This window comes from Lathamus discolor, chromosome 2 (genome assembly GCF_037157495.1).
Source record: "Lathamus discolor isolate bLatDis1 chromosome 2, bLatDis1.hap1, whole genome shotgun sequence".
NCBI classification, from domain to species: domain Eukaryota; kingdom Metazoa; phylum Chordata; class Aves; order Psittaciformes; family Psittacidae; genus Lathamus; species Lathamus discolor.
In genome coordinates this window covers 13,715,468-13,781,583 of record NC_088885.1, presented here as the reverse complement: position 1 = coordinate 13,781,583, position 66,116 = coordinate 13,715,468, and the positions used below count along the sequence as shown (strand labels likewise).

The window sequence follows — 66,116 nt, the reverse complement described above, 5'->3', positions numbered from 1 at the left end:
GCTGTGTGTTTTCTGCCTGCTACAGTGTTGAGTCCATGTCCCAAAAGTATTTAAAGATAACTTCTTTGTCAAGGTATGGACCAACTTGCTTTGCCTGCAGGGAAGCAACCAGAAGCAGTGCACGTGGATGCGAGCAGATTATTTTCTCATGTTCAGACAGCATTTATTACACTAATATTTGCTGAAAATAAGAAAGTAGGAAAAAACACGTATCTTGGCACGCATAATGCTAGAAGCTGTGGTGCTTTACGGCCGCCTGAGCACTAAGTGTATGAAACACACAGCTACCGAGACAAAACCGAACCGAGACAGGCACCCCCTCCATCCGCCACCCTCGGGCCGGCCGATGCCACCCGCTGCCGACAGGGGGCGCGGGCTACCCGTGCACCGCTGCGCTGCAGTGCTGCGCCGGGGAGAGGCGGCTTCCGCTTCCGCGTTCTGCGTGCGCCGATGCGGGGCAGGGGTCCGGGGGGCGTGCGTGTCCTCCAGCGGGGTGCGCAGCCGAGAGTGCCCCATGGCGGCACCTGAGCTGGGGCGGTTCGCAGAGACACAGGCTGGCTCGGGTTGGAAGGGACCGTAAAGCTCATCCAGGTCCATCCCCCAGCGTGCTGGGCTGCACCCACAGAGCGTGAACAGCAGATCGAGAGAAGGGGTTCTCCCCCTGTACTCTGCTCTGGGGAGACTCGCCCCTGCAGTCCTGATCCAGCTGTAGGACAACACAAGAGGGACATGGAGCTGTTGGAGCGAGTCCAGAGGTGGCCACGGAGATGCTGCGAAGGCTGGAGCAGCTCTGCTCTGGAGCCAGGCTGAGAGAGCTGGGCTGGGTCAGCCTGGAGAGGAGAAAGCTCCTTAAAGGGAGACCTTAGAGCAGCTCCAGTGCCTAAAGGGACTACGAGAAACCTGGAGAGGGGCTTTGGACAAGGGCCTGTAGGGACAGGACAAGGGGAATGGCTTTAACCTGACAGAAGGGAGATTGAGATGAGCTCTTCGGCAGAAGTTCTTCCCTGTGAGGGTGCTGAGGCGCTGGCACAGGGTGCCCAGAGAAGCTGTGGCTGCCCCATCCCTGGCAGTGTTCAAGGCCAGGTTGGACGGGGCTTGGAGCAACCTGCTCTAGTGGAAGGTGTCCCTGCCCATGGCAGGGGGTTGGAACTGGATGAGCTTTAATTTCCCTTCTAACCCGAACCAGTCTGTGAAATTATATATACAGAATATATAATGAAATATTTTGTCAGCTTTTACAGTAGTGAGGACTGCAATTTTGTGTGAGGGTGTTGGGTGGTTTGGGTATTTTTTGGCACATAGCAATGAAAAGCATGATGGATTGGATGCAAATAATAATGTAAAGATGACATTTAGATGAAGGAGCATCACTTAGGACCGCATATGGCCACGAAGTTCAGTGATTAGTGAATTTATCAAAAGAAAGATGTGGTTCCTGGAAACGGAAATGAGTTTCTAATTCGGACCAAATGATTTTTCAACTGGAAATAAAAAGGGAAACGTGTATCACAAATAAAAAATAAAAACCATTTTGATGGGTGAACAAGTATTTTAATTTTTCATTTTGAAATGGAGGTAACAAGTTACAGTGGTAACTATCCTGAGGACACAGTCAAATAGTTTCAGTGACTACAATAGCGCGCATTTACCCCAGATGCATGGTGGTTCTTGTGCTTCTTTTAAATCAGCCCTTTCTACTCCTCCAAATTGGATTTTTGCATTGTTGTTTTATTCTGAACTCATTTCCCCCTATTCTACCCGTTCATCAGCCAACTAAAAACCATCTACAAGCCCTTTACTTTAGATTCTTAAGTAGTGCTGCATAAAGTGACAGTGAAAAGTCACTTGGCCATCAGTGTTTATTTTGGTTATTGTAACTGGAGTAAATTATATCAGAAATAAATGCATTTGCTGGCATAGCAGCAGCAACAAAAGTTACTCTACTCTCTCCAGTCCCAAATATTAAGAGGGGAAAAAAAAGTAACAACATAACTGGAATCGTAAAGTGCTTTAGATATTATTATCCTGAATTTTGGAGGAGATTTAGTTCACCTATCTCTCCCTCCTCCTTTTCCTTCAGTGAAAGCTGGTTCTCATTAAACTTTGTTTCTCACGGGCATGCTTTTAATAAAAACAGTGAAACATCACAAAATTCACAATAAAACTACAAGAGAAAAATCAGTGTGTCTCGGGGGGGGGGGGGGGGGGGGGAGGAGGGTGTCCTAATGCCAAAATGACATGATTTAGTCTTAAAATTACATCATAGGGATTGTAGCCATCCCATATTCAAATTTAAAATGAGTCTTGTGCCTTACAGCTCTACATTTGGGTATCTGATACATGTGAGGTGGGGTGGAGTGAAGTAGAACAACTAGTTTGTGACATCTTGTAGATATGAATAAGGAAATCCAGTAAAAATAGCAGAAACCACAGTTGTGTTCCATGAACAAGCTCACGGCTACGGTCCTTTCCATCACAGAGATATATAGCCCTTACAGAATCAGGTTTATGCCTGAGCTTTATCAAGTTTAGGAATCATTGCTTTACTAAGAAAGTACAGACCATCACGTAACGTTTTTTGCTAAGGCTTGCATTTTTCTTTAACCTTTTGATTTCCTCACTAGCTTCTTGTGAGCACTACTTTTCAAAGCAACTTCAGATGGAGGAATCTATTTTAAGGCCTTTGTTAATTCAATATCAGTGAAGTTGTTTGGAGAGAAACAAAAATGAAGTCATTCTTCGTTTTGAAATTATTTATGTCATATTCAACAGTGGGGGAAATTCTGCAGACCTCTGCTGCTTTTCTCAATTCTATTCCAGCAGCTTGGTGCATGTATTAATTCTCATGTCTTTCATTGTTTAAAGGAAGATTATATGAAGTGCTCCATTTCCTTTTCTGGAGCCTTTCTTGCCTTCCTTAAAGAATTTCTCCATCTGCATGCATGGTCAACCCTTGCTGGGAGTCACAGAGCGAAAATCCATGATGGGTGTCCCACTCGTTGTCTTTGTGTGTTTGAATAACTGGTTTAGCCCCAGCCATGCAACTTATTTTATGTGGACGTACTCCAGAAACAAATCAGTAAACAGGGACCTAGCAGTGTATTCTAACACAAAAACCAGCATAAACATTCATTTTTCCTGTGCTTAGGCATGCTTCTGCAGGTGATTTTAAACATTTTCTTCAGTCAGGATCTGTTAGAACAGAAACTTGGATATTTGATCTGGTTTTCCTTCAGAATACGTGATAATAGAAACCTCCGTCCTAAGCTAGAGTTGTCTCTAACCATACTTTAGTTAGTTTTGGGTATCATATTCATATCATATGATCATATTGCACGTGTGACTTTTTGCCAAGTATTCTTTGTTGTGGTTTGCAGTTTCTTATGTGATTTTAGGTTTTAAAATGTCTCCCCTATTCTCCTGGTATCATACAGTACATAGTGCAAAGTTTTATGCTTGGCACATAGAGCAGTTCATCTCAAAATTACATGTTATTTGCTTAATTTGGTATTTCTATTTACACTAACTCTAAATACCCACTTGGATCTTATGATCAGCTTCCAATTTATTTCTACTGTAGCATCCGGACAGTTGCTATTTATGTCTTCCAGTTTTTCCAGTGCATTCATTCTGGTGAAAGTGTCCATCTCATCACAGCTGCACTGTGGATTCACATTGCCAGAATAATACAAGTGTTAAAAATACTTTTAAGTCATAAGTTTTTGTATGCGTGAGAGAGACTCGAACATTGCAGCTCTTAGTTTCTAAGCTGCTGGGGCATTAAGGAGAATCCACAGACTCAAGTGGCTCTAGCATGAGCTGACAAGGCACTTCCTCAGCATAAAATGGTCTGTGTTTCTGTGTCTGCGGACAAGGTGGAGACAGACCTGATCCAAACCTTCGCTTATACCAAAGCCCTGAAGAGCAAAACATATTGCTTTTGCTGGAAGGGGAACTTGAACATACAGGGCAGCTGCTCAGCAGCAGGGCTTCAGGCATCACTTGCTGGCTGCAGTAAGAGTGTGCTGATCTTGTGCTCCTCCATGTAATTTCACGTTCCGGCTTCTCCCAGCTTCCTTCATGGCAAGACAGCTCTAGCCCTCATATTTCAAGCAGCAAAATTCAGTTTTCACCTATATTGTCAAAGCGGCAGCTCTGCATTTGAGACAGCTATATAGACTGTTCTTCCCCAACGCATGAAAGAACTAAGCTTCCAAGAAGAGGAGCCACGAATGTAAATATGTCTCAGACCCCACAAGCAAAGAAAGAAAAGATCAATTAACCTCTGCAACTTAGATAAGTGCTGTTATTATTGAGGTATCGAATAAAAAGAAAGGACCCATGTGTTCTCTAACAGTTTGTCCAGTGTTGAAAGAACAGGAGAACATAGGCATGATATTATGCCATGGAGCAAAACAAGCTTTAAAATAGTACCTTGGGAAGGGCTCATAAAACGTTTAGGCTGGTCTATGGAAAACACATAAACCTTTCAAAACAGCAGACATTATAGCAAAGACTTCCAAAACAAGACTTAGAAGCATGATTCTTGCTAAAAAATTAGTAGAAGCTGTGCTTCCACATCTTTAATGGCTTTGAAATCAGCCTATACTCTTCCTTGTTACTGTTTTCCCTCATCAGGCATGTATGAAGGAAAACATTTTCTGTTGATTGAAAACACAAGTAGTTGTCCATCCAGAACTACTGGAAATCATGCCAAGTTGTCTTAAGTGCTAAGCAGGCTATATGGTACATACTAATTCATTTAATAACAGCTGAAAAACGTTTAAAGCCTTGTAAAGGAAATGAGGGGGCACAAGTGTTAGACTTTTATATGTTCATACAAAAAAGCACAGTTGTATATTGTGAAATGAAGGAGCAAAAAAGGCCAAATTCTTTAACCATCTGAAACAATCTAATCATCCTCTGGAAATGCACTGGTTGGGGTGACTGTGTTAACTGAAAATGGGGTGATTAAATAAAGTCAGGCTGATAAATCTCCTGAGTACTACTAACTTGTTTGTAACATCATTGAAGATGAGTAGTATGACTGGTGTATCAAGTCTAAAAGCTCTGACATTCAGAGGAGGGTAATTGAAGCCTGCCATTCCAAAGCCCAGGGTACATGTTCAGATGTTATCAATGCAAATTTTACAGCCAACAGTTTGCATCAAGATAAATTAATTCCTCTTTTGACTGCCCTGGGTTCAATCCAGGAGAGAGCACAGGAAGAAACAGTAATAGATGTGTAAGTGACTATATATCAACCATGAGTTTAAGACAGGGAGCAAGATAAACAGAACAAAACTGCTCTCTCCCACACTCACCTTTCACACCAGAGAATACCAGTGAAGACCAATGGACTTTTTGTCTCATAAAAGCATACAGAAATGCAAGTACAGACAGAACTGGAGTGATTTTCAGTGGAAAGACCCCTGATTGAAGTAAGTCTGATTCCAGTGGACCCTATGAACCACAGAGTACCAGTTTAAGAATCACAACTTACTCCAGCTCTGTGAGAACTCAAGAGTGGATTTTGATATACCTGAATTATTTAGTACTTTATAGTTAAAATTATGGTATGTGTTGTGCTTAAAAGCTGACTGAAAGACTGTGTAGACTGTAAAGACATGAACTTCTCCAGTTCCGTATTATTGTTCTCAGGACATATTAAGATGCTTTAAGACAGAGACCTAGGCAAAAAAAGCACAGAAGTAGTTCTAGTCTGAGGTGACAAATACCTATGGATGCACTGCCTTTGACAGAGTAGATAACAGACCTCTGGCACAGGGAGAAGATATTTTTGCTACCTACTTCATCCCTTCTTGAATCTCTCAGAACACAGAAGTTAAGGATCTAAACAGAGAAAAGCTGCAGCTGTAGAAAGAACTATATCGCCTCGTTTTAGGGGGTTATTTGTTTAAATATCATCAATTACACTTTTAGTTGCAAACATTTGCCCTTCTTTGATTTGTCTTTCTGTTTGATCTGTTCTCCTGCAAGAGTTCACTAAATTAAAACAGGTGAAGAGCCAGCTGTGTGCCCCTTGTGTATCTGAAGGGCAGTCATTCATCTCATCACCATTTCTCCTAACCACCCTTTTCCAAACGCAAGAGAGTGCAGAACTTTGAAGCAGGTAATCATGAAGCTAGTGAAAACATGACTCAAACATAGGAGATTCTCTAGGACACAGAAACCTGAAGCCACTCAAAAATTACTATGGATGGCATGCCTGGCAGGCTTCACAATGGAAATAAAAATAATAAAAAGCCAACTGATAGACCAAAATGATACAGTGTGGCTGTGTGATTTTAATTCAACAAATTAGTCAATGCAGTCCCTGTATTAACCTGTTTTCCAACCTAAAAAGCCTTAAACCAGATATTGCTGGATGTGCTTGTAGAACTGAATTTTCTATTAACAGAGCTAAAAATGCTGCAGTAGTGAGCTGTCTAATACTCTCTGCAATGGGAGAAATTGTCATCCTGCTGTTCAATGAAACCTGTCTTGGCAACTTCTGAGGTAGGCATTCCCATAGGTTTTTTCTTAGTCCCTCTGGTTATGATTATGGAGAACAAAGACCAGCTTCTGTAGTTCCCACAGAAGTGCCTAGAGCCTCATTGACCAACATGATATCAATGACTAATAAGGATCTTGGCCATCAGACCACTTTTAATTCTTTATTCTTAGAATTATCATCACTGATTATTGTTAGTTTATCTATGTTGAACTGATGGTGTATAGTCTAAGTATTTTCTGTGTATTTGAAAAGGTCTTTTCACTCATGATTCAAAATACCATTTATTGCTCTGTATTTCTTGCATACCATTAAGTCAGTGCATTCATTGTGCTTCTTCATAGGAGGCTTAGAAAATAACACCCTCCAGATAATTTGTCTTCTGCACTGCTCATCTCCATCATAGGTAATTTGGACATAAATCTGTTTTCTAAATGTGAAACACAAGGCAGCCTACAGTCACTCATAGCTGCTCATCCATCTCTTCAAAGTAACACTATTGAAAAGCAGTCGAGAATCTTCACTGGGACAATAGCAAATAAAGGCTCCAATTATGCAGGTGTTTGGTGCACAGGCAACTTGTTCCCAAAGGTCTTGATTCGACAAAGCACTAGGTGTTTTACAGTTGCAGAGCCACTGAAATACTTAAGCACTGATTTAACTTCAAGCAGGCAAGCCTACTGATTTCAATGAGACCATTGGCATAACCCTATCTCAAACCACCATACAGCCAACATTTCTGATTCAGGAAAGTGCCAATGCACACGTGTAGCTTTACATGTAATCAAGAAAGCCCCCTAGCCTGAGGTTAAGCAAAAGACTTTCACAGCACTGAATATCCATGAGAGAATACACTGTTTTTGCTACCAAGATGATATAAAAATGTAATACAGAGACAAAAGCCATCATATACACTTACCAGCTCAGTGATCTGTCCTCATTTTCTTATATTCCAAATGTAAAAGAGGTACATTAACACATTTTTGCAACTCAGCATAGTTAAAAGCAGATTTGAATTACCTTAGGCTGTTCTTTCCTTGCTCACATACACAGATAAAACCAAATTAAGGCACTACTCTTGCTGTTCACAAAGACATTACAGCTCTTCTATCACTCTGGGTTTCTTTGTAAGCCAGGGACTCTAGTGAACTAGCTGCAAAAGACCCAGCAGCTGATGTGTATTTGAGGAGAAGCTGAACTGCAGCTGTGTAACAAGAACTTTGGGAGCAGCATGAGGATTTTGTTAGAAGCTGCTATAAGGGATGGGTCTCATAGAAAGCTTGGAAGCACCTCAGGAGATCATTTGGTTGTCCCAAGGCAAGATTAGCTCTAATCGCATAATTCTTGACTAATGCATGCTCAACCTGTTCTAAAAGACTTCCAGTAACAGACATTGCTCCTTACCTTCTCTAGGCAATCCAGTCTTGTGCTTCACTATCCCTCTTTGTCATAGGTAACTCTCCCTTCCCTTGCTATTAAAATAGAAATAAAATCCTATTAAATAAAAGCCTGCAGCAGATACAGAGAGGAATTTACTCCTTGCTTCTTTCCATTCTTCATATATTTGAAAACTTTATTATATCTGCCCATAATTTTCACTTCTCCAGCCTAAACAGACCTAATTCCTTCCTGCTTTCATAGAATCCCAGACTGATTTGGGCTGGAAGGGACCTTAAAGACAGGGACACCTTCCACTAGAGCAGGTCGCTCCAAGCCCCTGTGTCCAGCCTGGCCTTGAACACTGCCAGGCATGGGGCAGCCACAGCTTCTCTGGACACTCTGTGCCAGCGCCTCAGCACCCCCACAGGGAAGAACTTCTGCCTAAGAGCTCATCTCAATCTCCCTTTTGTCAGGTTAAAGCCATTCCCCTTGCCCTGTCCCTACAGGCCCTTGTCCAAAGCCCCTCTCCAGGTTTCTTGTAGCCCCTTTAGGCACTGGAGCTGCTCTAAGGTCTCCCTTTAAGGAGCCTTCCCTTCTCCAGGCTGAACCAGCCCAGCTCTCTCAGCCTTGCTCCAGAGCAGAGCTGCTCCAGAACTCGGAGCATCTCCGTGGCCTCCTCTGGACTCGCACCAACAGCTCCACATCCCTCTTCTGCTGTTGCCCCTAAGATGAATCAGGACTGCAGGGGGGTCTCACCAGAGCGCAGCAGAGGGGAGGAATCCCCTCCCTTGACCTGCTGCTCACTCTCCCAGGGATGCAGCTCTCTTCATTATCTTGGGGATCCTGGGATCCAAGATTTAAACCACCTTTTGCATCTGAGCAGCCCTACCACATTGTGTGCTCTGAGAAAAATCCGTCACTTTTCTCACTACACTTACTTAGTGACTGGATTAGAGGAAAAACAACAGAAGCAGAAAGATTTGGCTAAATAAGAATGATATATCAAAACACCCAATATTTTAATGAAAGAAACTGAATATCCACACATTTGCACTTCTGTACAATTTTTTGTGATATATATATATAATTTTAAGCTGTTTACAAATAACATTTAATGCTTCAAATATTACATAATGTTGATATTATATTTCTAGCAGAAATAAATATATTGCACTTAAAAAGAAACTTTTCATTAGATGTTACTTCATAGTTTATGTTCACAACTTCTTTTTCCATAAAAAGATTTCCCCCTACTCCCAACCCCATACACACAAACACACACTTCAGTACATGGTGAATGTGCTCACACGATGCATTATAAACAACAAAGTTAACACAGCAAACAGCAGAACTGTGGTACATTCTGTTAAAGAGATTACATCCAGTTTTTTACCTTCCTTATTTTTAAACCGAATCTTTCCTCATGTTTCTAAAGGTACAATTAGAAAAAAAAAAAAAAAAGGAAAGAAAAGAAAAGATTGTTTAAATGTGCTGAAGGTAAAATACAGCAAACTGTATTTTCTGTCCTTAAACTATCATAAAAGGTTACTTCAGAGTTTACTTAAATCACTGCTTAGTTTTCTTTTAAAAAGATAAAATAAAGAAAAAGAAGTTGTCATTTAATAAACTAGAGATTATATGCAAGGACAGTTTATTACAGAGTAATACATAAATCCTCTGACCAGCAAGTGTTTAGTGAAGAAACCACATCTCCTGCAGCAGAAAATGTTCTGTAAGGAATAGTGAGAATAAGATCTCACTAAACCCAAAGCTGATCTTGCAGTGAGTGAATGTCATCCCTCTGCAGATGACAAATATAAGCACTGTGGCCATAACTCCCTCCCAGACAAGGGTCCCTAAGCATACACTAATCTCTCTGTTGGTTTTATCCCTTATGTAGGGTTAAATTGCCACAGTTTATATTAACTTACAGTTTTGGAAAGCTCCCCAAGTTTTTGCAGTAATTTTCATTGATATTTCTCTTTCCCTATAGTACACACACATGAAGTCCATAGAGTTGCCAGCCCAAAAGTTTTCAGTTTAAAAGAGGTTCATTTTCAAATGCTGGTTAAGTGTTTTCTGGGTGCTGGAAGTAGCAACATCTTCTTATGTGTACACACGCATGCAGTGTCCTGGTCTCCAGGGATAAAGCATTCTGGGAGAAGATCTGCAATTGCATTTTGTAGACTGTGCTACCAAGGATGTTAACTGTTATACAACTTGCCATCTTTGAACTCATGAAGAAGCATTTCCATTAGAAACTCTGTGCCTTTATCTGCTTAGGCTATGCTTGTTTGTCAGTTTATACCTAGAAGATTACAGCTGAAACACAGTTGCATTGAATTTCTCTCTTTGACAGTGCCTCAGGCCATACAAAGCAATAGTGCAAACCAAATTTAAGGGGGGCTTTATGTCTACCTTCAATCAGTGCTCCGAAAGTAGAACTAAAAAAACCCAGACAAATGCATCTAAGTCAGCTTGTTAGTCTTTGGGATGCTTTTGTTGGATTAAAGACCTGAGGCTGTTGACTATGTATGGATAAAAGAGTAATCCAGAAAACACCCAAAAGTATTTGTAACACTTTGGAGGATAATCTTATCATTCTCCTTGAAAAGCATATTCAGGCATGTTCTCTCTGCCCTGCTTGGAAAAATCCCCACAACATAAACCAGCACCGGTTTGCTCAGCCAAGAGAGCTCATAAAGGTGAAGAGCACTTCTTATGGGATATAAAATGTGAATTATATTGGAAAATGAACTCTAGATTATTATTTGACATTCCCAGACCATCTACCAGCAACAGATGTTCTGTCCTGAAAGTGATGAAATTTTGACGGCAGTACAGCAACTCCTCAGATAAATTACTGAGTTGTTGGCAAAGTCGTACAGATATTGGTTTTGGGGTGTTTTTGTTGAAAAGCAGTTTTACTCCTTAACCAATTAATTATGAATTATATTAATTTAATTCCAATTGTGAAATCAGTGATAAAGCTTATTTGTAGCTGGGGTTTAGTCTTGCTTTCTTGTAGAGTTCCTGTGTTGTTGCTGTTGCTGCAGTTCATTGTTCTTACAGTTACACTTTAGGTGAGAATGTTGAATGAAATCCTGTCTTTGTTACAATCAAGCTGACTTCAGTGGGCAGGAATTGTAACTCTGGAATCACTCCCATAGTGCCCTCTGCCCACAGGAAGGTGAGACGGACAGGGAGAAGAAATCTTGTGAGGTGGCAAGACCTCTTCATCGGGCTTCCTGTGGTCTCTGTGAACTTAATCCCTTCAACCTCAACTCTGTGCAACAGGTTTTGGAGGAAGAATTACGGGGGCAAAGAAGAGGAGGTCAGAACTAGACATAGCTATTGATCTTTGTCCTGGGGAAGGCTCTCAGAAGCTGCCTTCATTCCCTTGCTTGGGATGTGTCCGTGATTCCACATTAGCAGGGAACCCAATGGGTTTCTGATGCAAAGGAACGAAACCATTGGAGGGAGCAGCATATGCCGGAGACCAGCATGAGGAGGGATAAACCCACTGAGAAGGGTTAGATCTGACTGGAAAATCAAGCTGTGGACTTTGACAGATAGTTCTGCATCATCTACAATATGAAACTGACCACAGTGAATTTGGATGAGGAATTGGCCTTATCCTGGTTTTGTACAGGGACAGTCTGCTGCCACCATGCTTTTTCAGATGCAAACCACATTTTATTCATAGTGAAAAGCACTTGTCTTTCATTTAACATTTTTGTAACTGATGTTGTTAAAATCCAGTGTCATTCTCCAGGAAGAGCCTGGAGGATTTTCTCTAAAGCAGGATCAGGGGCATTTCTGCATGTCAAATACTGGTGTTTTCAGCACAGGGACAGGGCTAAAGAGATTATACAGTTTGTTTCTCTGAATTTCCTTCACAAAGGAGGGACAGGTCAATGTATGAGCAGGCTTTATACGACATGTAAAACACGTCTAAATCAGCCTACCTGTTCCAAACTTACTTCTGGAGTTGTGTAAAAGCTGCCTACTTACTTCACCAGTAGAGCTACCGGCCTGTATTCTGAACCTAACCATATCCCCTGCAACTTCAGATAAGTTAATGGAGCTGCAGAAGGAAACAGATAAAACAAATAGAATTTCCCTACATGGTTTAGTGCTTGTCATCAGAAGGCCTTAATACAACTCTAACAGAAGTCAAGCAACTGAAGGAGAGGGGTTAAAACTTGCTTCCATATCTCCTTCCCTGAAATTCCTGTTTCTGTGGAATCATGTATGTACTTCAAGAGTTATGTTGTTATGGGGCCAGTATCATCCAATTTCCTGAAAAATGTGGGGTTTATATCAATACGGGTCATCAGTAGACACAACCTTGCAACATGCACTTTTCAGGTGAACCTGGTAGCCTAGAGCAAAATCTAGTACTTGGATGCATCGAGCCAAATACAGTGTCTGATTTCAAGGCTGAGGCTGTTATAATCATTAGTGGAACTCTTTGTGGTAGCTCTGAACCCAGAAACTGTAACTAAACGTTCATTTTCTTTCACATACAGAGAACAGAAGTTGCAAATTGCCTCCGGTCAAATTTTAGCAGCAGGTGCAACAGCGAGCAAAGGGAAATGAGGATGACAGTGCTACCAGGAAAATCATAAAGATGGCTCTTAACTTGTGGGATGCAAATACTGGCCTACAGTGGGAAGTGGGAAAAGACTGACTTTGTCATTGCTCTATGTGATGGGGCAGCTAAGACGAGGCAATGGGAGCAAAAAAGGCATGTGATTTGCCTTGCACTTCACAGAGGTGGGAGGCAGGTGACTCAGTATACCGCACTCTGCTTCTTACTGTATGATTCCAACACACCCTGGTCAAAAGTAGAGGAGAATAGTGCCAGAAAAGCCTGGTTTCCATTCTGTGTTCCAGTTCTACATAGATCTTTAATATATGAGATTGGATTGCTAGGTCTTTTTTATCAGTAGATGTGTTACTGCCTGTAACTTGGACACAACTCTAGACATAAACTCTGTGTTGACTTATATACAATGAAATCCCAGCTCCTGCCACGTAGAAACCAGCATTGCACTGGTACTCTTCTCAGCAGTGCAAAGGATTCATGCCAGCTCACTGCAGAGGTGTCGTTTTTAATTACACCTCTACAGTTCTTCTGCTGCAGACATAACATACTAGGAAAAGTGGACAGGACTGAATGAGAACCCTAATTTCTAACTGAAAAAAAGGCAGATATTAATCAAAGTTACATGTGAAGCTCTGCACTGATATTTTCCCAAGGAAACTCCACCATTCTACCAGGACATGGAAAGCCAGACAGTACAGCCCTCATTTTCCTGGCCAAAGAGTATAACAGCCATGACCAAACCAAAGAAAATCAGAGCAAATAGAAGGATACTGCAATGCCACTAATCTTATTTCAGTCCAGTGATTATAATTTGACCTATAGGCTGATCTAGCCTGAAATTTGGTTACCTTGATACGCATTTGCAGTTAGAAACAGGTCTTCAGTGGCAAGCACAGCAGCAAACAAGCATTGTTTTAAAGACGTGGTATCTTGGGTTTCTAAGTAACAGGTTTTCCCAAAGCAACATTTTCCTTCATCATACCTTAATAGATAGTTACATTGCTCCTCCTAGGATAGAGGACACACTCCTGTTTAGACTGAAGGACAGAATACATCATTACTGCTACAGTCCTGTAACACAGTTCTTTTCTTTTTTTTTTTTTCTCTTTTCTTTTTTGAACTGATAAGTGTTTTGTGAAAGAAGCAAATAAAGAAAGACTCAATAATTTTCTCCTTGGGATTATAGTAGCAACTAAGAAATACTGCGTTTGGTGAATATAAGCCAGTCTTTTAAAAAAGGACAGTGGTCTTCTCCACTTTGTCCTGTTCCCAGCAGATGTGTGCTGAGATAGCTAAAACATGCTCAAAGTTACAGCAATACATTTTTCTGCTTAGATGCTCGTCAGTCACAAGAAGAGATGAAGATGGGTAAGAGTATTGCCTGTTCGAGAATTGATCTAGTATATGAAAAGAAAAAGACTTATACACAATTAATTTGTACACTGCTGCATAAGCGTCATCTCTTTCCGCTAGGTATAATGCACCTTTGGAACGAGCTGCAAGTGGCGAAACATCCTGGGAACTTTGGGATCCATTTCGGCTGTGTTACACCATAAGATCTGGGAGCAGCTCTAAGCTGCAATCTCTCTTCTTGTGATCCCTCAATGGAGGAATCTGTATCCATAATGCATGTTTCTTAGCTGGTTTGTGATGAGTTCAGCACTCCTGCCACAGGAAGGTCCCTCATATCTTTTCATACCAAACTTGCACATTGAAAATCTCATGTGTTTCTTGTCTTACATCACTCATACAAACGGCGTCATCACTGCGGAGGAGTGGCGCAGTCCCTGGATAGCTGCATAAGGACCCTGCTGGAAATAATGGTGGTACCTGGGCATGTGGAAGGAAGGGAAAGTGGGGCCACTACCTTGCATAGAGCTGGCTATAGCAGAGGGTGTAAGAGGCATTCCCAGGCGGCTGTATGGAGGCAGAGATCCTTGGATTGGATGAGGAATGGGTGTAGCTATGGATGCAGTGCTGGTACCCAGGGCACTCAAAGACTGTGGATGCTGAAATCCAGGGAAACTGGTTGAGGAGGATACCCAGGAACTGAGGGACAGGTTGTCAGATGTTGTAAATGCTGACCCTGCAAACAAAGAGAAATAATGCCTGATGCTTCATTCTTCAGGCAACACGCAAAGCTGGTAACATAGCAAAAAGGCAGAAAAGGAGCCTCTCACAGCAAGGCAGATTTTAATGACAAGTTGTCATGGGAAATACTTCTCTCTCCTTTCGTATTTCTTGATATTATTATTTGCAATTTGTTGTCCTTTATCACGTATTCAGATTTCCATTTTAAGAAGTTGGTTGCATTGGCTTGAGCAGTAAAATCAGTTTTGCAATTGGACATCTTTGGTATTAAATACTGAAGAACCTTGTAATGCTGACTCTACACACTGAAGCAGCCACTCTGATGTGGAATCTCACTGCATTACAACCCTGTTTTGAAGAGATGCTTTAGCTTTTTACATTACATCCTCAATAGAACTGTTTAGGGTTTTCTCCTCAAATTTTAGTTTGGCAAAAAATGCAGAAGAATGTAATTTGCACTACAAGTTTTCCCCTCCCTTTTATTTTCTCCCAGTGGAACTTGTCAATACAGCATCTTTTCACTCAACCTGACTTTTCCAAAATACAGAAAACAAAAGCCTTAAAATGTCAAAGCATTTGTTATTTTTCCTACTGAATACAGTGCTCTGGGAAACAACACTAGTGCTAAATCCCAGTAAGAGATGGGGGGTTTTCAGTGAAATGCACAAAAATATTAAGAACTGACTCTCAGGGTAATTATTACTTTTGAGCAAATGGGAGCTGTGTTTCTTTGGTGTTTTCTGAATCTGAAAAGTTCCGGAAGTTATTTTCACAAATTTTCTATCTCTTGAAAATACTTTTCCTCTGAAGTTTGCAGAATCATTATAAAGGGAAAATGGTTTCAACTAATTACTTACTTTATATTAACAGTAAATTTGGGGGGGAAACAATAATTTGTTTGGTTAATTATACATGGTCATTGTTAGATCATAATGTGACAGTGTTGCCCTTCACCTCTGCAGTTCCTCTATGCATCTGCTCATCATCAGATGCCTGATTTCTAGAAATGGGAATACATAAAATCCTATAAATAAACTCTTTGGATTTCTATTCAAACAATAATTCAGCTCATGTCCCTTCTGTGTTTTCTTTCTTGTCCAACTCGTCCATTGAGAAAATGTTTCTTACTGTAAGAAGTAAATCTACTGGCAAGGATATTTGGCAAAACATAATTTCAGTTCTGTATTGCAAAACATTCTGAGACAACACGTTTTACAACAGGTATTAGTTTCATAAATCTGGTTCTAGAGGATAGGTTCATCCAGGTTGTGAAAAGAAAAAATACGGAGACAGCTATCTGTTAAGGTAGACTTACTGGAATGACACATACTAACCAACTGTGGCCATATACTCGAAATAAAACTGTAAGCAGGAGAAAAGCAAAAATGGAAAATGATTTGTTTAAACTCATAAACCTCTTTAGGGTTATATTCTCAAATCAGAAAGAGAGCTGCTCGTGATTAATTCCTCCCCTGCTTAACAAAACAATAAAATGGCCCGGTAAAGAGAAATTTTGTTGATTCAGCAGTGGAAATAGACTTGAACCAAACCCTGTCCCTACCACTGAACCGGATCCAAAATGCTGGGAAGTTAGGATCCAGAGCCAAATTATAAGGTTAACACTGTACTCATAGACCAGAGCAAATCAGGGAATATCTCAGCATTATTGCACTAAGCAGGATGGAAATCTGGATTTGCCTGGAAGGTTTACATTTGTCTCTGTTCCTAGTGGCTACTATGAAACCTGTGTGTGGGTGCTGGAGTGCAGGGATCTGAACACTATGCATTAAAGAGTTTTAATTGGATTTATATATTTTGTATCTGTTAATTCCTTTGGAAACAGACTTCCTGTGATAAATATGCTGCTGAAGGCTAGCTACTTCCATCTTTGGATGGCTGAAATTGGCTGAGCTGAGAATGCTCTAGGTGGGCGCTGAAGTAATTGGAAATAAATAGAAGGAGTAAACTTCCTTTGTTCCACACAGAATAAAGTACGTGATTCTTTCTGTGAGTGATCATGAAATGATTAGAGAAATAGAACAGGCTGAGAGAGCTGGGCTTATTCAGCCTGGAGAAGAGAAGGCTCTGAGGAGACCTTAGAGCAGCTCCCAGTGCCTAAAGGAGGCTTATAAAGAAAGATGGGGACAAACTTTTAATATGGCCTGTAGCAAAAGGGCAAGGGGTAATGGTTTGAAGCTAAAAGAGGAAAGATTTAGACTACATATAAGGAAGAAAGTATTTACAATAAGGGTGTTGAGGCTCTGGTACAGGTTGCCCAGGGAAGCTGTGGCTGCCCCATCCCTGGCGGTGTTCAAGGCGAGGTTGGATGGGGCTTGGAGCAACCTGGTGTCCTTGCTCATTGCAGGAGGGTTGGACTAGATGACTTTCCAACCAAAACTATGGTATTATTCGCATGAGGAATAATAAGTTCCTTTCCTCCTCCAACTGCAGTGGTCTCTAATTGCAGCTTAGTACTACCAAAAGCCTCTCATGCCATGTTTGCCAGCACCAACAAAATGAGTTCTAGTAATTCTCAGGCTGCTGAGGCCTCAGAGAGCTTATAACACATAGGACCCAGCAGCGTGTGTATATTTGGCTGTCCTACATATGAAAGGACTTCCCTCAACTTTGCAAGCAGAGTAGTTTTAAAATGCAACAGAAGAAATGAAAATGTCTGTGGAGTTTCTGTAAGATCATTATTTCTCTTATATCTTGGAGGACTTTTCCTTAGTTAAGTACCCTAGACCTAAACAGAGAGTGAAGGTAGTAAGTACCAGTTACTCATCTGCAAGAGCGGTATGTTTTACCCTCTGTACATTCGTCTGGTTGCCCAGAACAATCACTTCCTACGATAGCATATGGCTCCCAGATTAGAAAAAAATGGGTTGCCACAGCTCATCATCTTCCTCACTTACTCATTTGCCATATTGCGAGCAAATGCAGAACCATACCCTGTAAGATCAACTGTTATAAACTATTCTTTCCTCCTATGACACCTTTCTAGGCATTCTGTTCAGTAGAGAGAGGCTTTAATGGCAAGCTCTCATACCGTGGTTCAACTTGTTCACTTTGTCCCTTCCAAAGAAGGGTATTGTAACAGGGAGAAACTTAATTCAGGGAGAGAAGGTGCCCTGCTCTGAGCACTTCTGGCAACGGGAAAATTTAACACTGTCTTTAACAATGACTGGCCTACGATCAAAGCTGACGTGAAGCAAGGTAATCCCCCAGGAGGGATGGCATCATACCAGCTGAAGAGTTGCTCCAGAAACTCTGCAATCTAAGGGACTGCTCTTAGAACAAAAGTGTATGAACAAGGCCACCTAATCACGGTTTGTTGAAGAGCAACTCATGGTTAAAAATAAGTGTTTCCTCTGCACAAGTCAAAGAGCTTATGACCAGAAATAATGCTCTTATCTTAGCAACACTGTATGAAGTTAGAGGACAAGACAAGGGCACTGCCAGTTGGAAGGCAGATAGAACTGCTTTACCTCAAGTGGCTGTTGCATATCAGGCAGGTCACAAAGTCAACATGCAAAGTATAATGCAACACAAGTTTATGCTAGTGATCCCGTGAGATGGGTTTGAGATTTATTTCCAGTGGCAAATAATGACAAATGCAATTTGTCCAGCGAGTATCCCCACAAAGAACAACTGTCTTGCTAAAGCAGACAAACCGTTTGATAAAGCATTTGTGCTAAATTGCCTCAGCAGGAAGGGCACACTTTAGAGACCAAGAGATAACAACGAAGCATCAATTTTCCAGGGAGCTATGGACTTTTCTTCCTGTAGAGGCAAAGCAGGTTAACCACAGGCTGATTGAAGATGGTCATAACTAAGTCCTCTGTTGCTGGAGAGGCAACAAATGGCATATCCACATGGTACTTTACAAATGGTGCTGAGCCCCAGCTAGTAAGTCCTGCCAGGGTATCAGTAGTGTTAGCTTGCTTTCAGCACCATGGTGATGACGTTGCCTGTTTTTCAGCCTTCTTGAAAAGGAAGCAGAGATAGTTCTTTTCTGATGGCAAAGGCCATATAAGACATCTTGAGATGCTTCCTGAGCTAGCCACCCACACTAGTACCATGGGCATATAAAATGTCCAGAAAAGCTGTGAGGTAACACATATTCTCCTTATAGGACTTCAAGGCAGAGGCACACCAGAGAAATGCTTCAGAGCACCACAGTACTGATTGTGGTCCTACTTTTCCCTACTGTCACCACAGTTTACCTCATGAGCACATTTTCCTACCTCTGCTTTGTGTTGCCTGGCTGTCATCTCCAAGATCATCCTCTCCTCCATAGGTTCGAATGGGGGATCGGGCATAGGAATGCTTTTGGATAAGGCTCTCCACACTTTCTCTGTGAAAGGAAACAACCTATTGTATCAAAAACATCCTAAACAGCCTCTTGATTCCTTAGGTTAAATACAATGAACATGCTGCCTTTTCCCTGTCTAGATCACAGCTTTCTCACACAGACTCTCCAAAATTACTAAACAGAAGGGTTACCTCTTAGCACTGGAAATGCTGAGCTTGGCCTATGGTGTTTTACCACTGCTGATCACCTCTTACCTGTGTGGTACTGCTTCTTCAGCAAAGTTGAGAGAACTTCCTATTGCATTATTCAGCTTCAGACAGTGGATATAAGACCAGCAGTCTTCACAGATTTGAACAAACAAGACCTAGGATTATTTGTGATGAGTGATCATTCTGGGTTCAAAGAGACACCTGTGGTCCAGCTCCTTTCAAACAGGCTTTCACATCACACATGACCACCTCATGTGGTGCTCCCCCATTTATCTGAAAACAGGCAAGAGGTAGGTGCATCCAGAGACAGCTCAGCTCTAACCACGCTCTCTCAGCATCAGAGTTGAGGCCAGTTCAGAGCAGGAAGTCCACAGATACTACTGATCTCGTGCCATGTCTATTCTGGGAGGTCAGATGTGCCTTCCAGGCCCCTGCCTCGCTGGTGGCACAAAGCACTGAAGTCACCCAAACAATTTTTAAATAGAAGGAAGGCATATCTGCGCGATAAGCCATAGCAGTTTGTAAGGAAGGTCCAACTTTACACGTTCCCTGCGCGTTTCCATGTAAGTAGGTGGCATTATACCAAAGAGGAATAAGACCTAGGCACAATTCCAAAACGGACTTGACCTTCTGTTCCCATTTAAGAAATCTAGGTAGTGATAGCTGTTTAAATCTGTTTTCTCTGACTTTACCATTTGGCCATTCCTACTTGCCCTTCACTTGGAGAGTGTAGCTGTTGCAGAAATTCCAAGGAAAACTGTTTTCCAAGTAACACAATAAATCACAGTGGCACGTGTTTTCCTTTCCTACAGAAAGCCCATTATGGTCATTTCGTCCTTGGTCTCTCACTGGCATCATTACTTATGCTGGTCTCCTCTGAAAAAAAATAAATAATGAAGGGATCTTATCAAAGTGATTTACTTGTGTCAGGATTGGAAGTGGACTGAAAGCAATGGTGGTTCCTACATCGAGGATGAGATAATGGGATTACTGCCTTTTAAGTGATTGAAAACAGTAGGCATATCGGGGCTATCTCGAAGATTTTACAAAGAAAAAGACAGATGGCATTGTTTACAGTATATGCTGAAGGCCCCTTCAAACTCCCTTCTTTGCTAAAGCAGAATGTGAAATGCAAAGAATTTTCCATCACCAAAAAGACTCTCTCAGATGAGCACAGAATAACCAAATAATGAATTAGCCAGTGTTGTCCGAGTGATTTAGGTACCAGTCTATAACCATACTCATAACCAAAGTATTACTAATCTTTAATGGTCTGAAAAATAGATGGGATTCAACTGATTGATTGTCTGAATTGCCTCTATTGACTTTATTTCTAGTAAAGGTCTGCTTGTAATGACAGACATTACAGCACGTAACAATATCCTGATGCAACAGAAACAATGCAGGCTCTAGTTTTAGTGCAGTGGGCCAATTTCATCTCTAAAACATTGGATCCAATGGTGGTTTGGGGATAAACTCACCCCAATAAATTTACATTTGAATTACCTACAGGGATTTAAAGCTAAATCAAATGCCCACAATTATTGCAGACTAAATTCTTTCCAGATGGGTTTGTATGCTAGACAGAGAACTCTATTATTCTACATGGTTGTCTTCTTTTAAAGGAAAAAGAGAAATGACTTAGTGAACTCTGAATCTGCAAAGTTTGAAACCAGGGAACTGTGTACTAAGTTTATTTATTTTTAATGCTGTAACATTGCAGGTAGTTTGCTAAAGGTTTTAGAAGATTAGTCGTATTCGTTGGCACAAGAAGCAAAGGTTTTTATGGCAGAGGGAACAGTCTAAGGAGGAAACTTGGATCAGGGAAAGCAATGAATTTCACAAAAGCTATTTCGTTTGTGCCGCTGGGATTTAATACTCAAAAGCGTGTATGCTGAACTTGCCTGACTATGGTGGTGGTTTATGCTCGAATCGCAACACACCCACTAATGTTTCATTTTAGAGCTTGAGGCTGTGATTCACATCATGAGCACAATGCGTTCAGGTTCACACCAGAATGTAGGCACCTGTCCCCCAAAGCCTTCAGGTGGACATTCTTTCCACATACAACACATGTTGCATGTATATAAACCTCCAAACATACCTACCAGATTCAAAAGGCTGAGCAGAAAAACACCTAAGTGTGCAAAAGGGCAGAAATTAAAACAAGTAGTGGTGAATTTTCTCTACTCGTAACTATCTCTGAGTTATCCTACCAAGTAGTGTTTATTCCACACCTAGAAAAACAAGAGCTGAAGTTGCGCTCAGCACCCCCACCCCCCCACCCATCCTGGACAAGTGACCTAAGTTAAAAGATTACTTTCCCTTTGTGTTTCAAATGAAAGGGATTGCATTTGAAAAAAAATGCCTCTGTACCACACTCAAATATTTCATGCCCAGAGAACGCCATCTAAAGATCAAGCCTTCTTGGAGAAGAAAGGGGTTGCAACTCATCTAATCAATGGGAATGTGGAGTTTCTCCACATAGGTTTGAAAGAGGAGGCCAACCTCCACCACCCTTTAAAGACAGAGGTGATTTAGGACTTTCTTGAAAATAGATGTGTGGGAGGAAGCAAAGCTTTAACAATGAGAATTAAGTACCTGTGGAATCTAGTTTAAATAGCAGGAACAAAGCTGACAACCTGGAGCACAGGTTCCTGCTTATACCCTCATTTCAGCCAGGGCCTAAAGGACTTAAATCCAAATCTTCCAAAAAATTCCCTTTATGGAAGTGTGAAGTGTTCAGAGTATCCAGAATATAGAGGGATAAAATACATTTTTTAAAGTCCCAAACTATTATACTGCTGCTACTACTAAGAGGGAAAGACATTAAACTTCTGGTTTTATAGTTCTGTATGCAGCATCTTCAGATATCTCGATGCAGCTCAAAGGATTTATGGAAATAATTTTATAAGTTACTGATCAGTAAACCAATAATTGACATTTTATGATTCTGCTCAATAATAATAATTTAGCAAGTGAAGACTGTGGAGGAGTTGGGGTTTTTAAAGCTTTCCATTAGTATTTTTCAGAGCTTATCCACTCTAAACTGGCTGAAGACTTCCAGTTACTCAATGCTCAACTTCTGTTATTCAGTTTGTGATCAGACACTTATTATCTAATACTTGGACCTAGCAATTTTTACCTTTTAAAGTATGTTAGAATGCCATAGTTTCTTCTGTTAGCAATAAATTAGCAATGAGCCTTGTTTTGAGAGATCACAAGCTGCCAGCTGGATAAAGGAAATATGTCTTCTTTCCGTCAAAGTCTTTTGTATGATCTACCAACAAGTTGCAGTCTTCCAGACTGCACTTCAGCTCACAGGTATCTTGTAAATACCCAGAGGAGGGGAGAAACACACACATAGGTGTAATATATTGCTATGATTAAGCTGTGCTACGAGTATAACTGGATAATAGTAGCAGATGACAAGCTGGAGAAGAGCAAGTTAGGGGCTGAAGATCCTTGAGAAAAAGAAGGAACCATATGCCAAATGGCATGGAAAACACTAAGCTCATATTGGCTAGTGCACCCAAGGGAAGATGCTGAGGCAAGACAAATGGAAGGAGGGACAATAGGGAAAAGGAGCTCAGGCTTATCCCGATTATCTGCATTCCGACACACCTTGAGCCCAGCCCTGTCAATAAATCTCTGCTTATTATGGATGAAGCACTTCTCTTCTTCATATAAGAAATAAAGCAGTGAATTTGGAACCAGAAATTGAAGGGAGTGAAGGGCTGGGAGAATTTATCAGTTAGCAAGGTTTTAAGGCGTACAGGGAGCATCTTGCCATTCTGCAGGTTTCAGCCTCTTGATTGAATATTTCACTCTTGTCCCTGCTGGCAACTGATTCCAAAACTAAACTTCTAGCTAGGGATGCTTTATGTCTTGCAGCTACATGCTGAGTCTTTGGCCATGTTTAGTTAACAGCGCCCTATACCTACAGAGTAGTCTCAGAGGATCAAAAGTAGATAGGAAAATCCTGACGTAGCTGACAGACTAACTCTTTGCAGACTAAACCCATGATCTTGCCATAGATTTGCACTGGGAGATGGCAGAAAACAGAGCTGACTTGGGAAGCGGCTGAGGAGTGAGGCCCTGTGTGAGGGTGCTCACTTCCTTTTGCTGTCAACCTAGATTACATAGAATCTCTCAGGAGATGGTGAAGTCCCGGATTACCCTGAGCAGGATCTTTAATCAAGATGAAAGAACAGTGCTTCTTTGTAGGAGGAACTAGGCATCTCTCTGATGCTTCTTCGTGTAATTTCTTCTGCTACTTTTACTGTTGCTCTGCTTCTGCTGCGCATTCAACAGCATCCTGGTGGCCACCACAATCCTGATTGTGAAGAGTATGACCATGAGTTCTGCTGATATGGAAGAGGGCTCACCTGGCCACAGTGCACTGTCAGCACCGATGCTGCTACATGCCTGCACACACCTGAAGCTGTGGATTTTCCTGAGTTTGGCAGAGAGCTTACCCAAGGGATAGAGACAGGAAGCCTACCGCCTCCTTTTGGGACGAGGAGGCTTGAAGCAATATATTTGGGTTTGGCAGAAGGTGTTAGAAAAGCTAATCCAGAACTAGCTTGCTGGAGCCAGGCCTGGATTAGTATTCATCTTAGATCTGTACCGTGGCTCCAAAGAGGATAGAGTTGATGGAACAGGCAGCCACCCATTCCACTGGGAGCCAGGTTCAACCTCCCTTGAAGACAATGAGAAAGAGCCAGACTGCGGTGAGAAGGAGCAGGTAGCAGAGCCAGGGACTCTGAGTTCATATCTCCTGCAGAAGTTATTGTCTCAGGCATTGGAACAAGAACAATTGGAACAGGAACAAGAGGTTCCAATTTCAGGGCAGATTTGAGTGACCTATCAGTGTTTTCTGCTTTTGCCCTCACTACCCACGTGCTAGGTAAGCAAAGAGGTGAGGAAAGCCTCAGAATCTGCTCCCCGTTCCTGATGTGATGGGGTTTGCTGTTTTGCCTTTTCCTTTACAAGAAAAAAGGCCAATGTTAATAATAACAATAAAAAAAAGGCATAGGGAAAAATGATAAAATATTGAAAATGACAACCATGTTTTGCTTGGCCATTCAGTCCAACACAAAGAAAAATACAGAGCAGGATATAAAGGGTATGAATTATCAGTTTGCAGTCTGAATGAGTTCTTTAGTTCTGCATTTCAAAGGTTTCCTTTTTTTGTAGCTGCCAGTTAGTATGTTTGGAAGAAAGCCCAGATAACAGAAGACATCAGAAGTGAGGTGAGGTGAAGACAGATGGAATAAATGGGCTGAGAAGGCACAAAAATAAACTTGTCGGAAGTCGCACTGTAGTAGAACCTTTTTTTTTAAGGGAAAAGATGATTACTTTGCCCAGGACACAATTACTAAAAACAAGTCTGTAAAAAAACCCTACACCAACAAAAACACCAACCCAAATGGGGAAAAAATGGAATATAAAACCCAAAACAGCAGGAGGAACAAATACATTTCCATAACAGCAGCTAAGAGTGAACAACAACAGCTGTTCAGATACCACTCAGCCTTCATGCTCCTGTGGCTTTTAGGTGCTCTTTTACGCATGCACCAGCATACAGAGATATTAGTTTGCTGTATATTGTTGCTCTTGTAGGTGAATATTACAGGCTGACCATAGGAACCTAATTCAGCTCTGACATGGTATGGACCAAATCCTCAACCAGAACAGAGTAGCTTGTTTCCACTGCTTAGACTGAAACTGAACCAGTTCTGACTAGGAAGAACCAGGGTCTGTCAGACTACATTGGCTTACATAGCCTAAAAGCTAATACAGAACCATCAAACACTTTCACAAAGTCAAAACTATTGTGTGGGATGGATGTAATACAGTGTAGTGGAAGGTGTCCCTGCCCATTGCAGGGGGTAGAACTGGGTGATCTTCAAGGTCCCTTCCAACACAAACCAGTCTGTGATTATAAAAGTGAAACAATAACTAAATAATAAGAAAATCTAGGGTTTGATGATTGCAGGAGAAAGAACAAATATATCTCCAAAGTGGTGTTTGCTGGCAGCCTCAAATAATCCTCTGGCTACTGATGGCAGTGCAGGAAGAGCTGCAATATGCATGGAGGTTATGTAGCCTGGCTGAAGCCATTACTTGGTAAAAGTAATGACACTTAGGAGGAAGGATCATGAGGTTATCAAATGCAGCCACCCTGCTTCTCCCAACTGCAAATAAAAATGAGGAAAACAGCTATCTTTATACAGGGAATTAAAACAAACAACCACAAAGATAAAATTACATTTCTGTGACTTGGAAACCATGGGTCTGGTCTGACATCATGCCCTCCCCTTATGCACGTATGACACCTGCATGAGGCGAGTGGAAAACAGTAGCAAAATAGAGCTTTTTTATATCATCATTTTGCACAAGTGGAAGGCATAAATAACAGAATACATAAGTGGAAAATGAGCAGCTGGAGGCTGAAGTGGATCAGCACATCTGGAATGGCACCAGATACCAGGCATTTAGGCACTGTAGTCACTGGTGTTTCTCTAAATTGAGGATTTCACATTGTCTCCCAACCTAAATGTTGGAGATGGTCTCCCATGTTGCTGAAATTCACAGACTGAGAAGTAGCTGGAGATAAAAGATCAACTGGGTAGTCTGACTTGCTGGAGTCATGGGAGACATGGGAGTAGGTCGTAGAGAGTAAGTATTTCTGGCTTTTGGTAGGGGGCTTTTAAGAGTCAGGGAACTTGTTCTAGACCAGCAGTAAGCAATGGGAATAGGGAGAAAGGCAGCTCAGAGAGAGGATGGAAGAGGGGACCGCTGTGGACAGCGCATCGTTAAGCACATGGCTTTGAGTGTTACTTCAGCAGGGCAGTGCCCATATCTGGACATTAACATTGGTTTCACTTACAGCCTTGTAAGCCAGTACAATGTATTTCCACATCTCAGACATGAAGTTCCTCAGGGGAGAATTCAGAATCTGATTACCATGCAAATCCAGCTGGGATGCTGGGATGCAGCTCTCTTACTTCTCCATCCCCCAATCCTTCCTTTCTCTGCCTAAAAATTACTTAGGTGTCCACATTGCCTCTTGAAGTATGTATCTACTCCCAGAAGCATTGTTGGTCTTGTGCAGTTGGGTATACTCACTTAGCTCTCTAATAGTTAGAAGTCTCTTTGTGAGATCACCTTTTTCCCTGGATTGTTTGCATGATATTAAATCGCAACGGTTTTATTTATCTATTTATTTTTAAAAGGTTAATTCTTCACGACAGCTCAAAAGATAAGTTCAGGCTCGAGACAGAAAGTAACCCATTGGCTTCTGATTTTGCATCTTTTTATGGCTTTGGCAGCCCTTTCTTAAGCAGAAGCATAAAGATATACCCTTAAAACTCATCTCCAGAGTGAATTGCTCATCATAACACCTACATTACTCTTTTTAACAAAGGCTACCATTAGAAAAGATCACACTCATCCACAATATTGCATTTAGCATCCAATAGTCAACACCAGCGTACAATAGGCTTCACATTCTAACAATTGCTGCTAAATGCTCAGATTTTTCCAATAACAACCACTGTGGGGGCCTTTTTGTAATAGATGAAATGTAAATACCATGTGAAAAGATCAAAAGGTGAATCAGCTACTTATCTAAATCACAGTAGCCCCAGATAAAGTCTGCCCCATTGCCATAAATAGATTACCACAAGTAATGTATGGAAAGAGCTGATTATGGAAGGAATTTCACATCCTACTGAAAATCTGATATATACCAAACTTACCAAAGATGTTTTCAATGGTTACAAGCTTTGCATATATAGCTATGAATACGAAGAAACCATTGTAAGGTATATAGCCAGGAACAAAACCAAAATAGAAGCATTTCAGCTGCTTTGCTGTTGCTACCTCCTCTACCATTTTGCAAATTTCGCTATCTTTACATGTATTATTTTAACTCCAACACATACAATGCAAACAAATTTAATCCTAAATGCATTTTCAGCTTGAGTTTCCTACTTAAGGATCGTAAATCTAGAATGGGAAGCCTGAAATCATTAAAGTCACATATTTATAAAATCATATTCAATTAGGTTAAAAAAGTGCAATTTCTGTCATCATGTCATAAAAAGATGTGTTTTTCTCTCAGATCTACTATAAAGAAAAGCCACCTATATTGTTACAGATAGAGGCTGTTTTCAATCAGTTACAAGGAGCAATCCAATTACTGGATGGTTTAGTGCAGTAACTGACTCCAGACTAATTTAATTTCTTTAGGTCTCTAAAGATCAATTGATCTGATTTGTTTCCCTCCCCAAAGGCTGTTTAGGAAAAAGCAGGCTTAAATACCTGGAAATGAAATACAAAGCTCTGTACACTTTCACACTACTTAGGTCATTCGGAAAAGCTGGAACTCGTGATAAATGAGTGCTCTCTGGCCCTAACATCACAGGATGCTTTACAGGAGACCATTAGGATCACTGTGCGGATTGTGCATGCATGTGCTTCGGAAGCCCTGCATGCAAGTAATTTTCACAGCTTCAAAGTAACTGTTCAGTTTTCAGGAGTTGTACTAATGTGTGTTTGGCTTGCATAGCCTTTTTCCTAGAAAATAAGTATTTTTCTCTGTAATTTTCTAGAAATAGCTAGGTTTCCAACTAGACCAAGAAAGAGTCGTGCTGTACTATTCCATGTATCACCTACACCTTGCAATGCATGTCACAATGGATATTAAGTAAGAAATTCTTCCTGTTGTCATATAGAATCACAGTCTGGTTTGAGTTGGAAAAGACCAATTCCAACCCCCTACCATGGGCAGGGACACCTTCCGCTAGAACAGGTTGTTCCAAGCCCTGTCCAACCCGGCCTTGAACACTGCCAGGGATGGGGCAGCCACAGTTTCTCTGTGCCAGCGCCTCAGCACCCTCACAGGGAAGAATCTTCTGCCTAAGGTCTAATCTAAAATCTACCCTAGTTACTTGTCTTATTGTCATACCATATGAAATATCTCACTTCGCTTTTCCTTGCGCTTTTTATCAGATTCCTTTAGCAATTTTGCTGGCACTAACATGAAGTCTATGGAGCCAGTGGGCACTTAAAAGAATGGCATTCTCGTCTGCCTGGATATTTTAATGCTGGAACTGAATAAAACCCTTGGTATTTCTGAAGCATATCACATAACTTAGGAAATTCTCAAAGAGTTTCTTACCGGGCCTCTTGTGTGTTACACTATGACTATCTCATTACTTGATCTGTTGTGCAGCAGTTTCTGGGGTTATTTTTAAATACCGTTCCCTAATGAGGGATAAACTTTCCAACTTAAGTCAAAAGAAGTCCTTAACTACACTTAGACTCTTAAATACAGAGCTTTAAGATCATTTAAATACTTTCTACATTCTGTTTCTTGTATTTATTGTAGGTTTCACATGTGGCTCCCCTATCTTTCACAGCAACGTCAGTGCCTGGGCTAGGCTGCCTTTCTCAGGCTCTATTCTTACACTTATCAATAAGCAAAAGGGCACTGCGGTTTATGTTCAGCATTTCTGACTCCATGCCATGTGCTGTTATAATAAGATGTCCTCTGGAAAAATTCCCTTCATATCCAGCACTATGATAGTCGGTTCATCTGCACAGAGGTAACTAAGTTTTTCTCCCAGCTTATCTATTCAGACTCACTCAGCCCTTCCAAAGCTGTGTCATTAGGCGTTGCCTGCCTGTAAAACAAGGAAACTGAAGTGTGAAAAATCAAAGTATCTGCTCTTCCTGGAGGTCTTTCCTTCACTATTTATTGCACACAAACCTGAGCGTTGGGTGTTCTTTGCCTTAGCACTTTGCCTGTACAGCAAGCTGTGCTATTTAATCGAATCTGGTTTGGTTCTTTTTCCAATTTCAACAAAGGCTTTCAATTAGGAAGCAATTCTTAACAACTTTGCAAGCGTTCAGTGTAAAATTACTCTTCTTTAGCCCATTACTCAACATATCACTAATGATCCTGTCACTAGCAAGGTATAAAATATACCACTATCTCCCTTCAATGTTGCTGCTTAGATTGAGGTACTTTTGCAGTGCCGTAAAGACTTTCCCTAGCTGTATGGATATGACTTCATTGAGCAGTTTGTCCCCTATGTGCACCTGCAAAAGATGATTCACAGATACATCTGGCTATCCCCAGATGACATAGGAACCTGAAGGGTTTTGGCCTGTCCAAACTTTCTTTCATGACTGTGTGCTTACAGGGAAATTTGGATGTGCTATATCCATCTCCATCAAGTTCCCTTCCAGCCTAAAGGACACAGGCAGCGTAGTTTGCTTTGTTTGCCAAACTGTTTGACACGGTATCGTAAAAATGTGACGTGCTGGAGAGCTACCAAGAGATTGAAGTTTATTTCCTACTCAACTGTGGGTTAATGCTTCTTTCCCTATGGCAGCAGTTGCTTATAATGAACTGCACACACACAAGACTCAACAGTTTCCAGATAAGGCTTTCCCCTGATGCAGCCTGCAGTACAGTTTTGGTGAAACAAAAATGGCATCTTTGTCATCAGAGTGGGAGTTATGGGATTCATCCCGATAGCAATAATTGCTGACTTCAGTGTCTGGGACTGCTGAAGTGTATTTTGGGAAGCTCCCCTCTCTTTTCCATTGTGTGGAGCAGTGGGGAGCTATAAAGATGTTTTTCACAGGACCACTACCCTTGTTTCCCATTGACCCAATTCACAGCCCTCAGTAGGGTTAAATGGCACGATAAGAAAAAAGCTTTTCATTCCGAAGTTATAAAACTGACCCTTTCCCCCACCCCCTTCAAGAAGTCCCCTCAGGAAGATGAATATATTAGCCCCAACTGGAACAGATGTCAAAACTCAAACCAGCTCTTTCTTCATAAAGTTTATAAGTATTTTTAAAGGAGGTGGAGGAGGCTTACTGCATGCAACAAGATAACGTTAAAATGCACAGCTTCTCAGGAGTTGAAAGGATGCTTTTCCTACAAACTCTCTCTTCTCTTTATCTTATCTGCATGGAAAGTAAACAGAAAGTCCCCATTACCTCTCGATATCAGTGAGTCTGGAAGAGTCCCGGAATCCTTTAGCAAAAGGGTTGCTGTCAATTTTCAACTTGGTTATCTGGGAACACAGAAAAGAGCAACGCAACATGAATATAGCGTTAAGGTATTGTAGCGTACAAAGTGTTAACCGATCCATCCTCCTGACTTCACTGCTAATTTTATCCATGCTCCTTGTGTGTGTTCATGTGTGCTAGCTACTCCTGAAATGCTGCAAAGCTGGCAGGGGCAAACCAGCATGTATTACACGTATGGCAATGGAAAGACCAAAGGGCACAGTGGTCTCGGCTGTCATGTTACCCAGAGCAGGCAGGGCAGGAGGAACCCACCCATGTATACAGCATCACTATTTCCAAATGGTTGAAGAGCATGGATCAGGCTGTCTTTTCCATGAGCAACAGAGCACCCTGCTAACATCTGAACCTCGTTGGTGGAGCTGCACATCAACTCATTTGAGCCCAAACTAGGAGCTAATGTTTTCAGCCAAACCTACCAGGCACCACACTGGGGCAGTTTAGCTATGGAAAGAGGCTAATGAGGGAAGAAAAATGGGGGGAGAACTCAGATTTAAAGTGATGGAACCTGGGTTAAAGGAGTAACCCCATTAAAACCATCCCAGTCCTGGAAAACCAGAGATCATACAACCAAAACTCTCATTCTTTCTTTAGAAAGCAGCTACAAACCTGCCCAGTGCATCCTGTCAGCCTTTCCACTCTGCTCAAGAGTACCTTTGCCCCAAAGCATCAGGGCTCCCCTTGCATCTGCAGTGAAACTTTTCAGCCATAAGTGATGGCTGCAACTGTGATTTTATGGGAGCAGGAAGAAAACACACCACTACCCTTGTGAAATGTTCTGACTGTGCAAGCAGATGAGATTTGGTGGATAAAACCAGAGACCTCATTGTAACGTTCAGATTTTCCAGCCATACTTCTTGCAAGAATTCAAAATAAAACAGTAAATGTTAGAGCTTGACAAGGGACAACACAAGGCTTGTCCTGCCAGGCAGTGAATGCCCCCAACTCTAGCTGAAGCTCATGGAAATAACAGCTCTCAGCACTTCATGGCTGTGTCGGCCTGGCTTTCCTCAAAAAAAGCCTGTATTGAAGAGGCCACAACCTCATTTTTAATAGCTGGCCCTTGAGACTCAGCAAGAAAAAGGATCTTTTCCAAATCCTCAAACAATCAAATGTTCTCAAACAACGGTATTTCAAAATGGGGTGGGTTCTCCTCCAAATTAAAGAAAAATAAATTAATAAAAATAGTTTAAAGGGACAACTTGAGCCCAACATATCATTATGAGAAAAAGATCTTCTGGGAGGGAAATACAAAGGGAGGGAACGGCTTACAAAGACAAAACACGAGTATTTAACTACTGGTCTGCAGTATACGAACAATGCGCTGAGCGGCTGTCACCCTGGGCAAGTCCTTGCATCCCTGGGCTGCTACCTTCCCTGCTTGGCATCTTGGGTCCATACAGGTCTCCCAAGCTCTCTGGGGAAGGTCCTTGCTTTGAGGTGCCAGGCAGCAGCTGCTGCAGCTCACCGGTTGTTCCTATGGCTGGTCAAACAGCACGGACCTCAGTGCTGGCTGAGAGTTTGAGCCCATCTCATGATGCTACAACCATCAGGTACAACCAGTGGGAAGCTCCCCGAGCACCAGCCTTGTCACAGCTCGGCAAGTTAGCCCTTGACTCGCAGTGATGTTGCAAAAAAGTTAGTGTCTCACGTACAGTGAACGTTTTTATGGCAGCATCCTAAAAACTACCTTGAAAAAAAGACATGTTCTAGCTAGTTCCATTGACTTAGATCACCAACACACCAAGCCAACTGCACTGCAGGATAATAAGGACATCTATTCATCTCTTGAGCATATTTTCACCAATCAAACTTACATTTTCTGATATTAAAGATTTGGTATGACATCACAAGAGAAACTTTTTGTGTACACCGGTGCCAGATGAGACTCACAATCATTTATGGCCATATTTTTCCTGAGAGACTGTCTCACAAACAACCAGAGAACATCTGCTAGAAAGCATTTTAAAATTAAATCTGACCTACAATTCAACTCTGTGGCAGTGGTTTGACTGTTTAAATAAATGCATGCCCTTTAAATCTTAAATTATGAGATAGTTTGTTGAAAGTGTAATGTATTTAGCTTTTATCTAATAACCTTCAGAAATGTAATCAATCCCTCCTTAAAACAGTTCTGAAAGAAATGGCAAAAATGAAAAAAGGCTCTGTTTTCATTAGTCATAAATAAAAGACAGCATCAACCTCTAGGGGTTCTGGAGATGTTCCACTGAGAAGTTTTCCAGGACTCAATGTATGTGCTTTGGGAAGGTTAGTTTAGAAACATCTCTGGTGTAAATAGCGCCCGTAAACACAAATCCATCCTACAGAAATGGATTTCAGGTTTAGCTGGTTTTGTGCCTGTAACTGTTTTGCTGGTTTCTGAAGAAAGTTACATGGAAAAAAATCACTCTGTCTGTCCAAACATTGTATTCTTGAGATTGTCAGGTCCTGAATGCATTTTCTGCAGGATTTAGATACAAACCTCCGTTTAAAATCAGTGCATTCAGATATTAAAGCCTTGAAGTGGGATGTGGGATCTGTCTCAAGGACTGACTTAATACTACACAATTATCTTCAGAGCTTCTTCTGCCCCTGTGCAGTAGTTGCATTTTATTCGTTGCTTTTAGAAATTAATTACTTTTGCTTCATTAAATAGTCCAGCAGGTACATTGACTCTGGGATGCTCCTGCCTCCATGTTGGGACAGTATTTGTATTTTTCTTAGCTTGGGGGAATTAAGGAGGGAAAGATTAGTTTTTTCATTAAGTGACGTAGTCACTAAGCACTTAAAGCACATTCTGAATTGCAGTGAAGCCAGCAACATATTTCCACTGACTTGATTATTAAAGCCCTATCCACTGTCAAGCAGAGCCTCTGCTCTCTGTTTATATACTTCCTAAAATTACTCATTAGCAATCCATTGTTATGATCTCCTCCATTTTGTATATATTATTCACTGGCATGCATATTGAAATTCAAACATCTGGATGTAATCTGGGCAGCCTCTGAAAAGCATATCTCTGAGTGATTTCCCTTACGTTTAAGCCTTACATCTTAATTAGTCAGCTTTTTAAGGCCATGGAATCATCCCGTCCAAACCAGAGTATCTCTCAGCTAATAGCTTGTGACATCAAAGATCCCTGCAAATAAGAACAGTTCCTTAATGAGCTATAATTAGAAAAGGACTAAATGATAATATGCAAACAGCTTTGTATAGGCAAAAGGGAAGACAAACGAAAGCCTCTTTCATGTCATCTTTACTCCCATGAATAATCCTTAGGGCTCTTTGAAGGTGGTAGTACTACCCATATACGTAAGAATTACACCTGAATATGAATTAGGTTGGGCACAGTCACAACAGATCCTGGCACAGAAAGGTAGGTTATATAGAAATTTTCCTAGCTGGAAAAAGAGGGAAAGGGAAAGTTGAAATTGGGGAAAAGGGAGTTCTCAGCAGGGTGGGATTTAGTTAAATCTGTGGAAATTAGCAAATGCACTCACCAATTGATTCTGGTAGGCGGTAACAGCAGTGAAAACGGTCTCTGGAAAGATAAACGTCCTGAACTCCTCCGATTTCAGGTTTAGCAGAGAAGCCGTGTGATCCTTCTTCTTAATAATGTGGACCCTTGGCTGGTACTTGTGCATGGAGTTCAGAATGATCTGCAAGAAAGAGTGACAAGGCACTGTCCTGAGAGGAAGGTTAACAGTACCCTCAGAGGCATACAGGGCGAAAACAAGATCTAATTCACACTGCAGGGGAGATCTCTGAAATACAGCTAGCCAGGGGCTGATTTTCAGAGGAAACTCTCCAGCTCCTTTCGGGCAGTTCCAGAAAAGGAAGGTGGAAAAGCAGGCATCCCAGGAGCTGCTTTCCTTTCACTCCTACGCCACTGCTGAGCACTCATTTTCCTAAAGCACAAATACCTGTTCCTACAGGTGAGGTGTTTTACATACAGGCTTTGTTATTACTAGCATGTGCCCAGGTTTGCAGGTGTCAGCTGAAAGGGAAAATATGTTACTCATGAAAGCTTATGATTCAGAATCCACACTTGCAGAAATGTGCAGGTGCAGAATGAAAACAGCCAGGAATCCCTGGTATGTTATATATATATATATATATATATATATATAAAATACACACACATCCCCAAACCAGAAGCCAGGAAAAAATAAAACCCAATCAAAAAAACCAGCAGCATAAACATGACCAAAAATAAAACTCCCCAGATCCTTTTACTTTGGCAAACCTTTAAAGCCAACTACTCCGTAGATGCTCTTCACCGCAGACTACCAAAAACAGACTACCAAAAATGAGAGAAAGGAGGAAACCCAGTACAGAACCCCAAAATGACCAGGTTTTGCCATTTTATTCTCGTTAATAGTTGTTTACGAGCTCCCAAAACAATTCTTAACCTAATGTACCAACTAACCAAGGTCAGCGTTCACTGGAGTCAAACCCAGAGTCCCACTTGCTTCAGTTACCATTGGCTGGAGGCCTGTTTGGCTGCCTCTAACCACAGTATTACAATATAAGAATTAAATACAGAGCTCATCTTGCACCAGTCCTTGTTTTGGATATAATCACAGTCACAAGACGAAATTGGCACTGGTGTGGGTGGTTCTATTTTGCAGGGGCCATAACGACATTACAGTCAGATCTGTACATCTGGAATAGCTAATGTGCATTCCTCAGGAAGCGTTAACTTCAGCTGAAACACAACAGAAGGGGTGCAGTATTTCATGCTAACTCAGTCAATGGGAGAGGTTGCATGTTGCATTGGAGGGGAGAACTTAGGAACAGATTTGCCACGGCTAAAGTTTCCATCAGCATTTCCTTTGCAGCCAAATATTGCTGAGACTCATACTGTGACTTTGTGAAGGCACTTGCATTGCCCTGAAAGCGTTGCATGTGCTCTTACCACCTCAGTTGCTTTCTTGCATCACTTCACCTTTTTCTATATGAACACACAAAATGGCCATTGACTTTGGCTTTAATATCCTTAGCAGTCTTCCTTCTCTTTGTACAATTCTATCTTACCATCCTGGTCACTTAGGCAGCTCTAAGCAGCTGGAAAAGACACTTTAAAGGATGGTGTGGTGATGAGCTTATTGAGGGGTTGGCCCACAGAGCTTGGCTCTTCCCATTGCCTTTCATTACTGCTTTATCCACCCTAAGGCATTACATCTGAGCAGCAGCCGAAAGGAAGGAGGAAAAAACTGTGACAAGAGCAGATCCCACACATGCCCTTTCCTTTCACTCCTCTGTGAATGTGAATTGTCATAAAGAAACTCCATTTCTCAAACACAGTCATGTAATCCTGTGTGAAAGTTTTCCAAAACCAAATGTGCATATGAATAACATCCCCTGCCACAATGCTCTACACTGTGCATTCCCACCAGAGACAAGTCAGGTCATTCGTGTACAAAGCAAGTACCAGAGATAGCCAGGATGTCACAAAAGACCCATGGCCAAGGGTTAGGTCAGTATTTCCTTTTCATGAGGGTCTGTGTAGGTAGTGCTCCATCTGTATCCCCACTCAGGCTGCCGATGTTGCAGTACTCACAGATACTAAAGTCAGCAGGATACCTCACAAATCCATGCAACTTCAGATGTTAGGACCATCAAAACAGCCTCAAGGAGTTAGATACACAGGGTGCTTCTCACAGAGTAATCTCCAAGGGTGGGCTCAAAGCCCAGGCTGATGCCAGTTCTGAAATACTCGGGCTGGTGTGCTCTGAGAGAAATATCAAGTGCATGTATACTTAAGGCAGCCCCCTGGCACAGGCTTACTGGCAATACAGCACGGTCCTGGGTCCCCAGCATCCCATCTGCCTTCGTGCTGACAGCCTGCAGCAGGGAAGATGACCAGGATCCATCATTACAGGATACTGTTCGCTCTAGGGTCAGGCAGGTTTGTAGGCATCTGGCTCCCACTGTCTCCAGATGAGTCACCAGAGGCAATCTGGATGCCAGCTGCAAAATCCCTGAGGTGGCTTTGAATTTAGGAACTGTGCTGTGAATGCAGCTTCCCTATTCACCAATGAAGAGTATTACCAGGAAGTTTGCTTTCTAAAAGCATGGAGGTTCCTGACTTCTGCCAGATTGGCTCAAAAAATGCCCTGGGCATAACTCCTGGTGGCTATTCTGAAGCTCCTGCTTTCACAGTTACTTGTTGGCCATGTTCACACCTTTGCGCTTGCTTTTGCAAACATTCATGTGTTGGAGTTTTGCTATCGTGAATGCCAGAAAAGCAGTTTTGATAATGTGTACACTCATGGTTCACCTCATCATAAACCATAAATGATGCAACCCTGACTAAGTTCAACCAAAAGGCCTAAAAGCAGCAGTCTGTGCAAAAAACATCACCAGGAACCTGGGAAAAAAATCATGTTCATAAATGTTCCACAAGCAGAAAAATGGGAATTACTCTCTTGGCTGTAAAAATCCAGAGACAGGAGCCATTTCCTTCCTCTGGCAAAGATAGCTGAAAGTGTTTCCATGGAGCAAGCTGTATGTCATGCACACAGAGATAAAGACTTCTGCCTGATGCTTGGGGAGAATACGTACATAGCTATGGGGTTATGCATGCTGAAGATACACAAGCAGAGATGCTTGCCAGCTCCAGAAGTCTTGGAAGAAGAGAAAACAAACAAATGCTAGAACAAACAAATGCCTCTCTTCAGATTCCTTTTCCGGAAAAGAACCACCCTATGAATAAAACACCACAATTACCTTCACAACCAAACTGTCTTCTAGAGGATGGAGAAAGCAAGCTACTAGAAGAAACTGGAATCAGGTTGGATCCAATTTCTTTCCATCTAACTAGCAATTAAAAGCGTCTCTTAAGTCATTCAGACTTCCTTGGGAAGCAACACACCTTAGCAAACATAATTAAGATTTTAGCAGGTCAGTTAAAAAGGATCGCATCAGTGAAGAGGGGCTCTTTCCAACTGAAGGGAGATGTTTCAGGAGGGATTTCAATTCTCCCCTTCTCTTAGTACGTGGGAGCTCAGAAACACCAAACCACAGTGAGCCCTCCTGAAAGGCGCCAGAGAATTAATTTCTTCCTTAACTCTACTGAGCATCCAATGATGGCAATTTCATATCTTCAATGAAGAAGCACAGAAACTAGGCACCCTAATTTGGGACATAAACCACCACAAAATACATGAAGGCACCTGTCACACACACCTCAATGCAGGATCAAGCCTTTGGGGCTTATTCTTAACTGAACATCTAAAGCTTTCCATCGACTTTGGCTGTCCAAACCTTTCATGTAAAGAATGGGATCCACCTCTGCTGCTTCCTTGAAAGTTAATCAGGAGGCCACATCGCCAATGCTACGGATCATCTTTTCCCACCGCCTGTATTTGAGATGATTACATCTCCTTACTCTGTCACATGTCTCTGTTCCCGACAGCTTCTCAGACCTACTTCTTCTTTATACTCGTCTGGGCTTCTGGGAACTGCACTGCTCCTAACTAGTTTGCAATATACTGCTGCAAGCCCTTTATTAAGAGGCACACATGGCCCCTGTTATGATGAAAAATGCTTCTTCTTAAATGCACACGTATACTGCTCTATCATCACTCAGTGATAGAGCCCACAAATCTTCAGCTTTGCCCTTCTACAGATTATGAAATAAAAGAGAGAGGGAAACAAAAATACATTCTTCCCTAGTCAGGAAGGGAATGGTGGGAACCAGATTCAAGAAAAATATACTCACAGACAGATCTTTACAAAAGGACCTCACAGAGGCATCTCTGTGGGCTTGCTTTGTGGGTTTTCAATGGGGGTTTTGGTGAGGTTTTTTGGTCGTTGTTGGGATTTTGTTAACTGCATGCGTTGTTGTTGTTGTTGTTTCCAGGATGTACTTTGAATTATCATGGCCCTGGATCAATTCTTAGGTCTTGAGTAAAAATTCTCTTTTGGGCGAGAAGTATTTGCACAGAATGGCTCAAACAGCCACCATCTCACCGAGTCCAAAAAGGCAATAAATACCACACTAGGGGAGGGATTTCTGATAGCGCATATGCCACAATTATTCAGCTTGGCAAGCTAGTTACCCTTACACGTGCTTCAGAGTTCAAAGTCACTCCTCTCTTCCCAACACCTTGTTTATTAACGCTGCCTTTGTGCTCCTTCTCAGCCAAAAACCCCTTCGAATCCATCCCCCTGCTCCTTCAGCCTTCCCCTGGGGAACAGACAACCCTAGAGGCAACACTTTTAGCTCTTCGTTTGCAATTTGAAGGTGCTACCAAGCTGGACCTGCTCTTTACAAGCACTTTTGAGAAGGGGACAGGACAGACAACACTTCTTACCACCTACCATTAGTCAGGTAACTAAAGGAGTTGTTCCTGCTCATGGAGCACAGTGGGAGCTCGTGGCCAATAGCTCTGCCTCCTGTTTACCAGCTTTCAGTGTCAGGGCTTGTGATAGCAAACTGGTACCAAATAGAGCTGGGACTGGTCTCCTTTAGAGGCCCAAGTCCACCCTGGAGTACCTTGACTTGCAGGTAGCCTGCAGTTATTTCAAGGGAAACTGAGGCACGTGTATTTTTATAATTCAATAGCATTTGCTTTACTGCCACATCAGCATTTTCTGCTGACTGTGCCCATGCTGCGAGAAGTCTGGAAGTAAAAGAGCTCCTGTTGACGGACCAAACCCTAACAGGTTGCCTGTAATGAGAGGGAGCTTCCAAGCACATGTGGAAAAGTGTGTGAGCTGGCTAGCCAGTGCACATGGCAGAGCATATGCCAAGTCATGGCAAAATGCAGGCAGAAGCATGACAGAAAGCTCACCTACTTCCCTTCTCTCCCTTGCTTGGATGCTCAGCTCTACTATGAGCTTGTCCCCAGTGGATGCTCTGCCTCTAATAGCAATAGAAGCATAACTTGAACGCTTGTGTTGACCTAAGCTCTACCTTAAGGCAGGTAAGAAGCCTGATTTCTGCAGACACCTGTTCCTCAACGGCAGAGATTAAACCCCACTATGTTTAAGATGTGAAGCCATTCACTCCCATTACCCTTTCCCACCAGGAGGGCTACTCACATGGCCATGCTGATCCAGCTCGTTGTTGGTGAGCTTGACTTTCTCGAAGGACACCATCTGCTTCAGCAGTTGCTCTCCTGTGAACGGGGAGTCAGGGTGCACGTACAACCTAGAAACCACAGGGGACATGAAAACTCTCACCTCTTGGCTTGCCCATGGGCACCACCTTGTAAGCAGCCCGTACTATCTTGCTTTCAGGATACCCAGTGGTTCCACAGATGCTTATATCCTGAGAGCTTAGGGTAATGCAGAGCTGCTACACAAACAAGATTCAATCTCCCCCTAGTTAATAAGTGCCTGAAAAACAACCATTCATGAAAGGCAGCGAAGCAGATGCCTCAAGTTGTTTTAATTCACTGCAACATAATGAAGAATCCCCTGTCCAAGTGCTTGATTGCTCTCTAACCATACTTATTATTTTATCTAGTTATCTAAAATGGAGACATTAGCTAACATTCACTGTTGTGCCTTTTCCCAAATGAAAAATTGATCATGTCTTTCCCCACAGCTGTACTAACAAGCACTTAAAATAACAATGACTACAGCTCGGAGAGAAAAAACATGGTGTCATTAGAGAGATAGTGGGGGAATGTAGATAAAAATGCATTTTTCTTTATATGCAACATTAAGCCGTGATAATGATTTTAACCTGCACTTGATCTCACGTTAACTGTGGTGACGTCTGTTTATAAGAGGTTGGAGGCTGCAGTCCAGCACAGTGGTCTGACATGAAAAATTAATTGCAGCTCTGTAATTAACAATCCACCATTTTGGAAATTAAGCAGAAGAGAAGGAAGCGCAGAAGACATGTAGATATAACGCTATATACATCATGACCAGAATAATTATCAGTGCCAGGCTGTTTATAAAGAATTTTTTTATAGGAATAATGTATTGCAGAAAATTATTTAACTCCAGTGTTCTTTTATGACACTGAATTAGGAGCTGAGCAACACCTTTAGCTAGTGCAAACCAGACCTGTTCTGCTTCTGTCGGTGTTGGTTATCACTCAGGGAGAGCCTGACTCTTGTTTTGGGTGATGTCTTTGGCCACAGGCATGGATTTCTTCCATTAGGTGGGTGCAGCAGCGCCGAGACGCCGTGTTAGAAAGATAAACATTTTTTTACTGTTGTTGAGCTATGATTCTGGTTTAGGCAAAAGGAGAATGGAAAAACCACTAAACGATGGGGCGTAACTCTCTGATAGACTGCACTGATCCCTAATCAAGGAATGCCTGTCCTAAAGACTCTGGGGAGCACAGCTCTGTTGCTCAAAGAGGAAGGAGATTTGATCCTGCACTCTCCGCTTTTGCCAGCAGAATCCCCAAGACACAGTGAAACTGAAGTTTACCAGCACAGCTCACTTCAGATATGCAGGATGTTTTCCTTACATTGATCCAAAGCACAGCTTGGCTGGTAGAGCTGTGTCTGCAGGAGGGATGCTGAGCCTGGGTTCCTGTGGCAATAAAATATTCCTAGCATACTTGCTATCGACTCTGCTGATTGCACTGCAAAGCTCATGAAAAATTATGGTGTATCCGAAAACCCAAGACCTGGAATCCTGTTCTGTCAAAAGAATTTTACCTCTCATGAAAAATAACTTTGCCTTCCTGTAAGAAAACCCTATGAAAATCTCAGTCTTTGGAGCCAGGAATTAGAGAAGGCAAAAGAAATAGGGTCCCAAACATGCCCTGCAGCTTTTCAGCCAGTGTTAAGGTACATGTTTTGTTCTGACTGACTCCTAATTTTGAAAGGCTGGATAGCTAATGTTTATTGTGACCACAGAGTGTCAGGCTCAGCAAGGTTTGGCTAATTGGGACCAAAAAGCCAAACTATTTCAGCTATGTGCTGGGGAATGAATAAAGATCTTGGTGTGTCTAAAAGCTGAGCACAATTGTTTCACACCAGAGGCAGTTGATGCTTGGCAGTGCTTTCAAACAGCCGAGTGCCTGGATGTTAGCAGAGCACCAACAGGAAAGTTACTGAAGGATAGGTTGTATAAATGTGTTAACAGATCTTGCTTTGCTTTACGTACTTGCTACAAGCCACTGCAACACGTGGTTCCACCTGGTGAACTACACCTATCCACACACTTCGACAGCATGAGCTTGTACACCTTGGAGAAGAGGGTTGAAAACTAGAAGTATATCCCTTTGAAGTAGAATTCATCAACAGGACTATGAGCGTGTACAAGCAAAGGGGCTAGAGAGATAAATGCGCACATTCCAGTGCAGCACACACGGCTCACCCAGAAGCTCACGCAGGCTCTGCTGCCTAAGGATGGCCAGATGCAAGGGGCTGCTCATTTCAATTCACAAAGGCTTCAGGGGCCATATTTGGATGTGAATTTGCTCCACAGCATATAATGTGTCATGATATAGTTTGGGTACTGCTTCCTTCTAGTGTATTTTGGAATGCAACACTGCTCTCCTATTTAGTTTAACAGTTGGTCTGGTCCTACACACCCCGTGCATGCTACTTTTCATGACTTTAATGTCTCAAATGTGATACTTTTTAAAGATTTCCTACCTTAAGGTCTCTAAGCATGTAAACACCATAACTTCATTAAAAATACGATCATAGCCAAATACAGTAAAAAAAAAAAAACAACCCAACAAAGACTTTTGAGTGAAGGAAAGAAGGTGAGTGAAAAAGGAAGAACAAATAAAGGTACATGCTGAAACGTATGAAACTGATGTTTCACACAGTCTTAGCAATTTAGAAGAGCAAAGTATCAGATAAGCGTTATTTGAGGATAGAACACCTTCGAAGATTTACAAAAGACTCTCCAAGAAGTATTTTTATTCAAGTGTTGCAACATAAGCTTGTCTTAAATACTGACAGCGGGAAGACAGGGATAAAACTGGTTTAAATAGAAAGTTCCCTGAAGGGCTAATCTTTCAAACAGAATCACATATTACTTATTAATTTAAGGGGGGGAAAAAGCTGTTTTAGCATTGAAAGTTACTTATATAATGCAAAGAGCAAAACACCTAACGGGTAAGATCCTGCAAAGTCTTACATGCATGCACAATGTGACTCCTTAATAATTCCCCTGATGTCTTTGTGCCTGTGCACATGAAGGCAGGGATGAGCAGGGGGAGTTCGCACCTTGGTACCAGGCGCTAAGCACATGTAACCCCCCTCGCTAGCACTCAAGTAAGAAGAGCTAAAACCCTGTGTTCTGAGGACAAGAGATCTGAACTTCATTAAGGGCTTCTGTTACTGGAGCAGGACCAAGCCTGTTTCAAGGTGGGAGGAGTACGACTTTTAATCTGTTCAAGCAAGACAGAGGCCTCCCACCTCAAAAGATGCATTAACAGAAAAAGCACAAGTAATGCAAACGTCTGAACCTCTTGACACCCTTTTCTCACCTAACAGAAGCATAAGGGGGAGAAAGTATTTAAGTGTCCATGTAAGTACCCTTCATACAAAGAAAAAGCAATCTGTGCCTGTGCTGTGATCAATGATCTTTTCAGCTAAGCATCCTGAAAATGAAACAGGAAAGGGATGCATTTACACATGGGGCAAAACAGCCTGGAAATGAAGCAGCACAAGTACACGTTTGCGCACAAGGGTACTGATCCATTGGGGACCTTAAAGAGCTACCACAGTATTATGATAATAAATATTAAACTCCAAGAAGGTTTGATCCTGGTTCTGAAACACTCAGTAGGGCAGTCGCTAATTATTCCAAGGATCAATGTCTTATACGCTTGCATTTCCTTATTGAACTAGTCTCTGCCAAATACAGTGTGAATTAGCAATCTATTTAAAGGTATCCCAGAAAGCACATGAACAGAAAACTAAGAAGGGGAGAACTCTGCCTTAAAAACTATTTCTGTCCTTCCTTCATTTTTCCTTTTGATGCTGACTCCTTTGGAGCAGGACCCGTGTTTTTTTCCTTGGGGTTTTAATCAATGCCTATTACAATACGTCAATGGAAGCCCTCAGACGTTAACCGCATTGCAAGAAGGAGTTTTTGGCCATGAAAACAAAGCCAACATAACTCCTAGGTTGCTGTCTTTAATCACAGCTTCTCTGCATGCACTTTTTGTTTGTTTGCTTCCGTGAGCCGCCTTCCAGAGATGAGCAGTCAGCAAGAATCCAGCTGAACTATTTATATAAGGAAAGCATGCAGGGTTCAATCCCTATACTCACAGACACCAAAAAATCCACTTCCATTTCTTGTGTTTCACTTCTAATTTCTGCCTCTGTAATAAGCAAGTTCTTAACCCCGGGCTAAGCCACCTGGAGCAGATCCCTATGCCTGCACTGAGCCCTCTACAGAAAGGTTCTTTGAAGCCAGAGAGGCATCCAGGTTATTTCCATATCTCCGGCTCTGACTCAGCAAAGCCGTTGGACATGTGCTTCAGCCTTACGGGACTTGGGGGCTTAAGTAGGTACTGAAGTGATGGGCTGAATACGATGAAGTGTGGGTCTCTGAAGTGCCCTCCCACCGCACAGCCTAGTGCTGCAGCCTCAGTTTCCCCATGCTCAGAGGGGTCAGTCATTCATTACATTCACAGAATTATTATAGGAATTGTCTGCAGCATTTTGTTTCTATATCGAAAAGGGGGAGAATTTAATTGGGTTTTTTCCCCATAGTTTTTCCAAAAAATGTCTGGATTTCTTAAAAAACAAAACCAAAACAAACAAACAAATAAACCCCTGCTGCAGAACTGATCCACACTTTCCCTGCTGTCCAAGAGAGAACTAAAATCAAGAATAAAAGTATAGTTTAGCAAATGTTGAATGTGTTATCAAGAAATAAGCAATAAATATTCAAGCATGGACAGCACTGAACTGCAATGGAGTATTTCAACTTGGACTTGACTGGTGGTGCTTGGATTGTTTTATATTATGAAGTCAAACACTGGGGGGCAACGGGGGGGGAGGGGGCAAACACAAGACAGAAATCGATATATTTTAAATATTTTTTAAAGCTTTCTTGCCTGAATTGAGGCAAACTTCATTTATATATCCATATAATATATATATATGTACACACACATATATATATATGCACACACAAAATAAAAGAGCCTTTAGCCAAGTCCTGCATGCATTGGAGCATTCAATATAAACTAAACCTCAAGCAGAGATGTGAGGCCCGATTCTGCATCACAGAAATTGATCAGTGTTTTGCAATCAGTGCTGTTGAGCACGGACTCAAAATCTCAAAGCGCTGTTTGCAAAGAGTGTGAAAAGATAAAGACCGGGTATTCTTGAAGAAAAGAATAGTAACAAGAAAGAAAAAGTAAAGAGAATAAAAGGAATCCCAGCAATAAAATCTACAAACCTTGCAGGGAGCGGAGGGTCAGCTTTTCCAGCCACTAGCCAGGAAGACCTGTGGTAGGCATATCTATATCTTTTATTGTCCACAGGAACTATATCCATTAACACAATGTACTTGGCCTCAGGATCCACTCCCGAGAAGGAAACCCTGATCGTAGGGAACATCCTCCTGAAATAAAGGCAAATCAGAAAAATAAATAGGTGATGAAGAAGAGAAATGAAAGAGCTTCTGAAAGTAAGAATTCTATTTAAAGCACCTGGCAAAAAAAAAAAATAAAGCATCTATTGATTGTGCTTCTGCATAGTAGAAATTAAATCCTGTGTGTACCTCTAATACAGACAGAAAAAAGACCAAACAAAACAGCTTGAAATCAAAACGGTTTTTTGGAAGCAAAAACATGGCAAAAATTAAAGAGGAAAAATGTAACTTTTGCCTGTTAGTTAAAAGTACAGAACGATTCCACAAAATACTTGTACCGAAGGTACATAAATCCTTAGAAAGGTGGATTTTTTTTTTTAATGGGATCCACACAGCGTTAGGGAAATAGTGCAGAAATCATTACCGTTCAGCGTCTCCGGTAGTTTAGATGCGCGTTTACGATTATTTCCGAGAGGAATTTTCAAACCCCAAAAACTTCCTTTACTTCCCTTTCGACAAAACGCGATCTTAAACTGTGAGATTGTGCGGTCGACCCGAAACAGTCCAATCACTTTTAAAGCAGTTTCAATTTTTCAACTTCAAATTGCAGATTTTATATGTGCTTTTAAAATACTTAGCACACACGCTGGTAAAGAAAACCAGTCGTCGGGGCACTGCATTAATAACGAGTAACTCTGCGGGTTACAAAACCCGACAAGCCACTCTGCTCTTCCTGACTGCGATGGACTCATCCAAAAGGCTTTACAGAAGAAACGGAGGAGGAAGCCTGGGATTTTCTTGCAACGGAGAGAAAAGAAAACCGAAGCAAAACAAGCCCTGGCCGAGTTCGTTCCCCACCACTCCGCATTTCCCCGTGTCTGTACCAACCCTTAGCCATCCGTGCTGCTCTCCCAAAGTAAGAACCAGCGGGGTTTGTTTAGTTTCCCTTCTTTCCCCTCTGCCCAAAGGCAGGATGTACGGAGGATGCCCGCAGGGATGCCGGGGCTGCCCAGCCTTACCTTCCGGACTTGGTGATGATCATCTCGGTACCCAGTTCGTGAAACTTGTCCCAGAGCTCTTTGGTCTCCAGGCTGCAGGAGATTTTGGCCATCTCCTCGCTGGGGATGATAGGGGTGGTGGGGATGAGGGGCTCGGTGCACAGGGATGAAGGGCTGGTGCTAAAATCCCCGTGAGGGTCCAGGCTGGATAAGTCACTCAAAGGCTGGGCGCAAGAGGATTTCTCAACGAATTGTTCTGCAGGATTTCAGGGAGGGGAAAAAGAAGAAGAGAGACAGAATTCAGTCAAGACGGGGGTAGGGACCGCTGAGAGAAACTGTGTAAAAATACAATTCAATCAAAAGGCGTTTCTGGTTCAGCTGCCCCCTCTGACCCCGCACAGCCGCGATGTTTCTAAGGCGCCTGCTCATCATTTGAGGGTAGAGCTGGTGATTTTCGGATATGAGCTTTGGGAAAAGCCCGGGGAGCGGCTCAGACCCCGCCGCATCCCGCCCGGCTGCTGCCGGCTACGCGGGCGCGGAGGGTCAGGATGGGATCTCCTCGCTGCCAGCCGAGGATTTCCATGGAAAAGTCACTAATTCTCGTTCAAACGGGAGCGCTCGGCTCCGAGGCTCTCGCTGGCGGCTGCTCCTCAGTTGCGCCCCTGTCAGAGACCGTAACTCGGAAGGAGCCTTAGCGCGGCCGCGCTTCCTCCGCGGGGAAGCGAGCTCCTAGCGCTAGCTCACGCGGCCAGAAAGCTGGCTCTGCCCTTGCCTCTCAGCTGGATTGCTGAGGCTCAACACACTCCCTCAGGGAAACGGGCTTCGAGAAGGGCAGCGGCGTGCGGCCGCGCACCCTGCGCGGAGGCACTGGCCCCGCGGGTGCGGAAACTGCCGCCGGCGTTAGCTCCCTTCGGAGCTTCTTTCCTCCCCTCCCCAAGCTCCGGGAGGCCTCAGGGGCTCTGAGGGGAAGGAGAGGAGGGCACATGGGTCTGGCCCGTCAGCGGGATGCGGCCGCGGATCCGCAGCCCGGCCCCTCCGCCGAGGGATTTCGGCCAAATCTCCGGGCAATCGTTTCCCTTCGATTCCAAATTCAGTGGCGGGGGGGGAAGAGTTGAAAACATGATTGAAAAGTTAATGGAACGAGCGGTTTCAGAAAAAAAACGGAAGGTAAATGAAGAAGAGCAGCTACGGTTAACACAAGACCGTGTGAATGTATCAAACGGGAAATGCAGCAACATTCCGGCCTACGTTATCGCCTAGTCTCAAAAGTAAAGTTCACAATGAACCCCTGGACTATGTGAAGCTGTCGAGTCCGTTGATGAGGTGGAGCAGGCGCCGAGAGCGCTGCCTTCTCGGAATTCCTATAACATCGAGGGTTATCTTCTTCATTGGCGCCCTGGAAGCTTAACACTTTTTTTCTTGTAGCAGTATTTTCCTGCGAACTCTGGGATAGACGCAAGGACCGCAGGAATTTGGGGGCAGGAGGAGAAGCAGCTAATACTGAGCGGTTTTTAGAGCCTTCGAGCGTCTGAATCGAGGCGAGCGAATAAAAACGAAGTCGCTTCCCCGAAAATCGTCAGGAATTACTAGAAAAATCCTTATGGACGCTGTAGAGTAAAACAGCCTGTATGAGCCTACAGCGAGCGGCTGTGGAGCGAGGGGATTTTCAGGTCTACGTACAAGTTTTACTACCCCTTATAAGCCTGAGCGCGATAGCGGAGATTCTCTTAGATGACTTCAAAACCATAGTTTGTTTGCTATAACTACGAAGAGGTTCTCTTGATGGCAGCGAAGGGGTTGTGGGTAGTCACTACCTCGGGGTGTGGGTAGTTCTAAGAATGGCAAAACCGGGTAGGTGACAGAAGTGATTTAAGCTAGGGGAATTTCGGAGCCGGCTTATGCTATAGGAGCCCGTTCATGCTATAAACAGCCTCGCCTAAGAAGGGCGGTGAGTACACGAGGAGGCTCCTCTGGGTTTCGCAGCAGAGCTTTGACTTCTGCAAGGGGAAACCTGCGGGCAAGGGGGAAACCGGCTGCGGGGCTTTAAGGGGGTGGGCAGATGGACGGACGTAGAGAAGGGAGCTCCCGCGCCCTACGGACACCAGCGGCCGCCCCAGTCCCCACTCACCCAGCGGCTTGATGGTGCTCTCGGAAGACTCCTTGTCCTTAGAACTGCCACTCGACATGAGGGCTGCGATGGAGAAGGCGTTGGCCCGGGAGGAGAGCTGCGGCTTGGGGGCCGGCGTGTACTCCATGGCCACCCACCGGAGAAGCGGCTGGGCGCGGGGCAGGCGGGATGAAGTACCGGGGGCAGCGGAGCCGGGATACCGGGCGGAAGGAAAGCGCTCTGCGCCGAGCGCTGCGCGCTCCCCCGCCTTAACGCGGGGCCGCGGAGATCCTATCGGCCGGCGGCCAATCGGCGGCGGGACACGTCAAGGGCCCCGGCCCGGCCGCGGAGGGGGGAGGAGGAGGGCGGAGGAAGAGGAGGAAAATAAGGAGGAAGAAGAGGAGTAGAGGGCTGTGCCCGCCCGCGGGGAGGGCAGGGGGTGGCCGGCCCTCAGCCGCCGCTCCGCCCTCGGGCAACCCAGTCCCTCTGTCCACCGAGCCACCCCCCGGCTGCCGCTTGGGGTGAGCTCCCCTCTCCTAGGAGTCCTTTGAGGGGGGGGGATGCAGGCTGGGGATGCTCCGAGAAGGTCTCTAGGCTATGCACTTTGTCGACACAAGAATCAGTAGAGAGATGGTTGAGAGGAGGAAGAGATTGGGTTTGGGTCTATTTTCCATTTTTTCTTTAAAATTTTACTTTATTTTATTTCATTATATTTTATTTTATTTTAATTGAATTTATTTTGCGCACTCAAGTCTGTGTCAATTTTCTACTTTACCTTCAAAGTGTAAAAGACCGCAACTCTTAAAGCAGCCTTTTTCGTTGCTTTCTGCCTTTTGCGCCAGAAGGTTCCCTAAGGCTGATCGTACACTTGGTTTTCCCGCACCTGGAAGCCAAATATTATCATCCCAAACAGCTCTACTTGCTCCGGCCAGACCCTTGCCGTCCCAGATTGCCCGCTTCTCTGCAAGCCCGTTTCATATCGGCTCTGCCAAAGTAGGTGGTATCGATCAAGTACATAAGACAGAGAAGAAACCCAGGACGGGCTGATGGTGCCAACGAGCAGATTATTCCAAGGCAGTGATTTAAGTAAGTTGCTCGCCAGGACTCTAGTAAACATACCATGTAAGCATCCTCCGGTTAATAATAAATAAAAATGCGAGTAATTTAACTAAAGTCCTTTAAATAAAAGGAGGACTAAAAATACTTGCTCGCTAAAATGACTCAAGAAGACAAGCAAATTTGTTCAGTAAATTTCCAACTTCTAATCCTAGAACCTGAATTTAATACTCAGGCTTGTGCCAAGAGACACAAGGACTACCCTCGGCCAGGGATAGATAGATCCGTGCGCCTCCTATTCCTGCTGAACTTAGTTGATTAATGAATACGGGGAAACAATTATTCGGGTCACCCCCTTACAGCCGGTGAAGGGGGCAACGTGAAATAGTGCCTTATCGCTCTGAAATGAGGGAGAACCAGCGGCAGTTTGCCCTTTTATTAACGGAATTCGCTAATACATAGATTACATAGAATAGAAAACATAGATAGAATAGAAATATAGATATTCTATCACAAACAGGGTATTTAGGAGCGCCTGACGCTTTTGGCAGAGGGCTGAGGAGTTCAGTGTGGCCCACAGTGAGGTTTGGGGGACCGGTCCCACGTAAGGCATGAACAGTGGAGGAACCCCTCCAGCCCCCGCTGCAGCAGCCAGGTCAACCCCCGGAGCATCGCCTCTGACCACAGCGAACCCGGGACAGAACGACTGTCCCGACATCAACCCGAAGAAAACAAACAAACAAACAAACAGCTCCGAGAACGCTTTTCCACTTCACCCCAAGGGAGATCCCTTCTTTCTACAGCCTGGGCTCCCCGCTCCTGGGGGGTCTCGGCCCTACGCTTGCTTGGCCCTACCTGGAAAGCAGGGTCCGGCCTGCCTGAAAAGAAGGACAAGGGAGGGGTGCGAATAGCCTGAGGAATTCTCTTCACCGTTCCGGTGGTGGCGGGGGATGCCTCAGTCCCCTTTGGTCTCCTACCTCCTCTATGCGCCTCACAAACAAGGATAAAAAAGCCAAGATTCCGTCAAAGAAACAGCGCGGATCCTGAAAAAAAAACCACAAACATCCAAACAAACAGAAAACCCCAAACCCAAACAACCCACCAGAACTCTCCCTTTTCCCCTTGCTTTTCTCCGTCCCCCAGCAGCCAGGTGGTAACATACCTGTCCCTGGCAGGGGCTGCCCGCGGCCCGTCGGGGCTCAGGGGAGGGGTGAATATGTCGGTGCTGACTGCTCCTGGCTGAAAAACACCGACGTGCAGGATCGGAGCCCTTTCTGCTGTGCCTTGTCGCTGGATTTCCAGCCCCGAGGGGTAGACGTGCGCTGCCTACAGCCCGGGGAGAAAGACCAGGACCTGGCCCTGGCGGGGGCAAGCGGCAAGTGGGGGGAGCGGCTCAGCGGGCGAATTGAGACAGGGGCAGGGGGCTGCTGTCCTGCGAGAGGGACCGGCCTTGGGAGCTTGCGGGTCTCTCTCCTCGTACCTCGGAAATAGAAAACCCGGGGTGGACGGAAACCAGGAACTTTATTATTTATTTTATTTTATTTTATTTTATTTTATTTTATTTTATTTTATTTTATTTTATTTTATTTTATTTTATTTTATTTTATTTTATTTTATTTTAACAATTTCATTTTGTATGGGGTCCGTCACCATAGGATGGCTGTTCTTTACTCATCGGAGCCGCGCAATTTTTCTCTCTATCCCACGAGAACCTTTTATTTTCTTAGTTTCCCCCTCGCTCCGCCTCCGATAAGCAAAAGAGCCTTGTCTAGACATCCAGAGCACCCCTTCCCCAGCCCCAAGGGCAGTGAACGGGGCTCGGCTCCGGCAGCCTAATCCTCGGTGCGGCTCCGTCCCCTGCCGCCCGCAGACCCCGGGTGGGAAAGGGAAGAGACGCCGGCTGCCTTGGGCCGCCACTCCGGGGATGGGGGCGCTTCCAGAGACGGGGGACCCCAATGCTCTTGATCGCCCTCTGCTTTTCCATTAATTAACGTAATTAATAAACCTCTGCGTGCCCTTCCCGGGGGATGGAGCCGCAGCAGCCGGTCCCCGCCGAGACGGTGCCGGAGTGGCTGTCACCGCTGCATCGAGCCTGCTCCCGACAGCAGAGTTACAAGCCCTGCTGGCCCCGAGCAGGGCGTTTGCCTTGGATGAACCCGTTCCCATAAAATCCTTCGTTATTTCTTTATCCGTATATAAAGAACACGCCATCCACACAGCAGTTTTCTGTCTAGCAAATCCGTGTGTGTGTCTCTAGTGTCCATCTGGTAGGGCAGAGCCATGTCATTAGGCTTTATTCTGCTTTCAAAATACCGTTTTTTTTCCACCCTCCTTTGCGTGAAAAGCTCCTCGCTGTCCAAAAAGCAGCGTGCGGGGCACCGCTGAGGAGAAGTGCCGCACGCCCCGTTGCGCTCGTTCCTTTACCGGCTTTAATCAGGATTAAATCTCGGTTTCACCGTCAGGTTTCAAACAGGGAGCCTGCAGCCCCTTTCCAAAACGTCTCTCTGCCCTCTGACAAGCAACGGGAAAATCCTAATGCCGTGAAAACTATGGACGCCTCTTCCTCCCGGCCCAAACCATGGCAGGAAGGAGACAAGAGGGAGAGAAACCTGCTGAAACCCGCCTGGAAGCTTGCCCTGCCGCCGATGATTCCAGGTGAGCCTTTTCTTGGGTGACAGGAGCTCACACCGTGCTCTCTTTCGCGTGGTCGCGCAGCGCTTCTGCGTGCCGAAAAAAAAGGGGCGCAGAGCGCGCGGGGATCACGCACGTATTTTAAGCCAGTTTCGCGTAGTGATGGAGGCCACAGCTCTTTTATATATATAGAAATACATATCTGTAGCTATATGCAATTTCCCTCTTCCTCCCTTACGCCCCCATCTCCCCTCTGGAGCCATCGCCTGTGCAGAGGGCGAGACCCCTCCCGCTTTAATTAGGAGCCCGAGGGTGAGGATGCCGCTGCCGGCCCCTCACCGCCGCCTGCCTGCCTTGACTGCTCCCGGCCCAGTGCTACCAGGAGCCGGTGCTCGACCCTTCATCCCGCACCGCGGGACAGCCTGCGGGGCTGCTTTAGCCTTGACGGCATTCCCGCCTCGGGAGGGGAGGAGTTAAATCTTTTTCTGCTTCTTTTTTCTGCCTTTCTTTATACTTTTAATCCCACCCCAGTAGCTAAAACCCGCTTGTCCGAAAGAATCGGGTTTATTCCCTCGGTCAGGGTCTCCAGAGCGCCCGTTCATGTCTTGAGAGCACGTCGCGATCCTGCAAAGCGAAGCCCACAGGGCTCCCCGGCTCCGGCTCTGCTCATTGCAACCCTACACGATTATCATCTCTACTTTCAGGCTCTCTTTCCCTTCCACTCCTCTGCTGCACATAATTCCACAGCTCTCTCCGCCAGGTTCACCCTCCCTTTGATCCCCGGTTTTGGAGTAAGCCCCGTTCCCAGCACTATTCCTGTGGCGGGGTAGCTCCATCCCCTTTCCCGCGCTCTTCCCGCAGGTAAAGGAGAAGCCCAGGTACCCCAGATCCAATTTCCCGACAAAACCATCTCAATGTCACCTACGCTGAGAAGGTGGCTTATTGGGGCAAAAAAGCGAGGCGTTTTAAACCCATTAGGCATCTCCCAGATGCAAATCCAATGGTGGGAAGAGAAAGGCTCTATTAAGACCCGAGGGTTGGCAATTAGATTATAGTCCAATTGCCAGTGGATAATGTGCTAAAAGCTTTCCCACTTAGTGTAACTCCTCGCTGAAAATTATTCGCACTTTGCAGGCTGTTGCACTCCTGAACGGAAGACGTCTTTGTCCATAGAGAGCACAAACAGGAATAGCTCAACATGGACACACGGACAGAAAGACACAGGCTCGGGAGGTCTCACAGCCAGAGGCATTAAACGCATCCATCCTGATCCAAAGTTATATAGCAGATCTGCTCCTGGTGCATGTACACATGGTACAAGAGTGTGAGTATCAATGGATCCATGGGTGCACCAACACCTATTCCAAAGGGCAATACCGTACATACACACACCGTCATGTCAGCTGGACATGATTCGACAGTAACACCCCTTCCATGTGCAGAAAATACACTGTATTTTCCATATAAAGCTCAAGTTCACACTTAATGGGAGCAATGACATTTTTAGTTTAAAAAGTTCCTGTTCTGGTTATTCTGCAGGTTTTATTTTGTTGGTTTAAACCCATCACTAAAAGCTGACAAACTTTCCCCTAAGGATTTGTACTCCTGATGCTCTCCAGCTATAAACTGAAGCACTACCAAGATCAGTGCAAGACTCCAGATGTGATCATTTCCTTCAAATACTGCAAAATCTCTTTATGTTTGAGGATTCCCCACTCAGAAAGCTGCCTCCATGCAGTGAGGGACCTTTGCCCCCTTCCCCATCACATTCACCAGAAGTCATGAGCCTTTTTTTTTTTTTATAAAATTTTGAGATTATTATTTTTTAATTAATTAACATACAAGTTTGTCTTGCTCAACTTTCCCAACATCATTTACATGAAACCCAAAGCAAAATAAGTCATCCCCAACCAGCACACAGAATGGCCAAGACCCATGCCACGCACCTGGTGCCTGCAGTCACCAAGCACCCGCTTCGGAATGTGGAGTTTAAAATAACAGCCAGTGGTGATCTTTAACGTTCTGGTTTTATACATCTATTATGTGCTCATTTTCAAGCTGAGGTCCTTAAGAGCCCTACCACCTGTTTTGCAGAGGTAGAGGAAATATGCATCGAATTAACTGTCAGAACTAAGCAGAAAGGCTGGCATGTTGAATGGATGAAGAGAGGCAGAAAATCTCCTTCATAGGTCTTAAAAAAAAAGAATCAGAGAATATAAAACTTTCTGTTCACATTCCAGCTACTTCGTTGGAGGGGACTGCGTGTCAATGGCTGGCAAAAGGAGCTGTTTGCCTGGTTTCTTCACACAAAAAGCACTTTCAACTTCATTACACACAAAGCATTTCAGAACGCTCTTCCAAATTTTGTAAAGCATAAAATGTGACTTGCTTACTTAACGAATGGGATATTATTCAACATGAAAATGGTATGTGCAGGGATACATATCTATCCACATAGCCCTGCAGTATCACACACTTAAACTTGCCCAGTGGTGCTTTTCTTAGTTGCCTTCCATAAATCAACACAAGCAACCCGCAGTCTGCCACAGCAGAAGATTTACTGTCAGCCTAAACCACTGCTTCGGACCAAAGGTTTGCTGGAAAAGAAGATTTCTGTATTTCAGTGCTCACTTTAAACTTTGACTTCCAACCTGAAGATGGAAGTCAAGATGCAGTTCCTGGTAGACTGCAGATTGCAATGCCTCCTTCTCCTTTCATCGGGTATAGGGGTCCTTCCACAGTTTTGGGCTTGCAGTTTCCAGGAGAGCTGTCCCTGCAATCATTTGTTGGTTGAAGCAAATCTCTGGCTACTGAGTGAGTGGGATTGCGCAGTGGGACTGCTTGGCAAATGTACCTGAGCTCCTGAAACAATATTGTATTATTTCATTGTGTCTCTGTGGTTGATCTTTTGAGTGAATCTGTTTTAACTTTTTTCCAGGTCTTCTTGACTTTTACCATATTTCATATATAATTAAAAAAAGTACTTAATAAATCAGAACTTTTAAGCTTTATCACACTATTAGAAGTTAAATAGGTGGTTCGTTTGCCGTTTAAAAGTTTTAAAATCGCATATTTAAAAGATGTTACTAAACAACAAGTTGCCCATTTAAAGTATTTGAACAAATTCAGCTACATAAAAATGTCTCAAGAAGCTTTTTTTGCTTGAAAGTATAATGAGCTTTTACACAGCACTCAGTCTGAAGATGATCACATGCGCATTATGAGAAAGGGTAATTCTTTTCCCCTCAAATTTTGCAGGCCTTGGATTAGTAGGAGAATTTCAGAGTTGCCTGTAATGGCAATATGAAAATAGGGATAGCGGGAAGCGTGGGGAAGGATGGAAACCTCAAGGACTAAGAAAAAACATTTTCTGGCAAGTGCTAAAACTTTTTTGGTTTTTTTGTAATTTCATTTTAAATAGAAGAGTCTCTGGTTTTGGGTCTCCAGTTTGAGATGTCCTGGGTGTCACTTACTTCATCTAGATTTATAGTTCCTTGACACTTCTTTTGTTGTGTCCAATGTTTTGTCCCAAAATATCCAAAGCTAAGAACCTAAAATTAGAGACTGCCTTTGAAACTGCTGACCTCTGCATATTTTCCCTCTGTGAGCATACAGCAGTAGGAATACGCCCAAAGACAACGAGTTTTGCTTTGAGGGCCGAGGGTAGAAAGAATTAAAGGAAGACTATCAGCCGTTTTCCAAAAGCTTCAGTAGCTGATGCTGTTCCATTTTTGCTCAGTGATGCATCTATGCTTTGTATCCCACATCACAAGTAAAGGAAAATGGAAGTTTGAAAAAGAAAAGAAAAATGAAAAGCTAGTAAACAAGGAGATATATAAGGTGAACAGAGAACAAAGATTTAACTTCTGGCCTGGTGAACTCGCAAAGTGAAAAGAAGCGTTGTGATTTACAACTCTTCCAGATCATACAGAGCAGCCTGTGATAAAGCGTGTTATACGGTCTGGGAGCAGCACTGCTGTCACCAAGAAACTGCTCTAGCAGCTTTCTGCTGTCTGAATCCTTACCAGCCACAACTGCAGAAACCTAGTGCTCACAGATAGGGCCATGCTGCCTGGCCCGTCAGGCACCACAGACAGGGCTGCCAGATACTTCTGGCTTATTTCCACACTGTAAGGATGGAGGGAGAAGCATTCCCACACTGTGGTGTGGTGAAAGGCATTGCTTTTGCTTATTTTAACAGTATGGAGGACAGGATTGGGGGTGTTCTGGTGTGAAAAGGATTTTTATTTTGTTTTTAAGCTTGCAATTTCCAAAGCATCAGGATTAGGGCTTGGAAAACACATTTCAGTACCCATAACATAATAGTGATTTATCAGGCAACGGCTAAGCTTGCAGAGGGAAACTAAGCTTATTTGAAACAACGTGGTCGTAAATAACACTGGGGGAAAGCAGTTCACTAGTCTGAGTAATTCCCGGCATGTGCTTTGCTGGGAGGCTGGCACGGAAAGGGTTTTCATTGCAGCAGCGCGAAGACAAGCGTACGAGCTAAGCGCTTCCTGCCCTGCCCGTGGAAGAAACCAGCTTGCTTCCATTATATATATCAAAGTGAGGAAACCAATCCACCTGGAATTTGCACTGTAAAACATGGCTAAAAGCCAGGTAGGTTGCCATAATCTTGCAGGCAATCGGAGGTGAAAATCTGGCCCCTTTAAAGTTAACAGTTCATTTAGAGTGGATCAGAGAAGAACCTGAGCCAACACTTCAGTTAAACCTTACCAAGCCTCTCGGGGAGTTTTTGGCTGGTATTAGAGCTTAACTTGTTGACTGTAGTACAGTATTAGTGGTAAATCTTACAGCTTTCAGCAATAACAGTTGCGGTAATGAAAATACAAATCAATTAGGCTTCTGGGTGACATAGGAATTAACAGCTCCCTATGGCAAACATGAGATTATAGCGATTTATATTTAATAAAAATGAATATCCAGTTCTTGCTAATGAAGAACATTTATAATCTTATAGTGCTCAAATTTGTTAATTTAAAATTAACAGATGAGTGTAAAATTAATAAATGAGAACAAATAAAGTCTTAGGATAAAGTGTTCTTGCAGGATATAAAGTTGGACTGGGCTTTATGAGGTACAGGAAAGGTTTACAATATTTGCCAAACTTGTGACTGTTGGTACTGTGAAACACAAATGCAAATGACATATAGCTAATAGAATATGTCCCATAGAATATGGGACAAGAAGATGCTTGTCTTCATGCTTCTGCAATGAAAACCCTTTCACTGCCAGTCTCTCATTGAATAATAGAATATTACCTTGCTGCACATGTTGAGTGAATAACCAATAAATATAATCATAGGTATAGTTTATAAACACATATAAATCATGCAAATTTGATGCCTTAGGGATAAAAACAATGGGAAGTAAAAGGTGTGAAAATAGGTCTTTTCCACCAAATAGAAGCAATATTTATCCTAAGATTCTTATTTCTCCATAGCAAAGAAATCCCTGTTCCTAGGCTTTTATTTTGTCAATTCTTTGTTACACAGGGCTTGAACTACATTTGCAATGTCATCTCTTGGCCCAGCATTAGGAAGATGAATGGGAGCTTTTAAGCTTAAAGACTGCTGGCCAGAAGGGATTCCTCTTGTGCAAAGCAACCATCGGGGAGGAAGACCCTACCCTCCATCACCACTGCCCCCACCCTTGCATCCAAGGAGTCTGGCAAGGTCTTTGGAGCAGGAATTGGCTTTTCTGTATGTTTATAGTTGCCCAATACAAGTGAACCCCAACACAGCTGATGATCAATAGCAAGGGCAGCCCTGAGTCAATGCTAGTAGTTGATTAGCTTCCTTGTCTTCACCCCTAGCCACTGCTGAGGTCTAGCCCAGTTAAACCAGTGACTTACTTTGCCTCCATGGCAACTTCTTAAATTCAGGGTTAAATACTTTTTTTTCTCTTGAAGAAATCTTTCTTTGATGAAAGTCAGCCTGAAGCCATAGACTGTAATTCCATCTGTTCATTGAGTCATAATAAAAAAGAATATTTGTCAAATAATAAATATCTTCCATTAATTGAAAGATTTTTCCATTAATGGAAAATATTATTTCAAATGCATTAGAATAATATATTTAAAGTTAAAAATATATTAACATATTTTCCATTGTTACTTTATGGCAAGTTAAGGATTTGACCAAGAGCTTAGGTCTCACACAAGTTGAAAAGTCCATGGCATAGCCCCTTTTTATATACTGAAGACCATATTCATCTTTCTTTTACAGAAACTCTTGAGCAAGAACGGAGTACAGAACCCTCTTGTTCACCTTTCCATTTCAACGACAGCTGTCAAAGGACAATACGAGAAATAATGTTTGAATACATTGTTCTTTCAAACACCAGGAATGCTATAAGTTCTGGAGCTAAAGCAAACCTTGTCTCTCAGGTTTGAAACACTTGGATATAAGTGATCCCGTGGAAAGTGATATTTACCATCCTATGGTGCACAAAATACTGGAACTGTTCTCTGTGATAAGTGTGGGTACCCTAAAAAAGGCCTAGAATAAATAGGAATTGAAAATTCCCTTTAGCCTATTAGAGTAAATTGTATGGATTTACTAAGAGGATAGTAAAACTGAGGCTGGCATTGTAAAAGAGAAATAATGGTAGACAGTAGGCTGTAATAGAGGTGAGGAAGGAGAAGCCTGGACATAATTTACTGAGTCCTTTGAAACAGGTATTTTATATCAAAAAGGAAAACCCAGGTTAATTCTGGCAAAATAAATGGACATATCTGACACCTGGTAATGGAAAGAAAATTAAGACCAAAGGGTTGAGAGAGAGAAGATTTGGTGCTAAGTCCCAGGGGTGGAAATACTTGCTGGGAATAAAAAAGTGCATTAAGAACAGCTGAACTTTTACAGCTGTGGTGACAGCTTTGTACTTCAGGTGATGCCTCCACCCTTCCTTGGCAATGCCACATTTGCTCTCAATCAGTACAAGATGGTGACTAGGACATGAGACTGGAATTTACTAGTCCTAGACTCCAGCCCAGAATTGAATGACTCTATGTTCCTGCTTTGCTCTGCCCCAAAACGAGCCAGCCTGCTGTAGAAGAAGCTTTGGAGTCTGCTGATTAAAAGTTCCATATAGTGAGCTGGTATTAGTACTGCTTATAAAACAGGGTACTTGTAAGACTGTTCGTAGATTCTGCTTGAGCTTTCACAATGGAGAACATGGAGTCTATTCTTAAAGCTGGCATTGCTACTCACTAGCAGCCGATGACACCACCATATTCAATTAAGTCAGATTTCAGAGAGCTTTGTATATTTTTGTTATCAAAGCAACCCATGTTTGAACCCTTTCTTTCCTAAGTTCAGGTTCAAAGGGTTGTGAGCCTTTTGCACTGATGTGATCCTCAGGATTGGGAAGAGCACCTTTATGTTTAACACACACTCATGTTTTCAGCAAAAGAAAGGCCCTATGAAATCTGTCACTTAATATTTGCAACCTGCGTGGTATCCTTTTCTTCAGTTTGACAGGGGAGATTATGCCCACAAATAAACATTCCCAATAGTATATTTGGGCTCTTACCACTTGGCATCTGTCACACAGCTTGCCATCAGCTTTCTAAAATTGACAGTTTCAGTAGATTTCTGCTAAATGTTGAAAAATAGTTTCGCTGACCTCTTCTCTATTGACGATTCAGACACCAGCTGAGGCAGCTGTCCAGTTTGCAGTATGATATAAGAGAAGAGGAATTAACCCAACAGCAATTGAATTTGGAAATGTCTTTAGAGAAGCCACCGACTGCATCAGGAAAAGGAGTATTACTTAGTTCTGCTGTCACTAAAATGGATGACATGTGCTAATCTACAGTGACCGATCCCTCTCTAATGTGTGACCTGAGCGCTGGAAGACTGAATGGGTACAGACTACAGTCACAAGCGCAGCACAATGGTCACCATTATTTTGCTGATCTTCTTTGCTAAAAACTGAGTATATACAGTTTTGAATAACATGTTAACCTTGGCATTTCTTGTCTGTCTCTAGACTGTGCTCTTTTGCCTGGAAATTTGTGTCTGTTGTGCTTTCAATGGTGGTGATGGTGGGATTACAGGAGCAGCAATCACTTGTCTCACTGACAGCACTGCAGATGGTAGAGATGGGGGCTGGAGAAGCAGATGCTGCACAGAGAGTGGGTTTCTAATGTATCCCTGCTGCTTACCCTGTTTTTCTTACATGGACACAAGTGTGCATTCTTAAAGCTGTATCATGCTGAAGGCTGGAGGACCAACTGTCATAGGGATGAGAGGGCTTCCACAGAAAACCAAGAACCAACTTTTGAGTGCAACCGAAGTGCATGAGTGAGAACTCCATGGGCTACAGGGGTAGAGAAGAGAGGTTGTACACACGCAGCAAGAAAGGAAGGGTTAGCCCTTTGGAAAAGCACCTTCCTTATTCCTATCTGAGTTTTTAAACAAGAGAATTTTCAGTTTATTCAAGCACTGCATATCTCATCTGAATGCGAGCTCATGGCCACCACCAGCAGCCTGCCTCCTTGACATTTGTAACCCACTTAGGTTCTCATTTCACTTCTATTTATTTTAGAGAGAAGCAATTTCTGCTGCCAAATGCCAGCCCTTTCACAGGGCACGTAAGTTTTGATGTAAAGCTGAAACATCATCACATTCAACCCCAGATCCAGAGGAGTTAAACAGTGCTTATCCTGCGATGTTCTTCCTGTGGCGTGTCACCGATCTACATTCTTAAGCCACTGTTTAGCTGGATCTTTGCTAACACCCAGAGTTACTGGTGAACTTAGCTCTGCTGTCCCCAGGAAACATGCCATACATGATCCAGCAAAGATGGGGTCATTTCAACAGCTATCCATACTCCTGAACTGAGCTCTCAGTATCTCAAAATAGTCTCTCCTCAGAGCCATAAATCAAGGGGGGAGGATTCAATAAACTTTTGCAGCCAAACTAAGAGGGAATTATACTAATAGCCTGTTTGTAACCCAGCCACTTTTTCCTTGTAGACTCATACGATCGACACCAGAAGCTGTGGTTGCACACCAGGCTCTTTACCTAGGTCCTTGCAACATGCCCATCATTTTTACCTCTGAGCCTCTGTTTGTTAACAGGTAGTGGGGACAAGAAACCTACTTATCCTCATCTGTCTCTAGTAAAGAAGCAGCAGGCCTGACCAGAGCGTTGGTTCTTTGAATCTCCTGGGGAGTGAGGGGTGGGCGGGAAAGGAAGGGACATGACAGACGTAATAGAGTTGATGAAACTTGAGGACACTGGTGCAGGCTTTTCCTGTGAAAGGAAAGACTTCATAGCTGGCTCTGCATATGGAACCCAGATTTTACAAAAGTTGGGTTCCCTTCTTAAGAAGGGAGACAGAAACCAGATTTACTATCTGTTCAACAGACTTTATATTAATGTGCCATGCTGACACCAAATAGCTGTAGATGTGTCTAGGTGTGGTTCTGTTTGAAGGCTATGGTAAAGCTCCTAACAAGCTTATTTAGTCATCCAAGTGCCAGGGACTGAAGAGGTTTAAGCTGTTATATATGAGACAGCAGCACATGCAACACAGCTAAAGTTACTTTTACCCCCTCTGGTATAATTTGAATTTACAGAAGTTTATAACAAATGAAACAATCACATCAATTTGTGTAATCAAAGCAAGGAAGAACATGCCAGATCTCACAAAACTCTTTGTGCTGGGAATACAAAGCCAATTCCTAGGCTTGAGGAGCAAGGCTACTAATACACCTACCCCACCTGGGGTTTACTGAGGACCAGGCTGTTCCTCTATGATGCCGTGGCGCAGACAGTATATGCAAATTTGGGTCCAATTTCTCAGCTGCAGGGGACATAAAGAAATACTTTGCATAAAGTAGAAGAATCTATGAAGGCTGGTCACCCATAAATTTATGTCTTGTGGTAAAGTTTGCTATGTAAATACTTATCTAATAAGAAAGAGAACCAAATTATTCTGTAATGCTTCCAGCAATGGAGGTATAAAGAGAATCTCTGTCTCTTACATTAGTCTGTCTATATTCATAAAACAGGTATACATTTAATATCATTGATATTCCATCCTTATTTACAAATTAAATTGGAATTAGCCAAGTAGCTCAGAAATTCTGTTGGAGAAGGGGTAGGAAGGACAGAAAGATTTGTTTCGGCCTTGTTTCTTTAAGGAAGCCAGTTTTAAGAAGCAGGCAACAAGCCTAGTTCCCTCATGGCAATATCACAACAAGGAAGCATATCTGGTTTGTGTTATACAAACAAAGACAGTGCTTTGGGGTCAAAAACTCTGGGAGAGACATTAAGATGCCTTGCAAACTTCAGCGTTCAAGTTCCTGTAGGTGAATCATTAGATGAGACCTCCCTCAGTTAAGAGAGATACTGAAAGCAAATTGCGCAGTGTCCACATCAGGTGAGTGTCAGAAGAAGCAAAAAGCAAAAGGCTCCTCAGACAGGCCAAGGGTTGTCTACTTCCCTGCTGTTTTGTATCGTACACTTCTGGAGAGGGAAACAAGCAGCATTCATAAGGAGAGAGCACAATACTCCAGGAAATTTCCCTGCTCTTTGCAGCTTGACCAGCATCTGGTTTACAAAAAAAAAAAAAAAAAAAAGATAATGAAATACTGTATTGTGGGAATATTTTGCCCTTGGCAACTGTGAGGAAACCCATATAAGTTATCTAAGATGTCAGCAGATTGTTAGCAGCAGACGTGACCCCAGTTGGGTGGGTACCACGTCTATGCAGAAGTACAGTGGTATGGAGAGGAACATAATGAGAACCAGGCTGAGCTACAGAATGGCTCACATCGAGAAAGGCTTTCTCTGCAGTCACTGTGATGTGTCAAGGAAGTGGAGCCTTTTGTGAGTCAGCAGCAGCAGCATTGCTAGTGATCCCTCAGAGGGACACTGCCAAAATGGCTAACAGAGCTGAACCAGAGCTGAAAAGGATGAAAAAGACACTATTATATCATCCAAATCCTCCCCATGTGAATGATAGGAAGGCCTGACTCGCTCTCTGGTGTCAGATGGAGCTTTAGAGCATTTGGGAACTGAATCTGCTGTTTCTTATCCTCCCCTCAGAAGTTCTCAGGGCTTTACAGAGCAGCAAATGCTGTAATACACTGAGTGAGGAGAGCAAGCAGAAAAGTAAGGACAGCTTTGAACAGCTAGCTCGTTAGATAAAGTACTGCTTGCAGAGCTGGGGAACCTGCAGAAAGAGCCCCAGGGAACCAGTTACCAGTTCGTCACCATATGACATGCATCTTTGGCATGTAATGTACTACTGTCCCACTGTTCTCTTTTCCCCTCAGTTCTTGTCCATGGCTATGTGTATGAAAGACTTGGCAATGTGGCTGTTTCTATGCATTTGTGCTCTAATGGCAGTAGATTTTGACAGTGTTCATTAGTGCTAGTTCATTAGCAGGCCCTGTGCCCAACCCAGTGATGTGCATTGCATTGCTGAAGCACCAGCAGCATGAAGGAAGGATGATGAGAGCTAGAAGCTGGACATACATGGGGTACTTCTCATACTTTTTCGGAGTGCCATGTAAAATTGTATAATTTCAGGGCAATGTACACACAATTCTTCTTTTGACAACTGTTTCAGAGAGATGATGCTGGTATTAGCCAGCTCATGTCATTGAACTCTGCTGGAAGCTAATATATTGGTTGAACAATAGTATTAGGCAAGTATTCATATAACAGGGGCAGCAGGGGAAATGCTAGTAATGAGACAGGAATATTCACCTGAAGAAATATCATAAACCACTTGATCTTCCTACTACTTGTACAAAGGACTAGCTAATGCAAAAGCCAATGGTGTTTTGTCAGGTATATGCAAATACTGAATAGTATGGTGCATTCTGTAAAGCAGCCATGTGGGAAAGGATGCCCAAGAAGTCCATGAGAGAAGGACTTTGCGTTTCCAGCACCCCCAGAATACAGTGACATTCAGCTGAGCTTGGACCATGCAGATGATCACTGAAACCTGCAGTGTACTGCAGCTGTCGATTCTCTTTCTTGGGAGCTGAAAAGAGATCAGTGAGAAAGCATTTTCGTTGTTTATTTCTTAAAAGCAGCTCCAGGTAAGCTGCAAAAGGCAGAGGACAAGGCTGGCAGCCTGTAAGAACACACCATGCCAAAGACAAAGGAAGATAAAAAGGGACTCCAGCAAAACAGCTACATTATCCCTCAGCACCACTCTTCAGAGAAAGTGTGCCACCAAGTGTCTATTCAAACACAAGCTACTAAGAACACGAGGCATCTGATTTCAGGTAATTAATACACGGAAAATCCGCATGAAGAAAGCAAAGAGCATTCATCTGAATACTAGAGAGATGCAGCTTCACTAGTAAGCAAATGGCATTGCTTCTGCATCACTCAGTGTATCAGAAAAATCATTCTGGTACGTGAGGAAACAAAGATTTCAGCTGCAGAGTTTCCTGGACATTTCTGCTTAGGTGCAATGGTGTTCCGCATGAAACCTGTGCTTAGCTCAAGCTACAGCTGCCAGTGCATTATAGTATTAATAGTATTAACAGTATTATATAGCATTAATAGTATTAACAGTAAGTAATGATGAAAAGGCATTTTATCACACTTTTCAGTGGTTCAACTCCAGTGCTTTGTAAGTAAGTGTATTGTGATAGGTAGGAAACGAAGAGCTACACAACTCGTTTCATCTTTGTCCTCTGAAGTACCAGAAGGTAAATGGTAGGAAACATATTCACACCTCCTGAGACCCATGTTATATCAAACAGAAAACATCCATGCTCCTTTTTGATGTATAAACAAAGGAGCCACCTGAACACAGATGCTTGAACTGGTACTGGCATTCTTCTGCCATACTGGGAATCCACATCTGGAGATGCTGCTGCCAGTCTCCTGTTGGACACAGCCAGAGGTACCTTGCAGGAGCAAAGCTTCTCTGACAGCTGTTTGACAGCCCTGCAGAAGGAACAGAGAGCTTGTCTGATGGGTCAGTTGTGTCAGTGAAACCAAGGCATAAAGCAGAAAGAAAATAAGTAATAATATAAAGCCTAATTTAGGCTCTGATCTGTATGGAAACCAGTGCTGAGGGACTTGTTGCAGCATGTCACCATCATGAAGACCCAGGAGATGAATTGATAAAACCATGGCAATGGTGGGGATGGGTTTCTTCTTATTATATGCATGCAGCCGCTGTGCAGATGTTTCTTTACCTCCATGCAAAAGCCTGTTACGTCTGAGTAGTTTATTCCTGTTTCCTTCCAGAAATAAGCCATGCCAGCATAAAGCATACCTGATATTCAAGAGCAAGATGAAAATTCAGAACCGCTAGCATGCCACATGCATTCCGCAGCCCACATCAGAAAAGTTCCAGGACACATTTAAAAGGAGCTTTTATTTCATCTCATTTGCTTCACTTCCAAAGTAGCGTCAACAAAATCAGGTTAAGGACTTTGAATAGAATTTTGACTCAGGAATTTAAATGGACTTTAACTAATCATAAGGTATACACTTCTTGTTAATTTGGGTGGGTTTTCGTCCCATCTGTGTCCCTGTATAGACAAGCTGTTAGACTGCATCAGCTCTGGTCATCTTCTTCATTCAGGGGGCAAATGAAACAGGATCTTCATTTTAGCTCAAGCTGTTAGCCACTATCTAGATACTGTGGCAAAATGAACAATAATCACAAAGTTCTACTGCTACCTATTGTGTCTTACAGACTGTAGGGGATAAATGCATGTTTTGGTTTATAAAAAAAAAAAAAAGGAAAAAAAGAAGAGAGGTCAGACACATGGAGTCTCCCAACCAGCACAATTCCCTGAGATTAGGAGACTGCCATTCAGCTTTCATCTCTAATTTTTCCCTTTGCTCATTTTTCCATCTAAACAAAAAGTGTTATTAAATCGAGAAGATTAGCAACAGGATCAAGGCTTTTTTTTTTTTTTTCTTTCTTTCTTATTTTCCTTTTTTTGTTTGTTTCCTTCCTCTCTGTTTTGCAAGGAAAGAAGCATCCTGCAATCACTTGCAAAGCACATGGTCATAAGCACGCTGCAACTGTAGATATGAGCATACAACTAGATGTTGCAGGTAAGCCTCCCGCTGCTTGAATAAGCGACTCAAGCCAGGGTTACCTGTTCTCAACCTCATTTCAGTATTATGTTAGGGAGAGAAGTCTCTCTGTATCAGATCCGACAGGCATGTGTTCCCGAGGAAGTGGAGGGGAAGCCCTCAGTTCATATGACTAATTAGACCGGCTTCATGCTGGGTTGCTCTTTTTTGATGCTGATCCCTGTGCTAATTGTCAGTTTGTTCCTTGGGAAAGCAAGGTTGAGTTCAAATGCTGCAGTGCCTTGTTCCCTGTTAGCTTTCCTGACCTTAAACTGATGCGAATTGACAAGGAACAGACTGGGAAAGAGAGCGAGAGCGTTCATTCTGCTCGTGGAGAGCACATTTTGGAGTTGCAGGGGTGGAGTGGGGGGAAAGAAGCGGGAGTGCAATTAACAGGGAGCAGTTAGATGAAAAGGGCAGTTGTACCCCTGAAGCAATAGCATGAAGAGTTTGAGGAGGAAAAGCCAGCATCATGGATAGGCAGTCACTTCTAGCTGAGATT

The 66,116-nt window shown here is 43.0% G+C and overlaps 1 protein-coding gene and 2 long non-coding RNA genes across 6 annotated transcripts in view; 1 reads left to right on the top strand and 2 right to left on the bottom strand.

The window, feature by feature from the left end:
- Nucleotides 1–13,293: 13,293 nt before the first annotated feature.
- Nucleotides 13,294–48,164, bottom strand: TBX20 (T-box transcription factor 20). Of its 4 annotated transcripts, none has more exons than XM_065665798.1 (8): nucleotides 47,850–48,164; nucleotides 45,743–45,977; nucleotides 44,589–44,753; nucleotides 39,288–39,396; nucleotides 33,737–33,895; nucleotides 30,147–30,223; nucleotides 18,845–18,954; nucleotides 13,294–14,592 (listed from the first exon to the last, which is right to left on the bottom strand). In XM_065665798.1, the coding sequence occupies exons 1-8, from the start codon at nucleotides 47,974–47,976 to the stop codon at nucleotides 14,252–14,254; spliced, it is 1,323 nt and encodes a 440-aa protein (XP_065521870.1). In that variant the 5' UTR covers nucleotides 47,977–48,164; the 3' UTR covers nucleotides 13,294–14,251. The 4 variants fall into 4 exon arrangements, with proteins under 4 accessions (XP_065521870.1, XP_065521871.1, XP_065521873.1 ...); XM_065665799.1 differs by lacking the exon at nucleotides 13,294–14,592 and adding an exon at nucleotides 18,151–18,380; XM_065665801.1 differs by lacking the exons at nucleotides 13,294–14,592; nucleotides 18,845–18,954 and adding an exon at nucleotides 19,222–19,997.
- A 4,501-nt stretch (nucleotides 48,165–52,665) lies between these two features.
- On the top strand, nucleotides 52,666–54,534 carry LOC136009119 (uncharacterized). The gene is made up of 2 exons (XR_010610344.1): nucleotides 52,666–52,839; nucleotides 53,756–54,534. It is a non-coding gene; the product is annotated as an uncharacterized LOC136009119 (long non-coding RNA).
- An 8,228-nt stretch (nucleotides 54,535–62,762) lies between these two features.
- The window catches only part of LOC136009118 (uncharacterized), an 8,810-nt gene continuing 5,456 nt past the window's right edge, over nucleotides 62,763–66,116 (bottom strand). The window contains exons 2-3 of the long non-coding RNA XR_010610343.1: nucleotides 64,322–64,465; nucleotides 62,763–63,545 (exon numbers count right to left, since the gene is read on the bottom strand). This is a non-coding gene — a long non-coding RNA (uncharacterized LOC136009118). The remainder of the gene's footprint in view (nucleotides 63,546–64,321; nucleotides 64,466–66,116) is intronic.

Bases quoted from the DNA above. Each gene is read 5' to 3' on its own strand.
- TBX20 (XM_065665798.1), bottom strand. From the start codon at position 47,976: ATGGAGTACACGCCGGCCCCCAAGCCGCAGCTCTCCTCCCGGGCCAAC. The intron at 45,978-47,849 runs GTGAGTGGGGAC...GAAATCCTGCAG, and splicing joins GAGCACCATCAAGCCGCTGG to AACAATTCGTTGAGAAATCC. The intron at 33,896-39,287 runs GTGAGTAGCCCT...TCTTTCTTGCAG, and splicing joins AGCTGGATCAGCATGGCCAT to ATCATTCTGAACTCCATGCA.